General features: G+C 40.6%; 1 protein-coding gene across 6 annotated transcripts; it reads right to left on the bottom strand.

Annotated features, from left to right (window-relative positions):
- Positions 1–11562: 11562 nt before the first annotated feature.
- runx1t1 (RUNX1 partner transcriptional co-repressor 1) lies at positions 11563–65910 on the bottom strand. 6 transcript variants are annotated; one of them, XM_081376624.1, is made up of 12 exons: positions 65457–65888; positions 51944–52026; positions 34490–34627; positions 32155–32396; positions 30410–30499; positions 26940–27121; positions 23983–24233; positions 22865–22962; positions 21456–21657; positions 21153–21221; positions 17477–17667; positions 11563–15559 (listed from the first exon to the last, which is right to left on the bottom strand). In XM_081376624.1, the coding sequence occupies exons 2-12, from the start codon at positions 51948–51950 to the stop codon at positions 15281–15283; spliced, it is 1749 nt and encodes a 582-aa protein (XP_081232750.1). In that variant the 5' UTR covers positions 51951–52026; positions 65457–65888; the 3' UTR covers positions 11563–15280. The 6 variants fall into 6 exon arrangements, with proteins under 6 accessions (XP_081232750.1, XP_081232745.1, XP_081232746.1 ...); XM_081376619.1 differs by lacking the exon at positions 51944–52026 and having other exon boundaries at positions 65457–65910; XM_081376620.1 differs by lacking the exon at positions 51944–52026 and having other exon boundaries at positions 17477–17664; positions 65457–65910.
- Positions 65911–72089: the final 6179 nt, after the last annotated feature.

Raw genomic sequence — 72089 nt, 5'->3', positions numbered from 1 at the left:
CCTGAGGTATGAGTGGTGACGATGCATCCATCTGTGTAATTTCCTCATTGTGATGGTAGTTGAGTGTGATGAGAATGGGGGTTTTAGCTTCATCGGGGTCATCAGGTGGGCACCCTCCTTCTCTGGTGTTTCAATGATAGGCCCACGACACCTCCAGAGGGCTCATCGGCAGCACCTGGCGTCCCAGGTGTGCCCCCCTCTGCTTTCAACCCCTCAATGCCTCAGGTAATATTAGGGGCCCAGTTGGAGTCTCCCCTTTTCACCCAAAGCCATCGACTTGCTTCTTCTACTGCACCTGAGAGGGCTTTGATGGTTCGGCGAAGGGTTTGACCTTGCACTCCCAATTCCTTAAGCAGCTTGATGGTTGCCTTGCCCACGAAGCCTCTGCAGCCGACTTCTACTGAGCAGACCTTGGATTTCCATCCGCGTTGCTCAGCATCAGCAGCCAGCTCTGTATACTTAAGGCTCTTGCGCTCAAATGCCTCCTCCACAGCAGCCTCCCAGGGAACGGTAAGCTCTATTATATACACAATGTGGAGTGAGGAGGACCAGAGCACAAGGTCTGGTCTGAGGTTTGTTGTGGCGATCTCTGAAGGGAAGTGAAGTCTTTGGTTCAGATCTACCACCAACTTCCAGTCTCGAGCCCTTCCAAGCTGGCCAACGTCTGATGTTGTTTGGACTTTGGCTGTCTTTGTACCTTCTCGGATGAACTCTCTTGCATATGAGGGATGAAGTGATGGAGGTGGCAGGGCATTGATCTTTAACCGTCTGCACTCCAAGGTAGCTGCTAGGCATTTCAGGACATGGTTGTGCCTCCAGGTATAGCGGCCTTGTGACAAGCTTGTCTTACATCCAACCAGAATGTGTTTAAGGTTTGCAGGGGATGGACAGAGGGGGCATGTCGGGTCTTCTCCATTGGTTGAGGTTTGAGGGGGAAGGCAGGACGTCATACGTTGCACGTAAGATGAAGCTGATGTGAAATGCTTCCATGCCCATCAACTCCCTCCAGGATAACTTTCTCCTCTCAACTCCCTCCCATCTCGTCCATTCTCCTTGCTTGGCTTGTGAGATAGCCTTTACACACCTTGTTGCCTGCTCGTGCCGATGCACCTCCTCTACAACCAGCCGTCGGCGCTGAGCTGGAGCTGCCCTTTGCCATGATGGTCTACTGTCTCCAAGGCCAAGGCCTCCTCTACCCTGTTGCACATTACCAACGATGTCTCTGTGCCTGAGGTCTGACTTTGCCTGGTGAGTAGCTGCCGCTGGGTTCCCTTTCCTTCCAGTCACCAGTGTAGGAGCTGTTCTGGAAACACATGGGTCACGGGACTCTGTTAGTGTCATTTCCAGCCTTACTTTGGAGCACTTGAACTCTTCTGCAAGGCTGGAAACAGGAATCTCCAATATGCCTCTTCCATACAGTCCTTAACTTAACGTAACTTAAGATAAGTTAAAAGTTAAGATGTTGCAGGGTCAATAAAGTCAAGTTTCAATGTGTGAAAAATGATCCTTATTCTAATCATCTCCATAAAGCTGTCTTTGAAATGCCAACTCGATGTGTGCCATGCAAATGATCAGCTGAAAATGATGCATTCAAGCCAGTCAAGGTGGCAGAAACCTCCTCGGCACATCCGAATAAATCACTCTCACCGAGACAGACAAAAGACCGTCTGTAAATATTTATCTGGAATCTATATAATTAAACGGACAAATGTGTCATGTCAAATGTGTCAGGTTCTTCGCACAGCTGAATAATGCAGTTGAACAGCTTGGTCAAACATTTGTTTTAGATCTGGGTGGCATCAGTCATTGTAGATGGATGGCTGGGACAGAGGGTGAGGAAATCTCACTGCTGAGCCCAGCGACTCACTGCTGGAGGGAAGTGCAGGGTATGAAAAACAAAGATGTATAATGCTGAAGAAATTATAGAGGGTAGTAAATCTGCATGATTAAGGCAAGCATGACATTGAATGTGAGGGTGCAGCTACGATTCGCCCGAGGGGAGAGAACGGAACATGGTTTTGTTGGCACATAGAGTCTCATTTACATGGGCTAGTGTCACACATTTATCTTGTATCCGTAGGGCAAATGCTGAATACAGCTGCAGACCTACATGCCTACAGGTACTATGTAGTAAGTATGCCACAGTATGTTCTGCATCCCTTCTTCATCAATGGGAACGCAGCTTTTGGTCTGTTATAATATCTCAAACATGCGATGAAAAATGATAATTAAATTTTATAATCCCTGACCTTAAAGTTGCGATGAAACATAGCATCTTTTCTTTCGCAATGTGACGTCCAAGAGTAATGGAATATTGAAAAATAAAAAATAAAGATATTACATTTTGATAAAAATTACAGGGGCAAATTATTTGACATTTGACGTTTTAATGAAACATATAGGCTATAACATGCAGAGTGAATTTTCATTTCATGGCGACTTTAAGTATTAAATCATTTTTCTATCCAATCAGATGGTTTCAACCAAAATGAAACTGAGAAATCTAATTAGATAGTTCCCATAATTCTCAACAAAAAAGCCATATCCATAGGCCAGGTGGGGTCTTTATTATTGGATTTTTTACTTTTATTTCAGTTTATACCATGGTCTGGGTGAATACTCGATTCTGATTGGCTGCAGGGTGTCCGTTAAAAAGTGATAATGGACACCTAGGAAAGGCGTCCCGTCAATTTGCCTGATGACAGTTCTAAATGATTGCGCTGGCTCAAACTCACTGACCAACTGCTTGCTTGGCAACGCCTGTATACGGGAGATATTAAATAGTGCGCTCGACTTAATAAATAAAAACCCTCACGATTTTTACTCTAAAACACTTTAAAGTATTATTAATTGATTAAATATTTCTTTCTTTCGTAAGTAACCATGGTATAAGCGGGTTAATGCCCTTCGAGGTGTCCATTAGCCTATCAGGTTTTAATCGCCGTCATCTATTAAAACCTGATAATGGACACCTCGTCGGGCATTAACCCTTTCACATTTAATGCAGCTGATTTTTTTTAAATTGAAAAATGTACAAAAATATTGTAAATCAAAAACTAATACTAAAAGTTTACTTTCATAAGTTTATTTCAGTTAGATTTTTTTGTTAATTAGTAATGAAGTAATGAGTACCAGTTTTCCAATTTCACCTATAGGTTCTACTTTTATTTCAGTTAACAAAAACTTTTTTGTTTTAGTTAATGATAACACTGCCACTAAGCAGCCACTCTAGGATTGTTCCAATGAGTTCTGCACCAGTACCACTCACATTTCCATTAGAAAATGTAAAAATTCAGTAGTTTTTGCCTCTCTGAGGTTTTGGAGGATGAGATCATCCATCAATGTGCGTGAAGGTGAAGATGAAAGAGCTGTGGCATGCGAGACTGGCTCCATCTCATGAGGGGTAAGAGGTGTCATCTCTGCCACTGGATTGATCAAGATGAGTGTGAATAGGGCGACACAGTGCCAATCTTGACATCTCTTGCTCATCTGCTCTCAATAATCTTGCAGCTTGAAATAAATTTATTTCCCCCCCCCCCCCCCCAAAAGCTCAGATGCATATTTCAGTGTGATTTCAAATCATCTGAGGGTCTTGGGTGGGATTCCCATGTGAAGATAAGGTGCCTTTTAAGTCTCAACGCTATAAAAAATTTAATTTACTGAAAAATCAATTCCACATTTTGAGGCATCGGCCATCCATATAGATTCCCATTCCAACAGGGGCCACTTTTATCACATCTCATCAAAGTGTGACTGAGGGAGGCGAATTATTCGCTTCCCGGAGACTCTATAGGAATCTGAGCAATGACGCTTGTCAGCATGAAATATGATTTGGTGGCTTGATAAGCAGACTTTGAGAGCTTGCTAATCTTAAATGCGGCAGATGCATGATTGCTGCATTTCGCATTGAGACCCGAACAGCGTTTACCGGCAATGCTGTTTTGTTTCGTGTGTTTATGATGCTTTCTCTCCATCCATACTCCATAGAGCACCTGCTGGGTCCTTGCGCTCTCTCACCCCTCCCTCTGTGGCCTGTGAGAGATGGATGGCTCGTCTCTCTCCCGGGCCCACGTCCAGGTGTGGAACAGCTGGGGAAGACCGTGGTGGGGGGACGGCAGAGATGAGGATGGGGGGAGAGCGCGGCAGGAGCTATAAATTGCGCAGGAACTCTGGGTACTTAACACCGGCGTGTCTCTCTAGCACTATTAATCATGCGCAGGAGCTCAGGTGTGTCCTGTCACTCCTCTGGCCGTCAGCTGCACTTATTCACCTCCAATCCTTCTCTTGCTTTTTCTCTCTTCTACGTTAGCTCTCTTTTGCTCTATATTTTTCATTTGCCACCCTCCTCCTTTCGCTCCTCTGCCGTTACTCTGTGCGTTCAGTAGGGAGAAGGATGGGGGTGGGGAGGCCAGACGGAGTCTCGCTGATTTATGACCTCTCTCTGGTTGTTTATTTGGTGGAATGAAAGGCACATCACCAGCTTCGCCACACTGAATTTCTCACATCCTCCATTTCCTCAGTGATCAGTGCAGTCGTGTGTGTGAGAGAGGAAACTTGAATGAGCATCCGACGAGGATATAAGACAGACCAATTCACTCTACTTTTGAAGTAGACCCGTGGTTGACTTGCTCTCAAATTCAACCCAACAATCTATCCACCTATTTGCTCAACTATCGAATTTCCCTACAAAGCCACAGCAATGGTTGCACATCTCTGGGCATCATACAGCAGTGGTGCTTAGTTGCTGAATGAATCAGCCTTTTTTTAACAAATTGATTGTATTAATGATTTAATGTGTCACGTTAAAACTGGTTTATTTCCTGAGTGGAATCACTGTTTTTGAAGGAATCGTTTGGGTGAATGATTCAATGACACATTCAGTATGGCTGTGTTCGAAATCATTTTGAGAGAACAGCCATTTGTAGTGGTGTCTCGAGTGCACATCCATCCATTTTCCGTAATATCAAACATGCAAAAAAGCGTTTAATTAAGGTTTGTATTTTCAATGAAAATGTTTTCATTACTACTGAAGCTGCCAGTTTGCAAAGTTTAAAATGATTATTAAACAGCGAGCACAAACTATGCAAAAGCGGCAGCCCTTCCGACAGACTCAGTGTCCGAATTCACTCACTTGTTTTCATTCACTCCTTCAAGTGGGCTATATTAGTGGAGTATTGTAGAGAATAGTGAATGAGGGTATAGTGGGCGATTTTGAACAACAGCCAAATACTCGTTTCATACCTGAATGATTCAGTGTTTTTGAACAAATCATTTGAATGAACAATTCAATGACTCACTCATAAAGACAGTCACTTGTCAACACCCTGTGGAATAAAGGCCTGTTCACAAGTTAACTATAACGATTTCTATAACTATAAAGTTTCAATAATCGTTCTAATTTTATGAATGAGATTTTATGAAACCCGTAATGAGAATAGCAAAATTCACACCAAAGCTGTAGCAGCAATAACACAGGAATCATATCAGATTTTTTTTTTCCAGCTGATGAGTGATACAAACATTGACAGCCAATCAGAATTCACCCAAATTTAAGAGCTCAAGTGTTTAAAGCGGCAGAAGGCATAACCAGAGCACACTTATAATAAAAAGAATGTGGGAGCTAATATAGTTATCATTCTTGGTGTGAAAGATGTAAAGAGTCACTTTAGCAGTGTTGGAATGCCGCAGAACTAACTGTTTGTATAATAAGTACGAGTTTAATAATTGTATAAAAATCATATAAAAATATAATTTAAATTAATTAGCGACATAATAAATGCTTACTTCAAATATTACAATAAAACTTATATTTGGCTCCAAAAGAGGTGGACACATATGTCGGGCAGCACCTGACCCAGCTGCTCCGCTGTTTCGCCTCTTGCTGGCAAACTGAAAGTCACATTTATTTGGAACCATTTATCAACATAATAAGCACTTGGAGAAACACAGTGTAAGGCATCTCTGTTTACTCTGAAACTTGCCCGCTGTGATCTCTTTAGCAGTGTTTCTCAAAACAGTTTACAAAACAGATTACAAAAATGGATCAGCTGGCTGCAATATTTCCGACGATGGCAGCCTGGATCGTGTTGGTGTGATATCTCACATGAGAAATCCTCTGTGGAAGACTATATTAGCAGAATGATGGATAACACACAGTCCCACTGTGAATTCAGACGTTTCTAGTGCCAGAATCCTGCTGGGGAACTATGATGATTCAACGGCCCCAAAGTTGATCGAAACATTACTACCAACATTTCTTCATTTTACATCCATTCTTCATCAAGGTCGTAAGATGAGCCACGTGCCTGTTTTACAGCTGCGTTAGTTTCAAGCCTAGCCAACTGACAGTATGCAGAGCACATCCAGTGAGGTCTGAAAGTTGTGGGTTCCATATGCCTCCTAAAGTTTTATTGTGCAGTAGGCTGGCTCTCGTAAACACAAAGTTTGTATTTAAGTCAGCAAGTGCTGCCCTGTGTGCTTAGAGCAAGCTGTTCCTGTGAAGAGGGGGCTCGAGAGCCATGAAAAGCATCAATCACGCTTTAAACACACAGTGGGTAGCAGTCGGCCTGGGTCCTCACTCTACTCTCATTAGCCATCAGTCATCTCAGCTGGGTAAGACCTACAGCTCTGGGCTTCTGACGGTGTGCACGTCGGCACTTTTCTCACAAACCAGCCTCAGTTTAGTTTCAGGGGGACAGCAGGTGATTCTCCTGTGCTGTCTCATCTCTGCATTTCTAGAGATGCATTTCCACTCGACTGCGGTCTTTTGTGTCTTTGTTAGGGTGTCTGCCTCCCATGCCTAAAACAGCAGTTCGAATCGCGCTCAGAGTGGTGCAATTAGAACCGGAGGGGTTACATTGGTGCCCTGACCCAGATGAGAGTGAGGTTTAGGGGGATGAATAAAGGAGGCCAGCTAGTAAAGAGCTGTGCAAGTAAACCTCACTCCCTTAGCTTTAAGAGGTGCACTGGCGACTGATTCTTGAGGCTGCAGTCTTTGGCATCCTTGTTAGTGTGCCGGCCTCCCATGCCGGTGATGCTGGTTTGAATCCTGCTCGGAGTGGGTGCAAGCAGGACCAGTTACATTGGTGACCCGGGTGGGAGTGAGGTTCAGGGGGTGAGTGTATTGGAGGTCAGCTAGCAAAGAGCTGGCCTGGTTTCAAGAGGCGCACTAGCGACTGACACTGGCGAAGCTGCGGTCTTTAGCGTCTTTGTTAGGATACGGCAGCTCGAATCCCGCTTGGAGCGATGCAAGTAGAGCCGGAGGGGTTACAAATTTCATAGGTAACACTCCCTTAGAAGTATGCTCAGGCATATGGGTTAACCCTAGACTGATTACTGTTTATTTTTTATTTCAATATATTCCATACAATCTCTCAGTATTTACACAAAAGTGCTCATGCACTGAATCTGAATCACCATAAAATAAATAAATGAATTCATTCATTCGAAGCGTGTCCTCACGAGCTGCACATAAACAAACATTTGTGATGTCTTAACTTTTTAAATGACTTAATTGCAGCAAATTGTGTTATAAAAATGTTATAAACAATACAGCACAACCAGTAGTCCGCTTCACAAGTTAAATAACGGGCTCTTAAAGGGATACTCCACTTTTTTTGGAAATAGGCTCATTTTACAACTCCCCCAGAGTTAAACAGTTGAGTTTTACCGTTTTTGAATACATTCAGCCGATCTCCGGTTCTGGCGGTACCACTTTTAGCATAGCTTAGCATACATCATTGAAGTGGACAAGACCATTAGCATTTCTCTCAAAAAAATGACCAAAGAGTTTCGATATTTTTCCTATTTAAAACTTGACTCTTCTGTAGTTACATCGTGCACTAAGACCGATGGAAAATGTAAAGTTGAGATTTTCTAGGCTGATGTGGCAAGGAACTATACTTTCATTCCTGCGTAATAATCAAGAAACTTTGCTGCCGTACCATAAGTGCAGCAGGCGTAATGATATGACGCAGCGCCTGAAAATAGGCTACCTTCCGTCAACATAACCAACGTGACAACCTGCTTGCACAGGGAGCGTTGGAAGTTACCGAGCTGGGGACTATTTTCAGGCGCTGCGTCATATCATTACGCCTGCTGCACTCATGGTACGGCAGCAAAGTTTCTTGATTTTTACACAGGAATGAGAGTATAGTTCCTAGCCATATCAGCCTAGAAAATTGTAAAACTCAACTGTTTAACTCTGGGGGAGTTGTAAATTGAAATTGGAGTATCCCTTTAAAGTCAGCATGAAACAGAAGTTTCGATTGTCTTTTCTTCCCGATTGTGACATGCATCTGAGTAAAACGGCATCTCAGACAAGAAAGAATTTAGGGAGAGACTTAATTTTGTCCACCGGGAATAGATTGGATAATTGTGGTTTGCTATTGGTGTGATCTCATGTGAGTGACAGGTTGTCCCGCCTTCAAGCCAGTGAACGCATCATCAGGGAAGAGATGTTGCTGCAAGACATATAAAAAAAAATAATTTAAATTCCTTTATAAATACAGCAATATTCCATTAAAAAATAAGGATGTTCAATTTTGATTTTATGGTGACTTGTGAATCATAACAAATGTCTCTCATCATGAGTCAGTTTTTTTAACAAATCAATCAGATAGACTCATGAACTGGTCTGACGAATCCTTCACTGAACGAACTGACTGATTGCATCACGTATGTTCTGGATCAACAGCTGACTCACTCACTTAACAAAATATTTTAATAGATTTGCGAGTTTAAATTGGTCAGATGAATCATTCAATAAACAAACTTCAGGTCTGTGAAACTTAAATCAGTATCACTGTTCATGTCAGCAGTTGTATAAAAACACGCTCACACATACTGTATATTAACCTCTGGGACGCCAAAATAAGAAATTGTTTGATTTTGCTTAACTGACTTGTACATATACCTTCCCGTAGACTTATAACCTAGATTTACAATTTATTTACTCAACCTAGATCCTAGATTTACACGTTTGAAACAATGGATTACGCATTTTCTCGGTGTAGCAGATTTTAAGACGGTGTGAGAAATAGCAGTGTTGTTTTATTTTCCACAGGATAAATATAGGCTTGAGCTCTTCGGCCCCTGGAGATAAACGATAGATATCTTTCTGTTCTTTTTTTGCCCTGTTCATCAGCAGGGTGCCGAGGAACCATTAGCTGACATTTAAGCAGTGCTTTTGTCACTGCCAAGCAGCCTCTCTCTCTCTCTCTCTCTCTCTCTCTCTCTCTCTCTCTCTCTCCCACATCTTCTGCTATGATGATGGAGGGTCGGCTACATGCATCATTCAGGCCTGGGTGGAGATGCAGTACTCCACTTCCTTAATAATGTCATTTTGCTTGAATGGTATTAACAGATTATCCAGGCCCGGGGGCAGCGAGGCATGTGCTGGAGAAAGATAACCTTGTGTTCTGTAATTTAATCAAAAATGTTTTCTCCATAGAGTCACTTTGCCCACACCATAACAGGCCTAATATGCTCTCGTACCCCCTAGTTGTATTCCTCTGTGGTTGCAGAGCACAAAAAAAAAAAAAAAAAACCTATTACAAGAGAGTTTCGTGAAGATTCCTCAACGAGGTGTTTCGAATCACTCAGCGCCTCATCCGTGGACATGGGACTATAAACAGGCTTAGATGAAATCAGATTTAAATCCTCAAATTTAGCTCGGCTGCATATCAAAGAGACACTTTCGCCTGACTCTCAAAAGGCAGAGCGTTATTTTCTCCTGCGTCACTGTGGGCCTACAGTAATATTCCTCGCCGCATATCGGGTTCAAAAAAAGCACGGTGAAATTTTGCGACACAGTTTGATTTAGAGGCAAAAAATGTAAACCATTTAAAGGCGAACTCTTTATGGAGTTTAATCCCGCGTTCCATCCCTGGAAGCCGAATTTATATCCTGCATTAGCTCGTCGGAGTATTGCTCTTTTCCTCGCACGAGCGTTTTGGGGGCAGACGGAGGCCCTATCGCTCACGAGCACATGCACACACAGGCATTATGGGCTTATCTCATCTCGCGCAGCCCGCGCTAGGCCGCGGCTCGGTCCTCCGGGCTACTTTACTAATAACCTTTTCCTTATCAGGCACTCTGCACCTCTGCCTGTGATCAAAGACCCAATTAATGGAGCGGGGAAAGGTGAAGCATTCAAATAATAGAGACAGCTGTTTTTCTCTGTTTGAGAGAATCCATTTGTATTGTTATCGGCAGAGAACAGTTCTCCGGACCTCGCTTAATTGAGGGTCTGTCAATTCTCGCCACTTGATAAAAAATGCGAGTTGAAACGTGAAAGGTGGTAAATGGCAGGAATATCACAGTGTTTCAACTTATCCTTAGCTTTATGATCTCTTAAATGGTAATAAAAGCAGATAAGCGGCGTAAGAGGTTCACAAAAGCGCAGACCTCTCGGAAGAGTCGTGTGATTCTCTGAAGGTTTTGTAATGGCTAAGCGATCGCAGGGTTCATTTTGGCGTGGCTTGGGGGGCGGACGCATTTATAAAGCCTTTCGGCCGGGACGAAGGTAATTGCTGGACTAAATGTGTTGCCTTGTCAATGTTGCTGTCACATTTCAGGACAAAGTGGGCTGAATATTTCACATTTTAACATTTCAGCATTAGGTAAAATGTAAAACGGGGGACATGGGAATTAAGTGACACTTTAAATACAGACCTTCCACACTAATAGCTTCCCTTCAGAGAGCATTTACTCTTCAGTTCACAAGGCTACTTATGTTGGGGATAAGAGGGCATTTCAAACGGCCTTTCAAAGGATAATTTTACTTCAAGCTTTTCTCGGTTCAAGTATACGTACATACCAAAACACAATTTACTCAACCTTTAACAGTACGTCTCTTACTTGCAGTAGCCTATAGCTTTAGTTTTGGAGACATTTGTTGTAAAAAAAAAAAAAAAAAGGGCATCTAAATTGAGCTTAGAAATGCTTAGAGGTTTTAAATTCCCACACTTTTTGACCAATAACCATGACTTGTCCATGAGTCATAATTATGATAAAAAGGCAAAATGAAGAGATACTAAGATGTAATTATGAGATAAAATGTCAATGACAAGAAATTATGAGAAAAATTACATAAAAAGTAATAATTATGACAAAAACAATTATAGGAAAAAAGTAAAAAATTATGATATAAAAACAATAATTTGAACTGAATTCAACAAAATGTTGAAATTATGACAAAAACAATCTTAATTTTGACTTTTCATGTCACAATTATGTTTTACAAAGTTAAAAGTTATATCTTTATTTTGACTTTTCATGTTCTAATTATTTACATAACCGTGGGAACCCTGTAAAAAAAAAATGCATGAAAAAAAATCTATGCTTTCATTAGATGTATCTCTATTCTAGTCTCTACTCCTCTGAACAAGCTTGGAACTTCTCATGTTACTGCATCTTTAGGATGAACCACTTTGTGGTATTTCTCATTTTCGAAATTGCTAAATGAATGTAAACGAATGCACATTCTGTTCTGTAACATGCAACAGGTACAAAGCACTTTAAACAAAGACAAAAAATAAACCCACAGCCTCCAATGCAGGTATGAACATATTTATTACACAGTAAAGAGTACAACAATACCAGAATCATACTGCAAAGATTCACAGACTGACAGACCATTTACTACAGCCCCCAAAAATGAGAGAATAAAATAAAGAAAACAGATTAAACAAGAAACCACAGTTCTGACATAGTAGACTCAAAAACCCTAGAGTATACTGAAACGGTGTGACGAGAGACCACACCCTCCCAGCCCACCTGTAACCTGTGGTTCATGTTTCCGTTAAGTATTGCACAACAACTTTCATGAGTTTTTTTCTTTTTTCTTTTTTTTTTTTCACAATAAAGATTTTCGAAGAACCCTATGACTGCCCGTCCTGAACCCACCCCGCCGATTCATTTCACTAAGTTTCCACGGTCCCTTTATTATCCCAAAAGTTTTATTAACTTTACAAACTGGAGGAAAAACAAAACAAAACGTAAGAACACCTGGCAAAAAAGGCATGCGCAAATTCACCAGCCGTTACTTTTCGCTCACGTTTGGTGCGAATCCCCCAATAACACGAACCTAAATGACACTGAGCGGCCAAGCGTGTCTCACAACAGAAGACATAAACGGGGAAAAAGAGGGTGCAGGATAAGAGGAGGGCAATTGGAATATATCACATTTCTCATCTTTGACCATTTATTGAATAGTGTAGGCTATATCAAATGGAGTCGACACATTTTTTAACTTTGAGCTGACTCAAAGTGATTTGTACGTGTGACAAACTTAAAATGAACATAACATTTTTTTTTTCGTTTTTTATTTTACGTATTCTATTTATTACGTTTTTTTTTTTTTTTTTTTTTCTCATGAGGTCTGCATTGTTACCAAGTAGTGATATGGTTTGCAGCTATATGAGCTTTTAACTTTGGGTTTAAGTCCTGTTCTCATGTGCCCATTTGGTTTGACTAGACCAGTGTCCGCTCGGCGACTGGTGCTCCTAACGTGCTGTCAGAGGTAGAGTGAGACTTTTTGCCACCGAGGAAAAAAGGTTGTAGCAAAACAGACGTACTAGAGTGGGAAGGAGTAGTTTCTTGATGCTTTGTCCGTGCTTAGTTTATTCAGGTCACCCTGATTGAAGTTACTACACTAAATGTATGTATTTTTCAAAAATAGTACATTAGTGTTTCAAGACAGCTTAGCTGGCAGGTTCTGTGGAGATGTTTACAGGTGTCTTACACCTTTGTTTTTTGGATTATTTAACCGTAGCATGCCGGAGGAGGCCAGGAGTGCATCCAGGGCCAGCCCCTCCTCCAAAGAGGTCAAATGCACAGCGTTTAGCACCATGGTTTGGGGCGGGGCGTGAAACACCAGAGTGCAGCTAAGTGCTGGTTTAGACCCCTCTTCCTCTTAAGCCATTGGCGAGGTTGTTTCGTTTAGTTTTAGTTTCTCACATGGCTTTTCATCTTGAGCTGAAACACTTAAAGGTTTGGTTATGCGCCGTTCGTGAACGAGAAGAGCTTCGCTTCGGTCGGGCAGGTTGCCTTTTGGGGTGATACGGAAAGAAAAAGGACGACAATGAAACGGTTGTGAAAACCTAGCCCTGGAGGATCCAGATATGGGATCCAACTTTTCAGTTATTGCTCAATCATTCAGACCGCCTCATCCACCTCTTTTCTTAGGACCTGCTACATGGTTTTGAGTGGTTCCTCCTCCCTACGATCTGAACAGGGCTGGTCTTGGCTCTGGACAGGGGAGAGTTAAAGGTTTTCGAATGGAAACATTGCTCAATGTGGCTTCCCCTGATAACAAAAATGCATTTAAGTGAGTCTCTTTTGTCATGTTTAAATCTTGGATAAAATCAGGTTTTGGTCCTTCATGTCTGTCTTTGGCTGTCTTCCATGTTAATTCTTTTGTAATACTGTGTATCCTGGTGCTCTGCAGTGTTAAAGCTGTCTGTTTTTCACCTCTGCATTTGGAAAGTTAGTTTCTTAGTGTCTTTTTTGTAATTTTTTTTCTTTTTTGTAGAAAACAAAAACAACATATACCATAGCGTTCAGTATGCATGTGCATGCACTGTCCTTAACTATTCAAAGCAAAATGTTTAGGAAAAAAATGTTAACAAAAGCAGATTGTGATTCTTCTGTTTTGTCTTTTTTCCATTTTCTTTTTGCTCTTTTTTCATATTTTTTTTCTCCATTTTTTTTAACAAGAAAAGAAAATCACAGATATGTAACGAAGCACTCCAAAGATAACCTATGAAGTGAGGCTCCCTATAAAAAAAAAAAAAAATGCCAAAAGAAGCATGCCGAGAGAAACCGTGACAGTGCAAATACATTTATGTACGTCCCATGTACAAAAACATTTATGTTAGCATTCCATGTAACATGCTAGTTCTCAGAAAAAACATCTGAATGAGACTGAAGTAGCAGCTCTGAGAGATAGCGTTTGTCTTTCGAGGACAATGGGAAAAGGGTTTTTTTTCTTTAGAGAACTACAAGGGGACTAGCACAAACACATACAAATAGAAAAGCAGCTTGCAAGAAAGAGGGAGAGAGCGAGAGAGACAGAGAAAAAAGAGAAAATATGTTCTTCCTTTTTGCACCTAGAAAGACTAAAAAGTTGTGACCGTGGTTTAAACTATTAATGCGTCGTCACAATTGTCCAGCACATGTACAATAAATAACCATTGGAGACGGCACAGGACACAAGTGTTTAACACAATGAGATCTAGAAGGGCAAAAAGAAGCAGAACGAGGACTGATGGCGAGAGATAGGCAGGACAGGAGAGGGCTCTGGACTGGTTCCAATAGCCAGTGATTTATGGGTTATTTCTCAGCCCTTTTTTTCCCAGCGGCTGTCACAGTGAGGTTCTGACAGTCCTGCTCTGGTGGGCCGATGACTTCACTTCCTGTTTTGGGAGCTGATGGAGTGCATTTGGGATCAGGGCTCAGAGTGCATCCTTCATTACGCCGTGTAGTACTCAACATCCAGCACGGGCCCTCCTCGCCCCTACATTCCTCAGTGAAACAGCTTTTTATTTCTCGAACCATTGACCTGGATATTATCTTGCAGAAGAGGGACGAACATCTGCGTTCCTTCACAATCTGCTACACATCTGCAGAGTTCAACGCACGAGCCAGAAAAGCCATCCGCCGTCTACTCCACCACGTCCGACACAGATGCCCTTCACGGCATGTTTTTTCCCCCTCAACATTTCGTTGTCTTCTTTACAAGGAACGCTGTCCTAATAATATTCAGAGTCTCTGCTTACATCAGCTATGAAATATTTCCTTGGTTTTTGTTATTTAAAGTGTCTTTTAATGAGGTCAAATAGTTTCATATCCCAGCTACTGGATAAAGAGCTTTGAGAACAGAACGGAGGAGAAAAAAAGAAAAAAAAAAAAAACGACAAAAAAAAAAAATTGAAGAGGTCAAATACACTCATCAAGAGGTCCCAGCTGTCTACTCCATTTGTCTTCTTATTTACAAGAATGCAAGAGAGCCACAACATCAATAAACGACATTACCAGCAGTAATCGATAATAGCTGTAGTAACAATAAAGAACAATGAGAATTTCAAACAAAGAATATCTTTGCGTTCTCTATCATGGCAAGTCAATATGACCCGAAATGGACCTCCTGTGGGTGATCGCCCTAAGTACAGTCTTCTTTCTTTGTTAGTGCGCTAGCTTTAGCATTTTGGAGCGAGCGAGTGAGGCAGCTGAGTCAGTCCCCAGTCTGCTGAGGCTTCAGGAAGGGTCCGCTCGGACTCTAGCGCGGCGTGTTCTCTATGGTGGAGGGCGTGCCGGGTGTGGCCGAGCGGGGAGTGGCGGCGGACGGCGTGTCCGCTGGGCTCCCGGCTCCGCTGCTGGGGGTGGCTGAGGAGCTGACGGTGGCCGGGGTCTCGCTTTGCTGCTGTGCCTGCAGAGTCTGGCCACATACGTGGTGGTGCTTTTCCCAGTCCTTGTGCTGGCAGAAGGAACCGCAGTAACGCGCCGTGTTGCAGCCGCTGCAGGTCTCGCTCGCCTTGCGCCCACAATTCCAGCAGCTCTGCATGGGAAAAGAGGGAAGGTTGAAGGGAGGTTTAAACTTAGTGCTGGGCGGTTTGACCAAAAATGTATATTTATAAAATGTATAGTACATGACGGCCTTTTTTTTTTTTTTTTTTTTTTTTAAGCATGACTGGGTGTTAACCACAGTTTCTACTAATTGAGAGAGGAAATACTGCATTAGATTGACTTAGAATGCCCTATCATACTGTCATGAGTGAATATTGTAGAAAAAATTCACACTAGTATTTTAGAGGTTTGTAAGGCTCCACAAAATGATGAGGTGCAAAGAGGAGGCGCTTTAGGAGCGGCAGAAATAGCGGTTTCCCCAGCGCAGCACTCATAAACGCTGCTTTATCAGGAAAGATAAAGTAAGATTAAATGAAAATAACATCGAAACTTTTCTGAAGATAGTCAGTTCCCTTCAAAGATACATTTATATAAAGACAACCACGTCGAATTTTGACTTTGAAACGTGCAGTGCTCATGTTTATCCAATGATGTCAAAGCCTTTTGGAAAATCTATTTGTGGCGGGCAGTATTGTGAACCAATGTATGGGAAACACTGTAATATAATTTGACATCTATTAATTATAGTTTAACCTATCCATCTTCACCGTCACACATACAGCTGTGCATTACCACGGTGCAAAAGTGAACACACCCCAAAGGGACCCTCTCGCGTCGCACTGCGTTCCGCACGTTGTTTAAATGGTAAATGGACTGCATTTATATAGCGCTTTCACAGACCTATGGCCACCAAAGCGCTGTACATATAGCCTCACATTCACCCATTCACTCACTCATTCATACACCGACGGCGGTGTTTAAGCGACATACACCGGTATTGCGGTATATGAAAAATTCATATCTCAACAAAAATAAACACCGGTATTCGGTATGAACCGGTATACCGCCCAGCACTATTTAAACTGTAATAAATTCAAAAAATTATATTTCTTTCCATGGGTATTATCCCAATTAGGAAATAATAGATGCACAGACCTTCGAGAAAAGTGAGCGAAAGTCTCGGCTCATTAGCAGCAAACATTTCCCATTTGAATTTAAGTGTAAATAGAGAATTCTGCTTAATTTTTCTTTGGATCTCCCTGCTTTGAAAACATGGAAATAATGAGCTAGATGGGGGAAAAAAAACAGTCATTTTACCCAGTTCCACATGGCGCTATGTGAGGACACATTTGTAACAGGTTAACTACAAAACGCTCAAAGATCACACAGAAACTCAGGTTACCACTGTGGCCTCGTTGTGTTTGTCTCCAGGCCAAATAAGAGCAATTATCAAAAAGTCTCGAATGTGTCCCAGAGACGAGAAGCTTGAGTTATAAACGGCTACCGACGCAATCCTCCGGAGAGACGTGCATAAACATGGCTCGTGCAATTAAACTCAGATGCGTGCCGCCTTTCTCTGCTAACTGATTAAACGAGCCGTACCCCCGCTGTGCACAGACACTCGGCGCTCCCTTCCCAATTTCCCGCATCCAAATCAGTACCACCTTAACTGTCCACATGTTTCATTTAGTGGAGGAAACGCACCGCTCTGCCTGAGGTGATAAATGCAATGTTATATTCCTCGGCTCTGCGTGACACCAGCCTGCATGAGGAATTATCTGGGACACACTTTTCTCTTCCCCCTGTGCTTTTCATATGATATCTATGTTTCCCTACAGATTTCCATACTAAGGAGATCAAATGTAAGTCATGGAAATAAAACAACCCAACCAACTAAATCAGGCATGTACAAATCATATAAAATATAAGAAAATCCCCTAGATAATATCTAATGCAAAATTTAATAAATTATGGAATATATTACCATCCCAATGAATCATTGTGCAGTATGTGAATGCTGCAGCTGTTCGCTAATATAATAATGCGCGGTAGGCGTACAAGCTGTTACCTCACTAGAGTCCTCCTGCTGGTTGATGACTGACAGCGCGTCCTCCGCCGCTTGCCTCTTGGCCTCGGCCACCGTGCGCTCCATCTTGGCTCGCTCTGTGCTGATCATCTCGTGTGCCTTGCGCTCAGCTTCTGACACAGCTTTCTGCAGCTCAGACATAGCCTGCCTCTTCACCTCATTCACAGCCTCTTCTGAAAGAAAGAGCACAGTGCTTTACAATGTCCGTAGCACAGCAACAGAAACCCCAAAAATTGTGTAGAATGAATAACCAATGTATGGATCACATATAATCTGCAGCTCTGCTATCTGATTTGCTATCTTTGCTATAGCTGACTTAATAAACCTGTCTACATTGTGTTACATCAAGTACATTTTAAGGGTAAGACTAAGTAGAAATAGCTCATTAAGTTAACAACTGCACATGTTGGACTGTTAACATGACATCTCACAGCTAAAGATTATGCCTTCTAAAATACTAGGGGTGTAACAATATATCGCAATACAAAAATGCAACAATATGTATCGTGGATAGTGAAAATCTGTGTCTAGTGTCACCATTGTCCCGTGCATTGGGTTAACAGCATCAAGTCCAAGCCTATTCATTTCCACCCCCAATGTAATACCAAATTTAGCATTTTAATCAACAGTACATTTTTTTGTTAACCTTTTACCATACTTCTTAAAGTATCGCAATAATATTCATGAGTTCAGTATGGTGACATGTATTGAATCGTGACATGAGGGTATCGTTACACCCCTATAAAATACACTTACCTAAAAATTCTAATTAATAAATACGAATTCTAATTTAAAAACAATAATATCTGACATTTAGTATTCATTCAAAGTAACTCAAAGTAATTAGTGTCCATTTTGAAACTATTTTTACGTTGTTTAATTGATCCTATTGGTTTGTTTTGTTCAAAAGCAGCTGAGAGATTAATCTGGGGATTAATTAGAAACATTAATTTTTATTTGAATGTGCTCAGATGACTTTCTGTGTTTGCTGAATACAAATAAACAAGAATGGAATGCTTTTGTTTAGCCTCAAACCAAAGCCTCTACTGTAGTGCACAAGACAGATTACAGGTAATCCTTGATATTTTTCCCTATGAAGTATAAATGTATTTCCTTGAACTCGCACTTTATCTCTACTTTTACATTGTTATCCCATTAACCGTAAATACTTCTGGCAGGAAAACTCATCTCAAGAGCAGACTAGGGATTTTTTGTGTTTGTTTGTTTTCATTGTTCAAGGCTGCAGCCTGACTAATTGCATATGCAAATCGGGCAATTTATATTTAAATTATGCATTTCAATTGCGCCCCCAAAGGACCATGCAGATCAGGATATGGCACTGTGTGAGAAAAGGGTTTGAATATTCATCACCTACTGTACACAGTCTTTCTAAAGAAAAAGGCATTCACCTCTTACGTTTGTCAAGACCGCTTTAAGGCAGTTCTGACTCTTAACTCTTAAAGGGTTTGTTCTTGAGGGTGAGTAAATCATAGGGTAATTAAAAAATGTTTGCGAACTATTCCTCTAAGCCAGCGAGTTTCACGGCCCCTAGAATTTTTTGTTGTATGACAAGCGATATTTCAAAAGAAAGAAAGAACAGACCCTCTGCTTTAAAAAAAAAAAAAAAAAAAAAAGAAAATTAACGCTCGAAAAATCCCAAAACACACCCATTACTCATTATGAGAATAGGGACAACCATTTTAGACCATGCGCTGACCATTTTCCCCGTCGTTAAACTAGCAAAAGTGGATTCGGACACACCCTAAGTGAACTTGCGCCGTGCGCTTAAGACCATGCGCTTAGATCGTTAAAATAGGGCCACACGTCTGGATCGGATTCAGAACGATGATCAAAACACCTCCAAAGCTTCACAGTCCTATACCTCATCCTGGGTCGACATTTCATTCGGTAATATTAGGCAGTTTTGATTTATATGCTGTTTAATGTTGATGATTGCTTTATTTATTTTTTACATACGCATCTGCTTACATATGCTATCGCTTGTTTCTGCTTCTTCTTCACATGTCTTTTGATCTGAAGATTCTGTACTCTTTCAGAAGATGTCTAATAGTGCCTCCTACCGCATAACAGTGAAAACACGGAAAGCCGTACATTTTCGTCAATGGCGGGGAAGCGGTGTCTCATAAATGGCGGGAAAAGTGTTAAAAACTGTTAGCTTGTGTTAGGTTGTGTAACCATCACTAGAGGCGTACAATAGCTTAGAAAAATACTATTCTTAAGGAGTTTTAATAGACTAAACTGTCATGCCAGTCTCTTGTTTTGCAGAAATGGATGGCTGTGGTTAAGCAGACCCCAGTCTTAAAAATGAAGGATTATAGAGCCAGGGACATTTTCATCAAGACTGGACTGAATTGTAAAACCATGGTGGTTTGGTGCACAGAGTCGTCCTCTTGATGGGCTGAGGTCACGGAAAATGCACCACGTTCCCTGATATGTTTTACTGCATCTATACTTCACTATTCAGATGGAATTTCAATCTGCGGTGATTTGTTTAGGGTGTTACTACCGCCGTTGTGTTTCAAAGGCAGTGTGTTAGCTGAAATGAGCGGTCTTAGAGCGTCTTTTGTAATGTCATTTTCATGGCAAAGTTTGTTTGCTTTTATAAAGCCTTTGGTAAGACCACACAGTGAAGACAAACTGCTTTAGCAGATGCGTCTGTCGTGTATTAGAGAGCCGAAGCCAAGGTAAACAATCTGCTATTACAGAACCCATCACTTGTCATATTTCACACAGATCAACTGCTCTTTAAACAAAGCCTTTTAATATCTTTATCCTTCTTTTAACCAGCTCCTCTGCTGTGATAAAACAGAGTGCCGTGGAAAGCTGAGAGCCTGTTGCACAGCTAATGGCAAGAGTGCTGAAGTGCTGTAAAGGCTGGGAGCACTTATGTGTCCTGTTCAGCCAGAGCAATAAAAGAGCTTTATGATCTGACATCACTGTTGGAATGTGTAGAGGTGCTTCCAGTGAAAGCCAATCACTGAACTGCCCAACACACGACTCAGGGACATCACAGGAGTCAAACAAAATGCCACAAAAACAGACAGACATTTCAAAATGCACTCTAGAGCTCCAAGACCTTCTTCTGAACATTTTTGTTAATGTTGGTTTTAAATGTAAATGCATGATGACAAAACCTTTTAAATGCTATTTTTTAATAGAATATATATATTTTTTCTATATTTATTGACACCACAAGTGTGCATGAAAGGAAAACAATTATATGTTTATTTTCAAAAGCATTAAAAGAATTTAATCTGTCAAAAACATATTAATTAATTTATTATCTTTATAATTTATTCACTTATTTATAAATGTAGGTTAATTTATTGTCCTTTTTTTATTTGTGCATTACTATTTTTATGATTTTGTCTAGAGCTTAAACTGCAATTATATTTGTTGTGCATTAAATCCCCCCCCCCCTGATTCCCCCCGCCCCCCAGGGAAATCGACCGGGTTCCTACCTGACTGCAGTTCTGCATACAGATAACTAACTGACTGACTGATTGAATTTCAGAGAGCTTTTAAATCACAGACAGGCTTTGAAAGAGCTCTGTGTGAATAATTTAACTGTGATTTTTCACCTGTGCTTATGAGTATGTGTACATGTTTAAAAAAGTGACAAAGACAGCATGCTAACCGGCTTTTTTCCAGATTTCTTCAGGTACATATCCAGACACTGGCCTGTGAAGGAGCTCCCTATGGATATCTGTAAAAGAGAATACAAAGGACACTTAATTTACAATGAACTCAATAGACAGCAATTTTCCCAGTCAAAATAACAGATAAATTACCATATTGTCATCAAGACAATTGGTAAATCAACTGTAAATCTGTTCTTTTTTAAGGTAAGACATATCAAATAGATGTAGGAAATAGGACGTGATGCTTTCTGGGGGATACAGACGTCTCAGACACACATCTTGTGCTGAATATGTGTTACCTAAAGCATTGCTTTCTTGGCTGGCGGGGCTCTGCTGTCGGGACTGACTGCTGCTGGTGCTGCTGGTCTTCTTAAGGTCTTCAGCATCACTGTAACGACGGATCCAGTAGTTGAGCTCCTCCCGGTCGGCCTCCTGACACCTCCGCAACACCGTCAGCGAGCGACGTGTCTTCTCCACCATATCCATGATGCAGTTCAGGAGCTGTCGGGGAGATACAGGCAGAGTGTTACCAACACAACATCTTCTCTAAATAGAATTGACCAAATTTAGATATAAAAATATAATGTTAAAATGCTTATATTGAATACTGACTCATACATCTTTATGTTTGAAGTAATTAAAACACTGATACCAACCACTGAGAAAAAGTTAATGCTCAGTGTTTTTTGTTTTGTTTTTTTAGCTCAGGAGACATTACAACTTAAAGGGTTAGTTTACCAATTTATTTTTAATTTTGTCATTAATTACTCATCATGTTGATTCAAACCCATAAGATAATTTTTGATGAAATCTGAGATTTTTCTGTCCCTCCATTGACAGCTACGCAACTACCACTTTGACGCTTTAAAAAGTTCATAAAGAGTGTATTATTGTAAAACGAATCCATGTGAATTGAGCGGTTTAGTCCAAATTTTCTGAAGAGAATCTTCATCGCTTTATATAATGAAGATATATGTGAGAAATGGAAGCTCAAGCATGTTCGCTTGACGTGTAGGAACCAATGAGGTTCATTTTCGTGTTATGCAGCACGTTTGAGCTTCTGCAAGAACCAATAAGGTTTGTTCGCACACGTCAAGCCAGTTCGGTTGAGCTTCTGTTAATGTTCACTGATCAATAAAAGCCTTAGAATAAAAGCCTAAATTAAATCTGTTCATCATATAAAGCGATCGAGTCTCTTCAGAAAATTTGGTCTAAACCGCTCGGTTGATATGGATTAGTTTTACAATCTCTTTATGAACTTTTTGAAGCGTCAACGTGGTAGTTGCGTAGCTGTTCAGGAAGGGTAAGTAATTGATGATAGAATTTTAATTTTTGGGTGAACTATCCCTTTAAATAACAACTGTCTCATATGTTTCTCCTGAAACTCTTTAGACACAAATAAGCAATTGTTCACAAAATTTTTATCTTGGAATAACTTATTAAAGTTTGCATTCATGTTAAACCAGACTTCAGGATCTTGCTCATTTTGTGAAAGATATGAGAAACAGAAGAATCACCATTTGAGCTCAATATAATCTCATTGCTGTCTAGAAGCAAGAGAGATAAGCTTTTGTGTTGAAGCAAAAACAAAACAAAACAAACAAACATGCAACCACACAGAAATGACTAGCAAACACACTTCTCATGTTCTCTCATTCTCATTCTCTCACACACATACACTTTGGATAGTAATAAAAAATGTTATTACTTTTCTTACATGGTCAAGGTGCTTCCACTCTTCTGCCCATTCTCTGTCTGTGAGCCTGTGATCTATGACTTCCTCCTGGCGTGTGCTGCCGTGCATCCCTGACACAGAACGAGAGAAAGAGAGAGAGCGAGTGTTAAACGTGTTACTATTTGGGCCTTGGTTTTCCATTTCTCTTGCTTGCCCTCAGCGGCATGTCGTGCCCGTCTGTTTCACAGCCATAGCTCACCCGCTTCCTGACATCCTCCATCGCTCACACACTCTTCATTCCTCACATGCTCTCATCCCTCACTCCGCTCTCCCGTGCTGCCTGCAGGCACGCTCTCTCCCTCTCTCCACACCGCACCAGAGCTGCCAGGCTCATGCATATCTTGTGCATATATCACCGGCTAACATGCTTGAGTATTTTTAGCACATTTAAACTTGATATGGCGAGTTGGCTTTATGTGAACCTCAAATCATTTTTAAAAGAGTTTATGTTCCTGATCCAACTGAGCCTCGCCTGGTTTAACTTCTAAGAGTCTGAGCGGCATGCAGTGGACTTTTGAGGATTTGAGGCATTGGCAAACTCAGCCTAGGAGAATAGGGCTCATATTGTTTATATTGCCAATTCATTTGAGAAATTTATTTTAAATAATAAATGCACATTTTCTTATTTTCTCAAATGGAAATATATATATATATATATATATATATATATATATATATATATATATATATATATTATGACTTGACTTGATATATATATATGGTTTGCAAATTAGCATTATATTATTATTGTTACTTTGTATTTAATTTATAGTTTAATAAGCACATTTTCCTAAAAAAAAAAAGTCCTTTTATCCGTGACTTTCTATATTTTTGGGGTCTATTAAAGACCATAAACTGAATTTGAGCCTCATTTTATTTGAAACTTGTTTTTTACCCTCAAAATTTATAGGGCTCTCACATGAAAATGGAATATTTTATTCATAAAGTTTGAGGATTGGAGGCAATGGTGACAGCAGCCGTGGAGAAGGTGGCTTAAATTGCATGTCTCAAGCTCTAACAATCTTTCACAGCACAGTAACGCTCTTATTAATGACTGTCCCCAGATGCTGCTGTAATCTGCCCTCTCTTACCCAGAGGCCGAGGGCGGTCGCGGAGCTCGCGGTGGTTGGGGTGGCGGTAGGAATCTCTGTAGTGGTGTGCGATGGCCATGTCGTCCAGGCGGTAGTGCTGTGGAGGGGGCGGGGTGGGGTGTGGCAGGCCGTTGGGCGGGTAGGACAGCCCGTTGGAGGGGCTGAAACGCTGGCCGGGACTGATAGTGCAGGGCCTCTTGTTGGGGTGCTCGGGATGGAGCGGCTCCCGCTCAAAGCCGTTCTCTTTGGTTCTGGAATAAGAAGGAAGATTCCAGAGTGAGGAACAGGAAAGAAGTAGAAGTGTTGCACTGATGTTGGATGGATGGATGGACAGATGGACAGATAGATAGATAGATAGATAGATAGATAGATAGATAGATAGATAGATAGATAGATAGATAGATAGATAGATAGACAGATAGATAGACAGACAGACAGACAGACAGACAGACAGACAGACAGACAGACAGACAGACAGACAGACAGACAGACAGACAGATAGATAGATAGATAGATAGATAGATAGATAGATAGATAGATAGATAGATAGATAGATAGATAGATAGATAGATAGATAGACAGATAGATAGACAGACAGACAGACAGACAGACAGACAGACAGACAGACAGACAGACAGACAGACAGATAGATAGATAGATAGATAGATAGATAGAGATCTTTTCTTTCCTCTTCTACACAACTGGTTGTCTTTCCATGTCAGGGACAATGTTGACTCACTAGTTTGTTTTTGTTTTTACCACTCCAACGAGACAGACACTGTCTGACATTGAGACGTCTTCTGAGGACAGTGTGTTCCTTCATGTAATGTACTTTCCTATGATGTTAGTCGAGGGAGAATGTGAAACTGCTCCTGAGGCATTAAGAGTCTGTCATCTAATAATGTGCTAAGTAGAAAAGCAGCCACTACGCCTCCGTTGAGCACTTTGTTGTCCGTAAAAGGAGGTCTTGACAGAGCACATGAGGACCATAAGAGATGTGCACTTACAGGACTCACTCAGCGCAACTAAACCCTGGTGCTTTCACATTGCTCTGCCCTTCACTTTCATGTGTCACGGGTCCAGGTGTTCACAGATGCTGGTACTTCTGTGAGTCACAGTGTGTGTGTGTCGTGAGGCGGTCGTCCCTCGGTTACCTCTGAAAGAGACTGAATTTCCTAATGAGCTGCTTTTATGAGCTGCTAATGCGCATCCATCACCGTCCATATGCTCCTCAAAGCAACCTCTCTCCTCCACCCACAACTCCAAAACACAGCTGCATTTATTTTACCCCAGTCTCATACATTTTATTACCAATTCTAATTCTATCCATTCTTCATGAACTTGTGTCTCTGATTCAGGTACTGAATGTGATTTTCATGTGATTCTCCATCTTGTTTTTTTATTACCATCAACAAAAGATGTATTTTTGGATCTCTTTTTTCATTTTTTTTTTTTTTTATCAAACAAATGAAGCATTGGTGAGCAAAAGGGACTTCTTAAAAAAAATCTTACCGACCCACAACTTTCTTTCTTTTTTTACGGTAGTGTATTCTAGTAAGATAGCCCTTGGGTGTAAGCATTTTAAAATCCAAGTTTATGACACTCTTTTGTGGATCACTGAAAGCTGTGAACTGAATTTGAACCTCATTTTGAAAACACAATTTTTTTTCTTTTCAAATATATAGGGGTCGTGCAGCACAATGGAATATTTTATTCAAATAAGTCTGCGTGCTAAGACTGCAATTGTGGGATGCGCTCCTCTCCGTAGCTGTAGTTTTCTGATTCCTTTGATATTAATCAGACTGAAGTGACCGTATATTGTACTCCGTGATTAAGGACAGCATAGCTCCCTTTCAAATTCCAATATTGCTTTTCTCTCTCTTGCACCTCCTCATTCTGAGCGTGGAGAGTCGAGTCGAGCCGAGCCGAGCTAAGCAGAAACAGAAGCGCTTAGCCAGCCGTATCTGAGCTGAGTCTCATCTGTATGTGTTATCAGCCATGTCCCTAGGCTCACCTAGCCATACATTAGAGCTCACGCAAAAATGCAGGTATTACATTAAAAAAAAGATAGAGGGAAAGAGAAAAAGAGAGCTGTATATTCTTTTCTAATATCCACAGGGACCTGAGCTGATATGTATTCGTATAAGATAGCATATTAAAAAAGTATCTTCACTTAAAAGTGGAAATAATTCTGAGCTCCTGGGAGTGAAGTGAACTGACACATACATTTTTTTTTCTTTTCTCTCAGTCCACAGACTGTAGATTTGCTTTACAGTGCTAATTCTCACTCATGTCCATCTCAACAGGAAGTCTCCAAAGAATCTACCTGCATTCTCCAGATGTGTCTGGTTTCTCAAGGTTCTGCTCCATTTAAGGACGAGGATACAAATGACGCATGACAATATAGACACTCATAACCTCCTGCAACATTTCTACATCTCTCCAGCTGTTTTACAAGCATGTATTCCTAGTCTATATGTGTAGGTGCCTAAAGTCCACTCACTACCAAACAAATGCGCTATTAAACATTTATCAATAACTTTAAAAAAGATTTTAAATACTATGAGCTCTAAGAAAAGGCCCACTGACCTGAGGTCAACGTGAGAAAGTTTGCTTTGTCATTACTACTTACTTTCATTGATCGTGTGTTTTTATTCCTGTGTTTTGTGTGATAAATTGAACATTATGTTTGTGAATTCTGATTTCAATTCTGACAGAAAACTGTCAGAATGACTTCTGTTAGCCCTGGAAATATCAATTAGTTTGTTGTAAATGTTCTGTCTTTTGATAAAGAATAATGGAAATTTATTTTTTCTATAACTGTGTAAATCATAGAAAATTATAAATTGTATTTTTGTCTCAATGCAAATAAAATTGTATATTTCTTAAAACATAGTGTGACTGGCTAAATACCAACAAAACTACAAGACTGATTGATGATTTACAGTTCAGCTCACCTGTCAGGCGTTCTTCTCTTGCCATTCTCATTGACATCCATCAAGAGTTCAGAAGAGTCGACGGGTGACGTGGTGCTTGTGTCCAGCAGGAGCTGCTCATGTTGGGCGAGATACTGAGCCGGGTTCTGCTTGGCCAGCCGTGCACAGTGCACCAACTCCCTCTGCAGTAGCGGCAGGTTGGCCTGTAGGGGGAGATAGTGGTCAGTTTGTGCTGAGCAGATGTGACACTATGAAGCTGGCCACAGCCAGAGGCTCTAAACACCGTTTTTTGTTTACTCATTATTATCATTACAGGTACATTCTTCCAAAATAAAGACACTCTCGCGCCGTTTCGAGCAGCACTCTATTGTGACCTGAAACATGCATTAGTGCCCTGGGCCTTCGATATGAGCAATAATGGTCAACATAGAAAGTGACATCTTCAAAGCAGATGGTTTGGAGGTGGGGGGGGGGGGGGGGGGCAATGTTCGCTTTCTTTCTGTCTCATTTCCTCTGCATCTCCGTCATGATTACTAGCTGGCTCGGCTTTCTCCGAAAGCACTCGGAGGCCTCGCCACTTCAAAGACACACGGAGGAGCATTTTCACGGCAGATGAAAGGTTTTTGTGAATCCCCATCCAGCAACAGTTGGACTATTGCAGCATCTAAACAGCACAAGGTGTTAGTTGGAGGATGATGTCTATTTTCTTTCTTTCTTTCTCTCTGGCCTGTGACTCTGATCTAAGACTATCAAACATATTTTCAGCTCTGGAATATTTTTCAGTGTTCTCTCACAGTGTGCCTTTTCAGTGATGTAATGGCTAAAATTAGGAGTAGTGCGTTGATTGAATATTGAACGAAGCACAATGAGAGCATAGACTTTAAAGGAAGCATGGCAAAAAAAATAGCCGTTGGTAATGATACACATAAAATCATGATACAGGTAAATAAATAAAAGTTATTTTGATTCATTTTAATTATGATAATGATTGGGATTGTTTATAAAGGACCTCTTGGTTGCTAGCTGTATGAGGTAATGGTCTGTTAGTAGTTTATGGTGATAATTACCAGAGGCAGTGAAATTGCTTTGACCTTAAATGACCTTAGACTTTTATTAAATGGAGGTCCTCATAGTTAGTGGCAGTTCACATATAGCAGGTGCTCACGGAGTGCTTAATGTACACTGTTAAAAAAAAATTCTTACTCAATATTTTCCCCTTGCTTTCCAGTATGAATATATACACATTCTTATATCAAGATACATTTGCTTGAGGAGCAAAATGACAAAAGATATAAAGTTTTCTGATTTTTCAAAAATCAAAATGAAGTGATTTTATGCTTAAAAATAGTAATGCAAAATCTGAAAAAAAAAGGTCTTCCTTTAGAATTCCCATTTGCAGATTTTTTTAAGTATAAACTAAAGTATAAATTCTAAAACAAGACCTAATATCATTTATATTTTAAAGAAAGTTAAGATATTTAACAAGACAATTTTGCAGTGTATTTCCAGCCAACGAATGAGAAAAGCTTATTCATCAGAAAACGTTAATGCAACAGTCCAATTTTCGTTGAGTGCAACTCTATATAAAAAGCATTTTGGATAATGACGGTAAAAACTATTTTATCATCATGTATTTTTTATAAAACAATCCTGTAGCTTGATTTGACGTTTGCTCCGATTATGTCTGAGTGTGTTCTCCAGCTTCTGTGTGGTCCATTAGCACACAGCTATTTGGAAACCAGCATATCAAACACAAGCCACAAAGCAGTTTGCTGTGTATATGTAATCCTCACTTCCTCTGCACTGATAGCATGTGGTGAAGCGCCGACTATGTCACGCTGAGTACGTCTCTGAGCAATGAGGCACAGAGCCGCAGAGGAACACGTGTGCTTATAGGCTTTATGGAGACTGCTGAACGAAACAACGGCTAAATATTACAAATTTATCTGATGAGGAATCCATTTGGAGAAATCATAAACAAAAGCCATCAGCGCAAAGGCCGTCAGCTGGCGTCAAATTCGGATTATATCATTAGCGTGATGCACGCTGCCCTTCCTGTAAACACTTCCCCGCAAAACCCAACTCTGACGGGAGAGTCGCTAGACAACATTAGCCTAATGAAAAAATGCTGCTAATGCACATTGTTGCAGCTGCGCTTCTGCACGCTTATAAAAGCCCCTGTTCCCACAGCCATATGGTATTTGTCATTAAAGGCTCCTTTGAGGAAAACCACTAAAATTAGACGAGAGGGAGAGAGGGAGCGAGGAAAAAAAAACACAAGTTGCATCTTTGATACCACCCCTCCTGACTGGATGATACAGTAACCATATGGTGTGGAGTTGTGTGAGAGCGAACGAGTCAGGGAAGTGTCACTGTATGCTTCTCTGCATCCGTCAGCGACCGGCGCAACCCCTAATGGGACCAATTTCTGCATGACAGAGCCGGCCAGGACAAGCAGTGGACAAGATGAAATGCCTTCGAACCGCACGCCGCGAGAACAGAGGCCGCATCAAACCGACGGACCCCTTTCCATCATCATCTAATGGAGTAAACAACACAGATTTGATGCATCTCCACTGGTCGCTTATTTTATTATTATGGAAAGGAAGAGGGAGGAAAGCAGAGCGCGAGAGAAAGATGGGAGGAACAGGGGGAGGGGGTGAAGGTTAGACAAAGAGGGAGGGGAACGGGTAGGTTGGTGCGTAATAGCTGTCACTTACTAGCAGATGAAAACGAATGGCGAACGATTGAGGGTGGATGGATACAGCAGTCACCATATGGATCAAAGCTCATGAGAATTTAATCTCTATCAAGCGCTGATGTCTATTTGCTACATATGTCATAAATTAACAAATTATACATTCGCTCCGCAGGCTACAATCACTTTAATCTCGAACATGATAATGCGATACAAAAATGTGTCATGTGTAATTCAAATACTTCCCTTAGTCGAAAGAATAATATGCAGAGTGTTTATTTGAACGGTTCGTGTTAAGTGCTCCAACATAAACAGGCCCAGAGACACATTTAACTGTAATGAAATAAGGGCCGTAGTGACAAATGGGCGGCAGAGAGGGCAAAGGTTGATATTCTCCCAGACAACAGATCGTCTTACTGTGGTAATGGTTTCAGATGTGCCCTGCCCTACCAAACTCAGCGTGTGAGAAAAGCGACAGTCGAACAAGGGCGTCAATCGACACGTATGAATAAATAGAGACATTGTGCTGTGGGACGGTCCCGTATGGTGCTGTTACACTGAGTAATGCGAGTTCACATCATGTATTTCCAAAGAGAAATTAAAAAATAGGTCCCAGTGACCAAGAAACCTGATGCCTCTTTGCTCATGAGGAAACCATGTATCCATTCAGGCCATTTAAAAGGGATGAAGTGAGGAATAAAAAAAAAAAAAAAAAAAACACGAGCAGGGAGAATTATGTACATCTGTGCCTCAGTTGTTTAAATGTTTTCCAGATTGCTTGCTTGTGCAATACCTTCAGAAATGGGATGACAAAAGGTCGGAGTGGGAAGTTGGTCGCTTCTTGCAGTTTGGAGTGGAATTCCTCAATGGTTAGAGTGGAGTTCTGCAGGGAGAGAGGAAAAAAGACGGTGCACGCATGAATACATGTGGAAAACATTATGTGATAATATTACTTATTGGAGGCAAAACTATATCCTGCTGAAGATTGAATGATTTGAAGACTGTAATGGGAGGCATATGGATGGCTGTGGTGAAAGGCCTCATATGGGGAAGTTTGATCTGGTGGCTTTTACATGTGCACGCGCTGACCGCATCATCATTGCATCAACAAACACAAATACGTAGGCAAACACAACTACAGATGCAGTATTACACCATGCAGCTTGCTCTGCGAGATAAAACACGGCATAAACATCATAACACACACAGAAGATATGCAGCTTTAAAAAACGTGTCTTGTTCCCTATCGAACTGACATATATCTTATCACTGTTAACCATTGGCAGTGTAAAAAAAAAGAGAAATGACTAATTTCTATCCCTCCTGCTCTCTGCTCTATCATCTTTTAACAGACTGATAGGACTGATAGGACACCATTTTCAATTTTCTAGACGTTATTTCCAAGAGAGGTAGCGGAAGGAAAGATGGGTAGCAGAGAGGGGAGTCATACATTTGAGAAAAATACACAGGCTTTTTTTTTTTTTTTTCCTCTCTTTTCCCAGACCTGAATTTTGTTACATTAAGCTTACATCTGTTCGGCCAGATTGCAGCGGCCTGTTTTGACAGCCAGAAAGCCTCCTGAGCTTTTCTCCAGCATCGGCGGCGCTAATTAAGTGTGTCACTCTTTTCAATAAGGCAGAGTGGGGAGTGAATTAAAAAGAGCCATGGAAGCCAAGGGGACACAAGGAAGCCTCTGCGTGTAGACACAGCGAAAAATAAACAAATGCCCGCCGAAAAAAAGAGCTTTCCTTTGGAATGGCTAATTAAAGCAGCCCTCCTCTAGTACAGGCAGCTATTTCACCATTGTTTAGTCCATAACTACATATTAATGTGGCACAGCTTATGGTGCACATCTAGTCAAGTGGATATTTTTTTCCTCACAGTTATGTTGCTGTCCTTAGCAACAGTTTCATTTGATTTATCTCTGTTGGACAAGCCTTTATTTCCTAAGATGAAAGGCAAATAAGACTTGGTGGCATAACCTTTTTGGTGACAAAAAAGCTAAACAAATAATTTTCGACTGTCCGTAAACTTTTCAGGAGACACAATGATCACTAGTAACCGTTTTATTTCTTGAAGACTTTTTGTCGCAATATACACAATACGCTGTTGAAAATCCTCATTAATTAAGGTCATGATGAAATGAAAGTAGTGGCAGATTTTTTCTGTATTGTGACGTACATCCAAGTGTAATGGCTTATTGGAAAAAATAAAATTAGGGCACAGTTCAATTCATAAGTAGTTGATTGGGTTTTGAGATGTGGGCATTGCACTCATAAACAGAGGCAGATGAACATGAGCTTGCAGGGGCAGAGTTTAAGCAAAATACATCCCAAATACATGATTGGCATACATCACCACAGAAATGTTGTTTCACTGTAAGATCGAGTTTTAACTTTTTGATTAAAAATAAAAAATTCAACAAATTCATGGATGAATCATTCCCAATAAGATCAATAACATGCATTTATGCAATAGATTGGGTGAATTTTAATTTCATGCCGACTTTAGCCAACGATTATGTGATTTCAGACTTACCACAAGTCCTAACACCAGCGTACGCACTCGTTCTCCAATCTCAGGTGAGATGTCATTGCCAAACTGCTGCAGTGTCGTGAGAAAGCGTTTGAGCTTGCTGAGCTGCCTTGCGCCACAGGCCGGCGGCAGCTGTTGATTGGCCAGTGAGGATGAAGATGACGATGAAGGCCCATTGCTGAAGCCATTGGGTGGAGATGGAGCTCCGTTCAGTGCAGTGGGCGAGTGACTGGTGCCATTCGTTACTGAAAAACAGAAACATATTATTTCCACATGCCACAAAGAGATCGTTGGCATTTATTTTTAACCAAAGCGTATTGAATGATCTAGACCCAAAAGATTCATATTAAACACTGCCAGGAACATTCCTCAAAAAGAAGCTGCAAGAGGATCCTTTGTCAAAAATGACATTGGCGTATGAACGCCTGTGACTGACGGTGCTTGAATGAGGCTCTTGTGACAGTGGAACATTTGTTTTGAATCAGCCACGGCAGCTTTGAGAAGGAAGCAGTGCGTTCTTGCTTCCATACATCAGACATATTAAGTCCAGAGGAGGAGAAGACATGTGGTCGAGTGCCCCCCGTGCCACGATGAGAAACATACGCGGCGGAGGGATGCAGCTTGGAATCAACGTCTCTCTAATGAGATTAGGCTGCGTGATAGCCTCGTTTGCCTGGCCTCCTTCCAACAGAACAGAAACGAGATACTTGAGCTGCATCTGGTAACAATTACATGGAGGGGAAATCAAAGCGCTTGCTTTGTTAAACCTTCAGAATGTATAATTAGAGTCTGCCTTTAAAAAGGCTCCGGATTGCTTCAGACCCGGCTTGCTTTTTGTCTCTTTTTTTCATAAGCGCTAATTGCAGAGTCCAACTGATCTGTTTTTAGGGATGTAACATCAGAGAGAGGAATGTGTTACTGCTGTTGACGGCACACCACTGCTCAATTACACTGACATGGTGCTGGGAGGCTGCGGCGCGGACGGCTTTGATAGTGAGCCACTCCAGCGCTCCCCTGAGCTGCCATGTGTGATGCTCTTTGTGGCATCAGCCAGCGGGCAGATGCAAAAATCTGCAGGTCAGAAGACGAGGGGAACTCATGTCAGCTGTAATAAGGAGAGTGCAAAACTACATATTCTTTAAAAGATTATATGAATGGCTAGTCAACAAGTTGGCCTTAAAGCCTTGTATAATTTTACCACTTTACTTTTGAAATCTTTGTTCTGTTTCTGCATTTGTTTCGTATTGTCATTTTTTTTCTACTTTTTTCTAACATTGAGCATTAGAAAGGAGTTATATAAATAAAACATTAGCAATAGTAGCTGTATTAATTAAGATGATTTAAGCAGTCTTTCGACTATCTCTGACATTAGTGTATGATTATCGCATTTAAAGAATAATATTTCAGAGCAAAAATATTGGAAATTATCACCTCACACTCAAAGTTTTGATTATAATACATTACGTCCAATCAAGTAGTTGCATATGGTCTAACCGTAAAAGTAGTGCTGTCAGCCAATGTATGCACCCAAAGCACAAATCAAGATTCTACATATATGCATATGACAGAATTCCAAAGCTTCCGTACTTCTCTCCATTGGAAACAAACCCAACTTATTTATTGACTGAGTTGCTGTAAGAGCATCTCCTTTAAACCAACTAGTCAACAATTCTGACATATCGCAAACTGTAAAATGCTGGAAGATGAAAATGGAAGTCCAAATATCATTATTTTAAAATGAAATAATGCATCTCTTTAAACGCCCTCTCCGTAAACCAAATGCAAAAAAACTGTACTGCAATGGTCTGCCTAGGCTGACTTGGTTAAAAGAGTTTGCTATGAAAATATTTGTGACCATGAGGTCACGGGAGAGCATTTGAAGAGTTCAGATGCAAAAGCCTCTAAGTGCCATCTAAAATTTTCTTATAGAATGATCATTTTTATCAAGCTTGTATATTTTAGTTCAGTAATTTCACTTAAATGACAATTAATAGGTAATCTTCATTGCCATTTAAGTGAAATTATTGAATTTAAATATACGAGCTTGATAAAAATTATCATTCTAAAAGAAAATTTCAGATGGCATTTAGAGGCTTTTGCATCTGAACTCTTCATTTATGAATGGCAGTTAAGCGACGTAATTGGCGCTGGTAGGTCACATGATAATGACAACATGGCGAATGTACGTAGTACTTCCAAATAACATTCATACTGCACACATTAATCCTATATAGAACATACTTTTTTTTAGTGGTCGTGAAGTAATTGTTTAAAATAAGTACCTACAGTACTCAAGAGTATGCGATTCTGGACGCAGCCCTTTTGTACAAGTACTCACATGCAGTTGGGGTGAAGGAGCTGGTCCTGGGAGCTCCCTGTGTGGTGGGGGGAGGAGGCATGGTGGGCGGAGTTAACCTGGACTGTGTTTTCACATCAGCAGGTGAGTCGGGCATGGTGGACCGCTTCTCAGTACGATCTGAAAAAGAAAAAGTGGAACAGTTCTTGTGAGACCTCAATGATATCCCAACAGCTGCCTCTCCACAGCACCTGAGCTCCTGTAAGATATACACACATAGCTACATACACGATACACGCCTTTAGAGAGTTCATAGATAGTAACACCAGTCAAATTCCAGCTGTCATCCCCATTTCCCTAATGAACAAAGACAGCGGCAATACTCTCATTAAAACGTTTCAGAAATCTGGAGGAACCCCACAGAGATCTCCATCATCAAGCGACATGTAATGTCTAAAGTACCCTGTTCTTCCAGATTAAAAAGTCAGGCAACCAATTCTTCACTCGACTATGGTTAAGAATAATAGAAATAAGTATATTTTGCACTGTATATTTGCTTGCATGTGCAAAACTCAATCACAATGCTCAGGTGTTATCATGTGTTGCTACTGTATGTGGTTACTAGGGTTTGTGAGTGGTTTCTAGATCATTGCTAGGTGGTTCAACTTCAATTTATTTTGTGTCAGTTAGTTGCCAAGGCATCCAAAAAAAAAAAATTCTGACTGCTTAGAAAAACAATAGCATGCCTCAATAAACCGCATAATTTGCATAATCATTCATGCCTTTAAGAATCTGAACAAACCCATAGCTCTGAGTACGCTCATAGCTCCTTAAAATGTGAATTTTATAGGAGCTTTTGCACCGGAGGAATCTTTTCATAGTTACTATAACTCACTTTTTATTGGAAGTACTCACTTTTTGGTGTGTTTGCACTGGAAATGGGAACAACTTTAGCTATAGGAACTCCTTTTTGGGGGACTAAATTAGCTCCTACTTAAGAGTAGGGTCTAACAGCACAATAGGAACTACCAGTGAACGCACACGAAACACCAGCACCCGCCATTTAAAAAAAAAAAAAACACAGTTTATAGTCTTATTTACTTCACGAATATGGAACACAGTGATAGATGGACCAACGGCGAAGTCCAGTGACTTCTAAACCTTTAAGCTGAGGATATCCAACGCAACTTTGAAGGGACCAAGCCAAACATGACCGCCCTGGTGGCTAGTTCATATAACTTAGTTCCTATAACCACCTGGTGCGAAAGCCCCTTATATTTACAACAGGTTTTTAAAAAGCAAAATTAATAAATAGAATGCTGATTGTGGTTAATATCTAACAAGACTTAACTGCATCTCTCTGTTTTGACAAAGAGGTCATTGGTATAGATGAAGAGGTCTGTAAGATGTTACTCATCTGTAACACTGTCTTCAAATTTGGTCTAACGCAGTGTCCTGCCAACTTCTCTATAATTTCTTAAAGCGTCAGTGTTGCTATTGTTAACTAAAACTAAAATGATTAAAAATAGTATTCCTTCATTGAAATAATGCTGAAATATTTTTTTATATTAAATGTAGGTGTAGGTGTAATATTAAATGTATTATAGGTGCTGAAATGACTACAACCAAAACTAAAATAAAAATGACAAAAGCAACATTACTAAAACAAACTAAATTAAAATGAAAACTGAAAATATATAAATAAAAGCTATGAGTAGCAACACTGATTTTAGGGCATGTGAGCATGCTTTTTTTGTTCTTCAAAACCTTAGATATGACCTCACACAACATGATATCTGAATAGTGTTTACTTTAGAGGGTCATGACTAAAGCTGCGGTCACAGTGTCCTTTAGTTGCTATAGAAGTGAACCTTAAAAGTCTGCTTATCTATCAGACTAATGATAGCAAATTCATTCTCATTTTAGTTGTTTTACAATATCAGCATCTGTACTGACTTATCAGAACTCTCATACTCTCTCTTTCTTACATATAGACAGACATGTACGTGTGCGTTTACCAGCTGTGGGAACATTGTGTGTCAGGGCGAGCAGACGCCCTACGTCTGGGACATGTAGCCTGACTTTCCTGATTACAACTGTCCTGTGTGTCCCCTAGACTCTGATAACAGCAGGGGCTCCTGTCTTTCCAATTCTCTTTCTCTAACCGCTTCCTTTTCAGCACGTCTTACTCCACAGAAGAATATTAAATACAGCCTGTTAAAGGGGTGGTATAATGCCCTTTTCACAAGATGTAAAATAAGCCTTTGATGTCCCCATAGTGTGTATGTGAAGCTTTAGCTCAAAATTTTTATAGCATGTTAAAATTGTCACTTTTTGAGGGTGAGCAAAAACACACTGTTTTTGTCTGTCCCTTTAAATGCAAATGAGCTGGTGCTCCTCGCACAGGGGGCGGAGCTTCAACAGCTTGTGTCCTTTTACTTCACACCGACATGCACTGAAAATTTCAAAAACTTTTAGACTTTTATGTACAAACCAGAGTAAGACAAAGATGGAGAGACTCAAGAAGAAGTGACAACATGTAGAATGGAACAGGACATTTCTGAATGGTTAGTTGATGAATTTATGTAGCTTATGTGTAGTTATCTTCTAGTCATTGATTAGCATATTCTGTCATGATAATCTATAAATCACTTTCCAAGGGGCGGGGTTTATGCAAATTTTAAGGGTTTGTGATGTCACTAACCCGGGAGGAATGCTGTGTAGTCCCTACCAGCCGTTTGTTGTAGTCCTTAAAATACAATTTCTTTGAAAGAAAAAAATCTCCCTTTGCTTTGAACTTTGAGCATTGTAACTTTGCAGATGTTGTTTATGCTCACAAACAGCAACATTACACACTAACTAAAGTTAGAAAAGTGAAATCATAATCAACCACCCCTTTAATAACGCCTATACATCCCTTTAAAAATGTTTCACAGCTAGAGATATCGGCTATTGTCTTACTGGCTATGTACACATTGCAGAATAATCTAAAAAGAAAGGTGGGTGCACTTAGACAACCATAGTCTGACCAGGAAAACAGAAGAGATAAAAAGGGTGGGAATTTCAGCTACGAATGGCTCCCATTCCATAGGCACCTCTATGGCTGTATGTGTGCGCCAGAACCTAAACATGTGTGTCAGGCTTAATCTGCCCCATACTTGCTCCCCATACACTCTCAATCCTTTCCCAAATTCATAAAAAGTCACTTGTGCTAAAAACAAAGCTCAAGCATTATACATTACACAGGGACAGATCCATTTTTCCCAGCCTGAGCTAACCTTTTATGACAAAATAATAAGCAGGGGTCTTTATTCCATGCCTACACCTGTGCTGATAAACAGTTCTGTATCTGTATTGTCAAAAAATAAATAAAGAAAATGAAAAAGAAAATAATATAAAGAATGAAGAGATGATGGACAGACTACTTAGAAAAACCAATGCTGGTAATAAAACCTAAATAAAACCTATTTCTAATAAGGCAACTCTGCATTCAGCCTATGATATTCATTAAAAACACAATGATAGAAATGAAAGATTCATGAGTCAGTGAAAGGGACAAGGCAAAGCAAAGTGGCTTGATTCAACATTAAAATCTCAGTATGGGGTTAGTTATTACCTTTAAATGTTAACAACGTGGCAAGTCCAGACACTATAATTTATAAGAGCCACCGTACAAGTCTGAAATGAATAAAATAGCCCAAGCTCTAGTGCGAAAGCTATTCTAAACCAATATGCCTGTCAGATTATTATAATTGGAAAATATCATATGAAATTGTGAAAAAATATATATTAATTGTCCAAGACAGATAAGGTCTACGGGAAAGGCTTTTATTTGGCTTTGGTCTCAGAAGCAGCCCAGGGCAACCTAAAAAGCAGCTTGTGGATCTACATGTGTAGTTGAGGATTAACATCTGGGTCAAAGTTGGGATTGGATTGGGAATCGGGAAAAGAGAAACAACCCTGAGACGTCTAAACCTCATCCTCTCTCCTTACCTGTCGAACAGAAATGGATGATAGGAGGTATAGAATAGGCAGTAATCTGTGTGCACACTTTTATGTCCATGTTCACAAGCATGCCAACATGCACACTAAGATTCTGACCCCTTGGAGGACACAGGAAGGAAGAAGAAATATGAAAAAGGGGTGTAAATGTGGAACGTCGTCCATTTGACTAATGGACACAACATATCCATTAGCCTAAGTTTCATATTTCCTTCACTATTTTCTGCTGAAATATTACACATCAGACAACTTAAAAGCATTGCACTTCCTATAGTATGTGTCACGCCGTGTTTGAGTGAAATAATAATCACCATAATACGTCTCACTTTTATACTGGCAGGATGGATGAATTCCACATCAAGTACAATCAATGATTGTAAAAAGCATCTGAAGAAAAGGAAAAAAGCATATTCAGATGAAAGTGTTCTCTACTATTTATATTATAATCGTGTTGGAATAAAATCTAGGTGTCACATACATAATATGGAATGCAGGGTATATGCACAATCTTTATATATTTGATCTCCTATTAGCCAAAGCGAAAAGGATTGCCAATAAAAATGCATTGTACAAGAGCAGCATTAAACCCATCTAAAAGTGGTTGACTGCGCAAATATGCTGTGGGAAAAAAGAGATGCATAACTCAATTCAAATGAGTTCCCTCTTGGAGTGGAAAAGAAGCAATTTTGCATTTTAAACAGGCTCAAAAACATACCAGAGTGCACATCCATCCTGCCTTGATTTCATAAAGTTAATCTGTGCAGAGTTAACGCACAGAGTGCATTTGTTTGGCAGTTACCTGGCTTTTCAAAACGGGAAATTGGCAGACGAGCGGCACAGATGAATATTAGGCGGGCCACCACGGATATTGATGCAGCAAGAGATTTAATGTGGCTCCCAGGAAGGACGATGAAGTGCTTTCCATTTTCCTGTTCGCCAAGGTCTTTTATTGCTTTTCAAAAGAGCTCTCGAGTAATATGGATCGCCATTAAACGGCACACCAAACTGAGCATTAGAAAGCACAGACTCGCTCATCTTCACTCCACGCCTGGTCATTTTTCATGACCCGACAGTGGCAGTGAATATCTTGGACGTGTCTGGCTCTCCTAGCCGTTCTCCTTATATCTTTGTGCTTATATCACTAATTTGCAAGCACAAACAACTACAAGTCAAAGAGGAATTGCAAATGTTCACACTATTTTTAAGAGACCACTATTAAAGACCAGCATGATTTGGTGCAGAGCTGAGTCACATCCTTCAGGGTCCGTTAGCCAGTTCGCCATGATGTAAACAGTCAGCTGTGCATGCTGTCTATTTCTACAGTCTTCTATGAAGGTGAATAAAAGCTAGAATAAAAACTTTTGGAAATTTAAAGTATTTATATTGAATAATATTAATAATAATAAACATGCCTGAACAAGTGACACTACATAGGTGTTCTTTAAACACAGACTTATGGTTTACACATTTTTTTTTACCTTTTTGAGTAAAAAAACAAATCTGTTTCATGGATATTATACAATCTGCACATAAAATTACACCTAAATACAAAACAAAGTACATTTCTGGTTTAAAATATTATGAACTTCAAGCTAATTTAAAGCCTGTACTTTTGTATTCTATCAATCAATATCAGTCTTCTTTTATCCATCAGTCTGTTCTGCTCCTTTCATACGTGCACCCTGTATAAGACCCTTTCTTCTGATAACATGACCAGAAAAATCATATGTTTGACACACACACAGCTCGACTTGCATGTCTCTTACATCATCACTCACTGCACAAGTGGTAATGTTCGTGTCATTCCAGGGTGGGTAAAACAGCTATCTGTGTACACATCCACTACGTGAGGAAAAAGGAGGTCACGAATCATCTCATTCATTTTCTTGTTGCATATTAGAAACCCTAGGATGTTTTTTGAAGCAGACCTCCCCATGTGCAAACACGTGATGAATTTAAAATCATAATCACATAGCCGCATCTCCACTTTTGTGCCATTGTGAAAACGGTAAAGCTGAAACTACATTCATCCTCCCACATGCCTGCTAAACTTGCTTATTCACTTAGCGACTTAGTTTAGAAGCTTTGTGAAACCTAATCTGCTGTGATGATTCAGCCTTATATTTCTGTAGTGCCTGCAGCAATGCATAAATCCCCACAGTTGTGTTTGCAGGAAGTTCAGGGAGGATTTCTCTCAATTGGAAAATTGTTTTTTTTCTCTGAGAAAAGCTGTGACCAGTAATGTGTGGCATGACGTGCAAAAGCCACAGGAAGCCAATCAGCCGCATACTAATGCTGACAAGACGGCTGCTTTTAGTGGACTCGCGCTCATCAGATCAGGTTCACGAGGTGAGGGAGGCAAAGATAGAGAGCACCTTTCACAGGAGACATCTCGTGGGACAGATAGCGCCTTGAAAGGAGATGACGAAGGTGGCATTACAACCAGCTGCTGCGCTTTAGATCCACCGTGCATTAAAGATGATGAAGTCAGTACTGTGGTAAGAACGAGAGAGAGAGAGAGAGCGAGAACATCGACTCTTTGGATAATTGTAATTCAGACGACGTCTCAGGTATCCGAGGCCGAGGGTGAACTGGGAGAGCGCGTTGTGCGTCGGTATGAATACATTATGAACTTGTGCACGCCGATGCACCATGCAATCATCTCCGCCAGATGGAACGGCGCACAGAGCGTGGCCCATCAAACCCTGCCAGCTTGACAGGGAAGATGTATGGATGCCCCCACCCTCCTGGAACTCATTCCCATCACTTATTCCGCTCATTCTCCCTGCAACAAAGCCTGTCCCTTTGGATCTCCTTCTTCCTCTCTGTCTCATTCCCTCTCTCCCCGAGCCCTCACTTTTCAAGGCTTCTCCCCAGGCGCAGTTGTTTTCATGAGCCCCACTTGGCCGGCGCCAGGTGGTGTGCCAACGTTCCATTCCATCCCATCAAATGACGCGCGCTGAAGGGACCTGCATCAGTCTGTGCTCACTCAAGAGTTACCAACCCACCCAATCACCAACCGTAGCACACGGCAACCTGTGCACTCCGATATTTAAAGAGATTGTACTCTTCCGTCGGGCTCATTCCTCAGCACACCCAACCGAGATGTTATTTCTGGATTACAACAGACATATGACTCATTCCTCCTCTTAAACGCACCATAAATGCCATCATCAGTTACCGATGGCAGTAACCTTTAAAAGAAAGTGATTTCACACTATAGCTACCCACTTTGATGCCAGTCGTGCTGGCTTAAGTGGACACTGACGAGTGGGCACTGTTAGTTTTACAGTGTGGCTATAATGTGAGATAATGTGTTCCTGGAGCATTTCTGCAGTAAATAGGAAGGGCCTGGAGCCATCTGCTGATCCATTTCAAAATATGGTCTTGCGTCAAAGGAAAAAAAGGACTGACCAATAAAACAGATGCAGCGTTTATATTGGAAGTCACTCTTTTTTCCTTTCGTCCTCTTCTTCAAAATGGATTTATCTTAACGTCTGTTTTAACCATCTGTTGAAATAAGGCCCCGTTGGCATGAAGCGCAGAGGAAGAAAACAAGTGTAGAGGAACAATAAAAGTGATTCACGGTTGCTGTTACGCATCCGTTGAAATCGCACAGATTTGTGTGGTATCTTGTTGCCAGATTTAAAAAAATGAGGAAAAGGATAAATCCTTAAAGGCTGTGAGAGTGTAAGACCTCACAGGGGAACTCGCATAAAAAACACTTGTAATCTCCTCTCGTGCCTCATCTACAAACAATCATAATTGAAATAGGAATAATGGAGGTTTTGCATTTACACGACGAGCCCGACTGCAATTTTCAGCATCTTTTGAACAAACAGTAAATAATTATTTACTGACTTCTTATCTAGAGAGGCAGAATTAGAGCATTTTTCAATAAAAGGCCTTTCATACTGAGATTAGTGCTCTCAAACGCTAGTATGAAGCCCGTCCAACTCTCAAGTCAATGACTCACTCAGCTTCCTGGCATGATCAGATGCCAGCTGAAAAGTGGGGAGAAAGAGAGAGAAACAGAGAAAGATGGCACATGCAATATGGCTCAGCACCTAGACACATGGCTTTAACTGGCTATCCACCAACACTGCTGTGTTTTTCACTGTGTCCCTCATTAGCAGCGTGTAGGTTAAAGTCACACACATCCTCAAGGGATTTACGCTTGGTCCACAAGCAACACTTGAGACGTTGAAGCCAGAAAAAGTAGACGTTCAAAACTTGTGATAGACTGATATATACAGTATATATATATATATATATATATATATATATATATATATATATAGACTCGTATTTGGCTATTTTGAGATTATAACTGTCCCTGCTTGATTATCAGAAGTGGTACTTTCTGCTTGCGTCTGTTCCAGAATCTACAGTAAGCCTTATCGTCATTTCATTTTTGAGTGTTTTTGTGTAACCTGAAGAATGTTTAGACTTGACCTCTTCCTTACACTTTTTATCAAAAGACAAAACCTTAATAATCCTCTAGAGATTCAGAAGAGATCTCAAGAATGTCTCAAACTTTAAGATTTGTCAAGGTACCAAAGCTGTGATGAAAAAGCTTTCAATTTGAAGCCAAAAATTTCTCATCAGATTCTACAGTGATTAGATCATTAGATCAGATTTTTCACCACAGTCTTTGGTATACTGGCAAATCTGAGCACAGTTTGAGACATTGTTGAGATTTTTAAATCTCTAGAAGACAATTAAGGTTTTATTAATTTTGAGAAGAGAAAAACAAAGAAAGATTTCATTTGCTTTTCATTTAATATTATCTAGCAGACCTAATTGCAATGTTCAAGAGACCTTACAGTATATTCCTTTGGGAAATACACTGCCGATTAAAAGTTTAGACACATTTTAGAATTAGTCATCAAAACTATGAAATGACACTTTTTATAAAACTATGAAATAAAATGTTAGTTTTGTAAAGAAAATTATATGTAAATGCATAAATGTAAATGTATTTATTTACAAAACTAACTTCAAACATTGAAGCATAAGCTTTTAGATTAAAATGTTTTTTAAGATCTCGAGAAACATAAACTTTGTGTCCAAAGCTTTGACTGGTCATATAAGTGGCCATATCATTTCTTGCAATTTAAATAGTACGCTGCCATTAAATAACACTATGAATATCTCAGCAACAGATTGGCCACCGAATAACCTGTATCGATCAACAACATGCAACTACAAACAACCTAACGGAAGTCTAGATTGAAAGAGCCCAGAGAACTTCATGAGGTTCCCTGGAAGTTTTCAAAAAGCTAAGAAACACACGTCAGATGTTTCATCCATATCCGTATACAGCTCCCGTCCCCCTCAGTTCAAAAAGACTGCAATTACCTCTGCACTCTGCTCATTGCCCTCAGTACCACTCAAACCTGCAAATTGTAGGCCTCTATCCACTTATTCACTTTATTCATTTCAGCCACTTATTCTCACTGGCTGAGGCAGCTAAGAACGGACGTCTCTCCACGCTTGGCAACAAAAAGCGTGGCAAAGTCTCTGATGCTAGGACGAGTCGAGCCCACGGCGGTGGATGCCAAATCAATTTTCGACAGATAATAAAGAGGCTCATGTTTTACATTAACAAAACGCTATTTTACTACACTCAAAAATGTGAGCTAATAATATATTGCTCTCGCTAACTGAAAACACAGCTACGTGATAAAAGAATAACTGACAGGCACAGAGGAGGAGGAGGAGGGGGGGCTGGGAGAGAGATTGTAAGAAAAAAGAAAGACCCTGGCGGCAGAATGACGGTTTATTTCTGCTGGGACCTCTGTCTGCAAGTGTTTTGAAAATATCACATGACAGAAGCCATGTGTTCAAAATTAGAGTGAGTTAAGTCCGCTGTGCAGAAAAATATGTCGACAATTTATGAAACGCAGTCCTGGATGGAGATTTACTAAGTAGAAACAGATTCAGAAAACAACTACCCCCCCACCCCCGCCCAATTACTGCACGCGCACACACATACATGCACAAACTGTCTCCTTCTCGATCTCTCCCTCCCTCCTTCTCCTCCTCTTTCCCTCCATGAGACCTTAAAAATGGTTCGAGTCACATCTGGCAGGCAGGAGACGCAGGAGATGGTGGAGTATGACCTAACGTCAGGGCACTTCCACCCTGAGCGCTTTTCTGTGTGTGTGTGCGCATGATTGTGGCACTGGCCACAGTTTGCTAATGGCTTTCAGTACAAGGAACTGAGGCGTAGCTCCAGGCAATGACTGCCCCTGAACCGATTGGCTGCCATCACTGAGTGGCTTCTTAATGACTAAATACACTCTAGAGAGGCTGTCTTTAATGCTCAAACTTCGGTCAAAAGCCTTGTTGCCATACAAAAAAAAAAAGAATCGGGAAATTGCATGGGAAACATGTTGTACCAAAAATAGTGTCTCTAACAAAACAGTAACAAAGCTAGAAGAAGAGAAGAGATATGTTACTTGTTTTCATATTACCTAAGAGAACAACCTTCTCTACATTTACTTCAACATAATGCAAGTAAAATGAAGTACTGACAAAAAAAACAAAAAAAACCTGACAAAGTACATCAAAGAATTTACAAAACACTGTCTCTATCAAAAAATCTACAAGACTACAGGACGAGAGACTTGTTTCCATACTGCTTTTTTTTTTTTTAAGTACCACAATACACCATCAATATATGTCAAACTGAGAAAGTGTTACATATATATATAGTTAAAAACACCCTGACTAACAAAAGAATAGATAGAAAAAAAAAGAATATTTATTAGCGTTTTTTCACGCGGCTGGTGTATTTTTCCAATTGTTTTCAATGGGAGCGCCACGTTTTTTTAAACACCATGAGCATAACGAGGCACTGAGCGTTTTTTTTTTTTCACGCTGAAGCACTGAGCGCCCAGCGGTTTTTACGGGTCGCTGAGAGTTGAAGAATGTTAAACTTTGGGTAATACAGGGAGCGCTCATCACTGTCACTTTTTACCCAAACGTCCAATCACAGTGGCGGAGGGGCGGGACTAATACCACACCGACCAACCGCCACATTCTGCTTGTACAACATCAACAGATGACAACAACAAGCATAATAACGGAACAAAATAATTTAAAACAAGAGCCAGAGGAAATATGGTACATTGTATTGACAATTTAACATAGAATCAACACAGAAACAAAATATGTGTGAAATGAGATACAAGTAACACTTTCGCGGATATTCCACATCATAAACAAGCAAAGCGTCTCAACTGAAAAAACGGCCTTACTGTTGTTTTCATACTTTTCAATACAATAGATTAACCCACAAGCAAAATATTAAACTATGAAAGTATTTTTTTTAATATTGCATGACACTTTTGTGCAGAAAAAAGCCAAAAAACTACAGATGCTTAGCCTTGTTTCTATACTTCCCAAGGAAACATTTTCTTTTGTTACAGAAGCATATCTAAGAAAATGCATTGAAAACATAATATGAAAACTGCTCCTTGTTGGAGTAGCATAACTTGCAGCTGAAATAAGTGAAAACTAAGAAATGTTGTTAAACGTATACTGTACATAAAACCTGTAGGTAAGAAAAGAGCTACAAAAATACAGGGACTTAGTCATGTTTCTGTATTACCCAATAGAATGACCTTTATCTAATTAAAGTAGCATATTCTTGCGAACTGAGAACATGCGTTATAAACAAACTGTACGAAAACACTCTCGCTAACAAAAAAAGCTATAAAACTACAAGCAGAGAGGAAGGAGCCAAGCTCTGCTCAGCACTGAGAGCTTCAGTCCCTGCCACAGATGGACGGCACTGTGTTTGGCACTCTGCCAGCGAGTGAACAGATTGTCTGTGGCGGCGGCCTGGAGGAACGGTAGCTCCAGTGCAGATGGGTGTCCGAAATAACCCAGTGTCAGTTCTGCTCAAGTGTCCCTGACCTGGCACACGCGCCTGCTTACAGCTGCTTCCTCCAGAGCTTCCCAGAACAATTCTACACATGCACACACTATTCACAAACACACTGTACACAAAGGCCAATGTTAACAAACACGTTTTAAGTGCTGCAACGTTCGGTAAGGAAACAACACGAAAGAGACACTTTTAAAGAAATACTCTTGCTCCATATTGTTCCACAGTTGAACTGAGCCAAATACACAGCCAACAATGTTACACTTGGAAGTTTAAACACAAACAGAAAGAGAATGGAGGCTGGGTAGATGGAGAGGGGGAGTCAGAGAGGTGGGCACCAGACGGGTTGGCTGGCAGAGAGGTAGTGGCCATGGCACACAGGAGAGCAGCAGTGCCAACAGAGCTTGTCTCACAACACCATCTGTGAAGAGCAGCACTGAGATCTCCCTGCAGCCTGCATACACACAGCACGCCAGCTGCCCTCTGCAACTCTCCTCTCTCATTTTCTTTCGTTCAGTCTGCTTTCTTCACTTTCATGCTCCTGCACTGTGATTTTACTGTTTCTATAGCAGATCTATGTTCTTCCTGAACAGGGCTCAAAAATAAGGATGTGAGAGACATTAAGGCCAGTTGATGTACTGTCAGGCCATTGCTGTATTGGTTCTACATCTTACATTTCTTGGGCTTGTATTTGAGATTTCATGTGTTGAGAACTTAAACGTTTGAATTTCAGTGATAAATGAAATTTTGCAAATTGTGTTGATTTAAATCAGTGACCAAGGTAAAGTTATAAGGCTAGCATAGAGAATGACTTTTAGATAGTCTTGGAAGCCTTCTAAAAAGCACAAAATGTGTTTTTTTTTTAAATAAATATGATCATTTTATAGGATTGGCAAATTTGGCAAAAAACATTATGCACCGAAAACGTTAGATTTAATGTACAGTAAATAAAAAGTGAACTACTGACCTGAACAGGCCAGTAGAAAAAAAAAACGTATTATTGAGCCCTGTATTATTCCCCCTATTATATCTTCTTATGTTTATTCTTTACCAACATTCCCTTGCACAAGCAGACATAAAACTCATCTAAGCTAATCAAAAAAGCATCATGCATGTAAAAAAATAAATAACTCTTTCTCAAAAAAATAAATCAATAAATGCATTAGTTTTAACAAAAAAATATAAAGAACAGCATCAATTTAATAAGGTTGGCATAAAGGCAATAACAGCAGTAGAAGTTGCCTTAAATAGGCTAATTCTATATTTTACTAAATATTTACATTCAAAAATGCACATGCACAATTTCCCACCGACAGTCAAAACAATCAAAGCTTCCCAATCTCACCTGGCATCATAGATGATGGAGACAATCTTATCAAATAATCCAGGGTATTTTTTGTATTTCTACCAGGTTCCCTGTAACCAAAGTCTCTTTTTGTCTTTCTGTGCTCTGCGAGGGGCACGGGGGTTGGCACAGGACCCCAAGGCCGGTACACCAGGTCCAAACGGGAGAGTGGAGCAGCCTGTCCTCCTGCTTTCAGAGCCTTAGAGGGACAGATGGAGACCTGCCTCTCGTTCTGCTCTGCTTCCAGGGATGCCCTGCACTAACAAGGGCACGTGTGGCCGCTGGGGCCTCGCGCTATCCTGCACACGCTTGCTCCCTGAGCCCGCAGACTGAGACAATGACAGCTAGAGCGCACGCAAATGCGAGCACACACGCTCCCCGCCTCCTCCGCTGACCCCTCCCAACTGATGTGCGGCAGCCACACAAAACACAGCACGCGTATGAGGGGGGGGGGGGGGGGGTTAGATAGATAGATAGATAGATAGATAGATAGATAGATAGATAGATAGATATACAAAAGTAAGACAGAAAGATAGATTTGTGCTGTGAATCTGCCCTCTCATATGCTCTGAATTAAGTGCAGTCTTGCAAAAACAACCCTCTTCTGGTCAACTGGCCAATCTGAGTTCATTCACATCTGCTTCTGCTTAACCAGATTCACTTCATACTTTACTACTACATTCATAATCAGATGAAAAATATAGATCTGAGGTGAACAGCGTGTTTGCTCATGTTTGTGAAGTCCAGATAATCAGATTCACTAATCAACCTTCTGATTCATCCATGTAAAAATGTACTGTGTTGATGCTTAAATGCTTTAGATCCATCCAAAATACCAGCAAACTACCTGCATCAATCAGCCCCATCCACCATTTTTTCTTTTTGCAAGCAGTGGCAGGAACAACCTCATTAGAACCAAGAAAAATCAATTTGGAGAGTCCAAACAAAGGCATGCATCTGCCTCTACTGCTGTGTTTTAAGTCTCTAGAGTGGCGCTCTTCCCCCTCTCCCCCCACCCCTCGCACACGTTCTTTTTCTGCTCTCTTTCTCAGATTTGCCGTTTCTCTCTCTCCCCTCCCAGACTGCCATCACTGCATGTGATTAACATATGTCTGGGCTTTCAGCCCCTGTCAGCTTGAAGGCATTTCTCCCAGCCGCCTTAAACAGCAGATGAGCTCCATGTGGAGGAAACACTCAGGAGAGAGAGAGAGAGAGAGAGAGAGAGAGAGAGAGAGAGAGAGAGAGAGAGAGAGAGAGAGAGAGAGAGAGAGAGAGAGAGAGAGAGAGAGAGAGAGAGAAAGAGTTTTCTTGCACGTTTAGTGGCGGATCTACTCTTTTTGCACCTCCAACCTGTCTCTCCACTGTGGGGGTTGGACAGAATGTGACTTTGAGATAAAAAGCACAGATTTGCCACCCCAACTGTCTCAGAGTTGGGTAATAATACAGTATTACCTTAAATGTTCAATCACCAGCAAAAACAGAGAATGACTTTTCCGAAAATTCTTACTGGCATTGTCAAACAATGTTTTTTTTGTTTTAATTGCCAGCGGTTGCATTCACTTGTAAATTACGAACATTACCAAATCTCCAACAATGCCAGAATTCCTCATTTACTTTATCCTGCAGCTATAAAGTAAAATGCAGTGCAGTTATCATAAAAGTCATAAAAAGCCAATTGTGCAACAAGGTAAGAAGGAATTACACTGCTATACAGAAACGCATTCAAACTTTGTGATTGATGCCTACAGCAGCTCTTTCAGAAAATGCAAACATAATCGAACAATTCTAGGATGATCACTTACCATGAGGTAAAAAACAATACTTTGCTGCATTTATATCCTGCAATGAGGTGTGTGAGAAAATGTCCTTTCGACTTCCTTTTTGTCAGCACTTACACACCTTCATGTCCACTCAGCACAAAGCCAGATTCATCAATTCCCCTAGCCTCTGAACGAGTACATTTCTCAAAATTCGCTACATCTATGATTTTATTGAAAGGCAACATAGCAAACTAAATATTCAGGCTTTTCTGTGGGTCCCTTCCGTCCCCTTAAACCAATTTGACAGCCCTTTCAGAGCCGGTAGGAAGAGAATATATTTCCAGCACAGCTTTAAGAGTTGGCTGCATTAACAGACTGAAAGAGCAGGAACGAGACGATGCGAAATGAGGAAACTGTGAGCTGAAGGGATTCCACTTCTTTCGCGTTCCAAGGACCAATAGCGCCAGTTTTTTGTGACTGGCTTAAGAGCTTCTTAAAAAGCAGGGTCTTTTCCTGCGAAGGTCCCAACTGGGAAAGCGGGAAGGAGTTGCACACATGCAGTGTTCCCACACGCTCAGACCCTTGACCTGTGCTGCAGGCCAGGTTACATAGGGGGAACATGTTTTTAGTGGTCTGCTGATGCTGAAAAAAGATGCCCAAATAAGCTTTTTTTTTTTATAGTCTACTTCTCGACTTAACCCAAAGGACTTTATCTTCCACACAGCTGGAAGTCATTAGAGCTCTCTTATGATCTGCTCATTCGCAGGGTGGCTGAGCTGGAGAGGTTGCAATGAGACAGAAAAAGAGAAAGCAGAGGAAGGGAGGAACTATGGAAAGAAAGACGATCATTAGATCAGCCAGTATGATGTTGTCTCTCAGAGGAAACCCCCAAAGGGCACGACCGAGGGTACGAATCACAGTGTAAATGTTTCTCAGCCACAACAGACAGCAGAAACCACATGAAGCTCTCCTTGCAGAAGCAAAACACTTGATACAAGAAGCAAACACAGCAAAAAAAAAGTACTCAGCTAACATCATATATAAGCTGTGTGATAGGAATGCTTGTGTTTCATCTCATGCGGATCTGCTGCAAATATGAAGACTCAAACAGATTGGAAATGCCTCTGTTGGTCTAGTGCTGTCAATTCACACTTATATTAATATAAAGCCACAGATAAATTGTCAATATAAGGCGGGGAATATTATTATGAATGGATGACCCATGTTATGCAGCAATCCCATAAATTACCCTCTCCTTTCCTGTCAACCTAAACAGCACTATATGATAAAGGCAAAAAGCAATAAACAAAACATTAACAGTGATACTTTGTTTTCTAGTGATATACTGAGATTTCGGCAAACAAAATATTTGGTTGAATTACATTTGGTGAACCAGTGACGTTTCATAAGGATTTCTCTGATGATGCGCTTTGCACACAATGTGGATAAGCTACAACAGGTACACACTTTCCTGTAAACAAAAATTATGATAGAGTAGCAATGTTGAATAACTGCAGACATTTGCCAAAGAACTTTACTATAACTTTCAATTTAGCACCTGAAAAAACAACACCCAGAACAGCATACAGAGTTCAATTACCCAGTTACCCTAAATCAATTACCAAAACTTTATTTATTTCTTTTTCCAGCTAAATGGAAACTTTATTTTCAGTTTCGTAAATAAATTATTTCTGTGCATCACTATTGGTTTCTGTATGTATCTTGTGTGAATGAAGGCACCATATAGCTTTCTTAGCCACCTTAGTGTTGAGGGTCTGCATGAAAAAATAACAGAAAAAGCCAAAGCAAGCATGTGTGTGTGTTTGTGTGTGTGCGTGTCCAGTCCTGAGCCATCTGTCCGTTCTGCTGTCCCTAAGTCCCAGAGCAAGCTGTGGCAGAGGGCCGGGGCCAGATCTGTGTTCCACAGCTATTCATGATTTTCCCACTCCACCTTTTCAGCATGACTGTGGCACACAGTGCACGCCAATCAAGTTGAACAACTGTCACCAGGTCCAAAGAGACCCTCCCTCCTCGCCCCCAGTGACGGCAGAATAATCCCGCTCTCCAGTCTTTAAAAGTATCATCTGAATGTGGGGCTTACACTAGAAAGCGAAACAGGCAGTTGTGCTGATTCATGAAAAGCATGTCGTCAGTAACAAATCAGCCCCCTCATTCAGACCCGAGCCAGACTCTGCTCTCAGCCCGGTCATAGACACTTGCACCGTTTGACAGCTGAGTCGCTCTTTCTCATTGCGGAAAACAGACCATGTTTCATTAGGCGATGAATTACAATTCTTTTGTCTGTATAATAACAGAGAAAGGGACGTGAAGGTGCCTATGTGGCTCATCCTTTAGTGTTTACACACTAGGTGGTGCTATTAATACATACTTCAAAAATTACATTTTCACACATACACGCACACACAACACATACAGTGTGACAGATTCATTGTGTCTGGTTCTGCATTTAGGTAACAAACAAAAACACCTACGTCTCATTTCTAAATCCTGATCACGAGCCGTTCGCTTTTCAGAGGCGAGTCCAGATGCGCACTGACAGATTCACCAGCAAATGCTGAAGAGAAAAAAAAAAGAGGTTTCTGCTTTAGAACGTTTTTGTCAACTTTTTCGAAAGTGAGGATACCAGCTGTCCCAGCTTATGTTTAGATTATGTAATGCAAACATATTGTGGAAAGAGGATAGAAGCAGCACAATGCAGCCTCTTCTCAGTTCTGATTTTACTTTCAGTATCCTCATGAGTGACTAACACAAAAAGAGAGAGAGCAAAACAAAACAAGAGGAATCTGTCAGTGGGACCGGAGCTGCCTGAGCGAGAGATCGAGCCCAACAGGAACCAGTCATTCCTGGCCCAGCCCTTTTCCACACAATGGCCTTTAGAATGGAAGGAACCATGGGCCCGGCAGAGATAGCCCACTGTCAGGAACCAGGACGGACAGGGCCCGCCCGGCCTTCCCGGGCAGGATGTCGCTGCTGCGGGACTGCGCGGCCCCGATATCCTACGTTCACACATTCTTCCCCCACCGGCAGGCCGGGATGTTTTGCTCCTCAGGTAATTAGAGTCGGAAGCCCTGAGGGCAGGCGAGCTCATGGCCTGACCTCCACTGTCCTGGTCGAGAGGTTGGTCCCGCTATCAGGCTTCCGCAAGCCACGGCTGGGGCATCAACAAGCTGCCGCTATCCGCCGCACTCTTGCCCTTCTTGAGGAACACCCAGCAGGCAAATGATTGGCAGAAACTAGACAGATTTCCACAAAAATCGAATGCTCGTCATTCAGTAAGTCCTTTGTTCTTAGAGATTGTTCACCCAAAAGTGAAACTTGTTACAATTTCTTCACCCTCAAAAAGGGGCTGAAGTATGGATTTCATATATGCCCACTCTCTATACTCACAGATTATGATAAAAACACTCTCCAGCATCCTCATGAAATATTCACTAGCCCCAGCGAAGGTGAGAACAGATAGAGCTGTGTTTCTGTGGCACACTGACCCCGGGTGTCCCGGGCAGACCCCGAGCATCCCTCTGGTCAGCACTGCTCTACTTCAGCACACCTCCGACCACATAGTACTGCCAGCAGCCCGCTGCAGTTGCCATGACAACGGGCACTGCAGATATGTTGTGAGGTGAGCAGCCTGTCAACCTGCAGAGGGGCTTTTGTGTGTGTGTAGTACATGCTAAATAAAGTCACCGCCACTACAACAAAGAGGAAAAAAAAGAGAAAAAAACAGATACAGAGGACATAAAAGAGAAACTCATTGCTATTATTAAAATATATGGTGATCAGCGCAGCAGTGGATGAGTTATGCTCAACCTCGCTTGAATCAAAACAGTATCATGTCACAGCCGTAAAACTAAATCAGTCCTCTGGCATATGTGTGCTATTAACATCACTTGTCCATTGCTCAGAAAGCCTCTTAGCTACTAAATCAAACCCACAGATGGCATGAAGTCTGAAGCGGGAGAGGAAAAGCATTGAAGGAAAGAGGGGGCTAAACAACTGCTACACTCGGTTCAGGGTTTACATTCCTCTATCAGCCAAGAAAAGCCAGGGACATAACGGCCACACCACCTGAAAAAAGAAATGCAAATAATTTGTTTTGTTAAAAAAGGGGAAAAAATTGTTTTTCTCGTTCCCAAAGAACATCAGCAATTTACGGTCGTTTTATTCTTATTGTAATATTTCCTACCAAATCTACCAACAGCCATATGGATAAAGAATATTTTTTCCTTTTAAATATTATTACCGATGTAAACAAATTTTTTATAAATTACATTTAACTTTATCATGATGAAAAAGATATCAATATCTCTCTGGACACAATTTTTGTTTTAATTTTATTCATACTCATTTTAATTTTAAAATGTAATCAACATCAGCTACAGACAAAGTCTGAAATGAGCGGCATGCACAGAGGCAGACGTCTTTGAAAAAGCAAGATCTGCGAGAATGAGGACAGGAGTTAATCGAACTCCATAGCCTCCAGCTACATGCTTCTACTACAAATGCAACATTTCTACCACAAATGTTCAGTCCTACTGAAATATTGTGCATTGGTTTGCACCATCACGCTAATAAAAACTACATGAATCTGTAAAGTTATGTTGCTCTGTATAATAAGTTACCCATTACATTACAGCCTGCATTATCCATGAACGAGGCGATCTGATTATAACATTATTCCACAGCCCATCATAAATAAAGCTAGTGATTATTGGCGAACAAGCACAGCTTGCAAGAGTGAATAAAATCTGCACATTAAAACATGATACTATGTGATGCGTCTTGATGTGCCGCTGTACAGACCATCTCCTCCCGTTTCATTCCTCCCTCACTTCTTCCTGCTTCTATAGTTTGTGGCATCTGGCACAGTGACTCTACGTCTGTTCAATCGCTCTGAGCTCCACTCTCAATCTTCCCTCTCTCTCTCTCTCTCTCTCTCTCTCTCTCTCTCTCTCTCTCTCTCTCTCTCTCTCTCTCTCTCTGGTCTCTCACAGGGTTGCCTGATCTCCTCCTCCCTCTGGTTTCCTCTGCCACGTCCAGACTGGTCCTGCTCGGTGCTGATATAGTCCTGGCCCGCAGCCCTTCCCATCAATCTCCAGCCTGTGGCATCTTTGAACACAGGAAGGCCCCACCCTGACAAATGCCTGTGAAAACTTTATTCCATCCAGTCCTTCTCTCTTTATCTTTGCCGTTCCTTGTGTCCTACGTTCAGTAGTGGTCCAGGCCCCCTGTCTTTCCCATCCGTTTTGCTCTGTGCCGTCCGATTCCGTCAGTTCAATGCCTCGCTGTATCCAATAATCATCACTCTGAATCCGTTTTACTGTCCACTCTTCATCGACTCTCTGCGTTACCCATAATCCACTCTTTGGCTCAACTCCATTTTCATCTCATCATGTCTGATAGCATATTCCCAGAGGCCCTCTGGTTGTGTTAGAGGAGAAAAAAAAAATCACTTTTCTTTTCATGCTTCCAAATAACCCGCCACCCTCCCTTCACGATCGACACCCACCTCCGTCACCCCCTTCCCCCCTCCCAGAATGTGGATAAATAATTGAAAACAAGTGCAGGGATTTGCCAGACTGTAAGCTTCCTTTCATATGTTAATTACTCACAAACAGTTGTTTTGAATAAAGGCATTCTCCTCTCTCTCCTCCTCTTCGGGCTCCAAATCCTGCGTAAAGAAAAACGTGGTGCCAATCGCAGATAAATCCAACTTTCTGTTTATAGCATTAATCCATCTTATGCACACACACATACGCACACACACACATCCAGGCGCCTCCAGCGCTCAGCTGATGCAAGGGGCCTTTTAAGAGAATCGTGTTTGGCGCGGAGCGACAGGGAGCACCAGACGGGAGCCAAAAGTGAGATCTGAATAAGCATGCTGTGAGTGTGCACGCTCTCTAATCAGCCGCCGACTTTTCCGTTTACACTGTCATTAAAAGCAATAGCCTGAGGCCGTGCATGACAAATCATCTCTTTGGCAATAAGTGCTCGGGGAGGCTGCGTCCAGAAGGACCCCCTTGTCAGTGACGAGCGCTGTCTTCCACGCTTCCATGCTGTGCACAATGATGGTGGCGAATCACCCCAGGATATATCTGTGTACCGGATTAAAAATAGGAACGGATCACAATGGTCGGTTAGTTGTCTAAGAACTGACTAGATGATTTGGGAGGTAATCTTTTTCTATTAGTTATTTTAGCAGTCGTACTGTACTTTCATTTGCATGCTGCGCTTTAATTGTTTGATAAACAGTGCTTTAACCTGTTTGCACTATGTTCAATCGGGTCAAGTGAACCTAAAACCAGCCTAATTGTAAAGTCCTTTTTAAAGGGATAGATCAAAAGTCAAATAAGTTTAAGTTGAAATACTAAAACTGAAATAAAAAACTAAATTAAAGCAATATAGAAATATAAAAAATATCTATAAAAAATGACAAAAGCACATAAAACGAACACATATAAAATGAATAAAACCAAAATGAAAATTGAAAATCTTAATAAATACTGTAACAATATCACATAAATAACATGTTACATATCTTTAGCATATTTTATTCCAAAATAAGAAAGTCGTAGAGGTTTGAAATTACATGAGGGTAAATGATGACAGTATCTAAAAATTTTGGGTGAACCATCTCTTTAATACCAATTACTCAACTAGTCATTCAGACAATCCTCCAAAAAGTCAACTTAAAAATATTTCGTTTTGCACATCGCTAACAAAAATACTGCAAGGGTAGCTGTAGCTATACAAGGGTGAGCATTCAGATCGTAACCTGGCCAACGCAAATTCTAGATGCGATAAGGTCTCTGGAGGACGAAAATGTGCGGAATTAAGTGTCTCAGGGTGAATGAAACCATGACAAGCTCCTAATCCCTCCATTTAGATGGCACGCTACACTGCGCACAACTCCAACACAATCTAACCATCAATGTGGCTTCAACCACACATAATGCTGTGCCATATCGTACGCACAATCCCCCTTCATATGAGTGTAGCAGCATCTCCCATATGGTGCCGGGAGGAGGAGGGGCTGGAGGGAGACGTTGAGAGAGACAGAAAGAAAGAACAGTTAAAATTTGCAAACATAAAATTACAGCTGCACCATTAGATTTGATCCCAGTGCAGCTGTGAAATATTATGTGGAGAATTTAATACTGCCAAATAGGAAATAGCAGATTAAGATCATATCTTTGCATCGCTGCCAAAGTGTGCGCTTGTTTCTGAGCCCATGCTTCGGAGGAGGGGATAGGTTCGTTACAGACGCATCTCCTTTCACGTCTCTCTCGCTTTCTCTGTTGGTAAGGTATGCAGGGAGGTGCAAACAGGGCTGTGCTTAGAGGGATGAGCCATTCACGTTTCACTCAGGCAGCCCTAAATGCCCTGCGAGCCAGTAATTTGTCCAGTCACCGGGGGAACATTAAAACCAGACCAAAATAATTCTTTACAGTTATGGAAAAAGTGAAGAGAAGAAGAAAAACAGTCACATGCACACATCTTTCCCCTGAAAAGTTATTACATTTTGTCAATGGTATGGAGTAATGGCAATCATATGTGGAGCTGAACTCAGAGCGGTAGTCAAGGCTAGGCTAATCGCGCTAGCAGGACTGGGAACCCTTGACACATAACGGATACTTGTTACTGAAGTATAGCTTACAAAACCAGATGTTGATAAAGACACATTAAGACAGATGGGAGAACAATTACTGGCACACACAACTGTCCTGAAACAACTTAAAACATTTCTGACCTTATAAGGCAAGATGGATTTATAAGCTCTGCCATTTTATTGCTCCATGAGACCCCTTCCAATTCGGAAAGGGGTCTCGATTTTGCCATAGCTGCGCCATTCGCCGCACTTTGAGGCTATTTAAAACACTGGCGCTGAAGTGTATTTTGAAAGGAATAAATCACAGAGAGACCACAGCGCAATGAAATACCACATAGTGCCATTCCAATCCATACGTACCCCTTTATATTCTTGGATACGTTGTTCAGAAACTTTTCATCCAAACTGAAAAAATATCAAAATATCACCACTTCATCGGGACTCGTGCAATTACAAGTCTTAAAGTCAACATAAAATGGCATATGCAACATATGTGGAGTGCAGAATATCAAACAAGAAACCTCAAAAACATTTGAGTGGGACTCAAACAATGCCTAAATTGCTATTTACCTACTGGTTAACATAATTCAATAACCCGCATGGCCTTGGTGATGTCAGCAGGAAAGCAACATTGTCCCAGAGGCAGTCCAAGTTTTTACTTTTTGATGAAAGATTGTTCCTTTGAAATAACATGCACTGATGAGTAACAATAAAACCAGGAATATTCATAAAAAATAATTAACATTTTCATACTGTAAAACCAAATGCATCAACATCATTGTCCACCCAAATACAAATCATCAGCTATTAGATGAAATTAGAGATGTTTAATTTCTCAGTCGATATTGGATATTTGATTGTGCATGTTCATAAAAAATTTTCATCTAACATCTATCTTCATCTAACATTCACTTAAAGTTAATCTTTAAAAATAATAATAATTTCATAAGACTGTTTAAAGTATTCATTAACAAATCGCAAAATTAATATCAATTTGTTATACTGTACATTATAATGTTGTGATTGATTTTACTTTTTAGTGCATTACTTTTCATTTATTTAGACATAATAATACAGAATTGTAATATAAGCCATAACATGAAAATAATTGTCAGGATTTGGTGCATCCTGAATACAAACTTGCAGGCAGAATCTCGTGTCCTTACACACAAACTGAAGTGGCACGGCCATGGATCACTGCTCTCCTCTCCCGGCCCCCTCAACTCAGACCCTATTGATCCATAATGAACCGCATGAACACTAAATCATTTACCTGGACTCAATCTGCTTTGATAATCTTCTTCAATGTCTTATTTTGGAGGAGTTTGAAATGTGACCGACATGTTTAAGGTCTGCGGCAGCCGAGACCAGTGCCCATCTGTGGGTTCATTCTGTGGTCATGTGCGTGCAATGGAGCCGTGTTGCTAATGGCGGAAGTTCTGAGTGACCAGGAATGGCTCCTGGCAGGGTGAATTCCTTCCCAGCTGTTTAAAAAAAACACACTCACATCCATACGGCCATAAACAGGATCTGAGACAAGGTTCATTCTCATTTCACAGCTTCTAAGAAGTCTGTATACAAGATTCCTATCAGAGGAACCTCGTTTGTCAGGAAACTTGGTACGGTCTGAGCTGCCATAGTTCAGCATTGAAAAATGCATTATATTTAAAAAAGCGATTGAGTAATAAAATGCATTATTGTCTTGTTCTTCAGTGTTTCATATAGTGCTATATTTTGTCTTTTGTGTTAAACGGCTCCTTTAGACTCTTTCCAGTGACGATGATGGTAACATGGGGAGATAATGTCAAGTAATTCAGTCTAATTCTCTATTTGTTCTGCAGCTCCAAACACTTTTAATGTGCAAGGGGTGCCCCCTCCATTCATGGATAACAAAAGCTTAGATGCAACGACGTTTAACAAAATGACTCTTTTATGTGAAGCCGCATTGAAAACGAAGAGGTTCATCCACCCGGGCCCATGCTCCTCTTTACCTGCTCCCCCATGCTCTGTCTCCCTCTACTTCTATACTTCAGCCCCGTCTTATGAATCACCTCTTCTAGAAATAATTGACACAGAGCGTTTATCTCGAAGGCACCTGCTGATCGTTCAACTACAACACAATCTTCTAGTGTGCTACACCACAGAGCTTTTGTCCCACCACAGTGTCTGTGACACTAACTGCCAACAACAGGAAGCCCAAACTATAGCATCAATGCAATTCGGACTAATTCAGAGACCACAACACACACACACACACACACACACACACACACACACACACACACACACACACACACACACACACACACACACACACATAAACAAATGCTTTTTAAAAGTCTGTGCACTCCGTTTATGAAGAAGCTATTGAATACCAGGTGTTATTTTCTCTAGCCGTGTAAGAATCTATAGACGTTATAATGAATGCACACCATATGGCATTGTGTGCTTTGGAAAATCACTGCATTACACAATTGCATACTACATTATTTTTCATTTATTCAGACCATACGAGCGTCGAGTACAATTCTACCGATCCATCTTGTTCTCGTCGTCTTTCTGCTCGCTTGCTCTCTCCTTTTCTCGGGAGCTCTAATTGACTGAGCGTGTCAATATGTGTAGTGAACACACAGGGGTCTACTGTCTCTGCCTATTGATCCATAGCTCTTGAAGGAGTTGAGCCTCTAGGCTCAAAACAAATCTTAATTACACTCCTCTTTACTGGGCCACAGAGGCTGCACTGGAGTGGGTGCCCTTTTCATAAATACATATCAGAATCCATAAATCAAAATTAATGGGCGTGAGCGGCCCATGAATCATACATTAGTGACTGAACAGATACAGCTGACAGATTCCCACTCTGATCCCATAAATTTCAGGAAAAAGGTAGTCCTTAATGCATCTGTGCTTCATGTAAACTGAGAATGCAGTAATAGCTTTAAGTAGGGATGGGTATAGATACAGATTTCCCAAATTCGATTAGCTTTGGTTTGATTCAAATTTCGATTTGATTCCGATTCATTTGGCTGTATTTCAGACATAATGTATTTCTTTACAACAGCCCAGATGGTGGCTCATCTGATTTAGTCAGAATGATCTGTTTTATAATGTTAGTATTTCTGTTTTGTGTCATGTGGATAGCAAAATCTTGAATCTTATCTTTTGATTTGCATCAAGAAAACTAATCATATAAGGTGAAGTGCCACTCATTTCTTAAGTAATTAAAGGTACACTGGAATCGATCAAATGAAAACATTTTTGCTTTTGGGTGGTGTCAATCTAAGATAAATCCTGTATCGGCCATTGTAAAAAAAACAATTATTATTATTAAAAAAAAAAAATGCATTATCACATGGTTAATTAATATATAAATTTGTTGTTTTTTAAATTCAAGCAAAATTACTATATTATGTTGTGACATGAAATGACAGTATGCAGGATTTTGGTCATACCGCCCAACCCTAGCAACTGTAAACGAAGCACAAGGATAACTGAAAAGGATGTTTCTGATGTCTATTTGGCAGTTTGTCACTGACAAACACCTTTTTTATAGAAGAGCTTTATAGACTTTCTGCAAGAGCTGAGTCCAACCCTCAGCAATTGTTACCTCATAAAAAGAAGTAAACCCTAATGAAGCCATTACACAGTCCATATTCTCCATCAATCATGCATTTACACTGATATGCCAAAGCATAATGTTGGTCATGTGCCATTCTCACCTTCTCCTTGGCAAAAAGCAGCCCTTGAATCCACAGACAAAACCCAATTACAGATAACAATGTGCTAATCTCTGTTCCCAGGGAGCAGAGAGTCGGTCTGGAGAGAGATAGCGATGCCGCAAGGCTGAAACGCAGGCCAGATACAGCCTCTGTATGACAGGCCCTGTTTTTTTTGTCTCCTTCACTCCTTCCTGCTAAAGTCATGCTCCTTTCGATCACCCCCCTCCCCCTCCCAACCCCCTTCGACACTCACACATACACACACATCCTGACACCTTCACCACCCTGAATCTTTTACCCTTTTACAGCTAATCTTTAAATGTAAATTCTATGACGGGAAAATAGAGGAGGCACGAGCTAACAGGTTACATCTTCACTCCTGCACTGCTATCGTCTTCTGCATCGCTGAAAAGCACCTATTCAATAAGATTACCTTCTGGCAGAGTGCACGGCGACACACCGCGGCTTTGTATTCATTAAACACACATCCCCGGCTTATCTGAAATATAAAGGGGCTTGTCAGGATGGCACATTGTGTGTGTGTCTAAGGGGAAGGCAATGTGCATTAGGGCGATTACAATATCAGCCTGGTCCAGATGGAGGCAGGAAAATAAACAGAGGGGGAGAGAGAGCGCGAGAGAGAGACAGAGACAGAAGACAGAGAGGTAGTTTAGTGTGCGCGTGACTGCGTCTGTGTGTGTGTGAGTGAGTGCGGCTGATAGATGTGAGTGAAAGAGTATGTGTTGGAATAAGAGAGGAAGGAGATATAATAAAAGAGAAGTTAATTGGCAAGTGAATCTTGGATTAACAGAAAGAGAGAAAGAGGGAGTAAATGAGAGAGGAAGACAGATAGTGAGCAAGGCTGGGCAGCCCGGACACCTGTCAGCTGGAGCTGGGGTTTGTTTAGTTAACCCTGGTGTGGAACTCAAAGACGGCTCATGTTCAGATCGACCCCACTGCAAGTTCAGATCCAACTTTATAGGAATCCTTCAGTTGTTTAAAGACACCACAAAAGTATTTAGTTCTGCTATATATTCATCAGTTTCAAGGATTTGAATAATTCCCAGATCAGAAACATATGTTAATTATATATATATAAATTTAATATCTATTACATTTGTACAAATTAATATCTAATATCTAGGACGAAATTGTTTTGTAAAAAAGCCCCCCTTGACTTTATATTGCCTCGCTATATTGTACACTCCAGCCCTACGATACAATAAAAACCAATCATCCTCTTCTCTCACATTATACTTTCATGTTTTATGAAATCCAATAACCACACGCTAAATTCCTCTCATTGAAAAATTTGTAGCCATTATGCCCCCTATCGATCCGAAGCATGGATTCTGGGAGATGGCAGCCGCCTCAATCATTCATGGCCTGCTCTCCACAGACACTCACATCGAGTCAAATCTAGAGCCCTCGCAAATAAGGGGTCTTTCTCCCCCTGACAAATCCCAACATCTCGCGTCGCTTATTTACTGCGCAAGATTGAGTGTGTCAGCAAGTCCAACAGTAGCCCTCAATGAATATAAAGAGCCTCATACATGATATAGCTCAATGGAAAGAGATGTGAGTGAAATACCGCTAATGCATTTTGGGAATGTTTCCCTTAAGAGCTGAAACATTAAGAGCGCATATAATGCACTCGGCTGATGTCGTGTAACTGAACTTGCTCGTTTTTCTTCTCTTTTGTTATTACAATTTTTATTCATCCAGAGAAATTATATGGGCTGTCAGATTAGACTTTTTTGGACACATACGGTTGCTCGCTGCAAAATTTACAGTGTGTTTCTGTATCCTTATGCACAAAGAGCATGTTTTTGATTTAAATGTGCATGAAAGAGAAATTGTGAAGCAACGAGACATGCTGTGTATTTGTGCAAGTGTCTGGTGAGAATGTCTGCCAGTTTATGTATGGGGTTAATGACATCACTAATGAAATGAGCCACTGCAATGATAACACGCTCGGCTTTCAGCCAGCACGTCTGCTGTTCGTCATTTAAAATACATAGTAAACACTTAACTACAAATGTTTTTACGCTGCTGTGTTTAAGGTAAATGAGAAGCACATTTATCAGTGGAGGAACATTGTCTTAAAAAAAAAGACTAATATTTTGCATTTGGTTAATTAATTTCTAGTGATGCATGATGCATATCTATAGATAATTAATTCCGAATATATATATTAAATAAAATATAAGCTTGAACCAATACGAGTAAACATCTCCCAGACATATTCGAAAATAATGGATGAGTATTTCCATTTCTCTCTCTCTCACACACAGCTGTGCGTGTTGGTGTGGGCAGCCGAGTCATCTCTTCATTATGCTGTGGCAGTGTCTGGTTTCATGCGTTTGACCCGTGTGAGGCCAGTGGGAGTGGAGGAGAGGGAACAGGTGTGAGGCAGGCAGGCTGGTGGCTGTGCAGATGGCCTCAGCCAGAGGATGTTGCTGCCTGCAAATGCTGGCTTCAAACACACACACACACACACTGCTTATCGCTAACCGAACCCTAACCTCCAGCCACCATAGACCATGTTTGCCTTTAATCAAGGTACGTTCACTACCTGCACTGTCCCTTGGGCTATAGTTCGAATCTCATGTTGACAGGAGCAGAGGGCAATGACATTAATGAGTGGATGACCAAATAGTGGCATAGTTGCATAGCCTCCATTTGACCAGCATAGCCTCCATTTTCTGAATCATACATAAAATCAATAAAGAATAACATATCTTCAAGAAACCAGTAGAGATACCTTTAAGAAAATAAAATGTAAATCTACGTGAGATGAAAAATCTATGATGAGAATGTGTACAACTGATTGTTTAAAAAATTGCATAAATCTGTGACATGAGCAACACGAGCTATGAGAACGAGCATTTCGTCAGAGAACAGGGTCTCCAAAGTATATATATATACATATTTCTTTTTTTTGTGTGTGTGTGTGTGTGTGTGTGTGTGTGTGTGTGTGTGTGTGTGTGTGCCTTAAATACACAAAGACTGCCCCTGAGAGCAATGGAAATAAAAATCTACCATTGAATTTTCATTTTAACCACTCAGCCTTAAACTTCAGAAACTCAACTTTTCAGTCAAGAGAGGGCTTAAGCGCTGAGAGTGGACTATTCACATCATGATGGATTTGAGAAGATGAGCTTGACAATTGTGACGGGAGAAGCTTTTAAAAAGCTGGCTCAGTCACAATTGATAAGCGCATCTTCTCAATCCATTGTGATGTCACAGTTGTCAATACAGCTTTTCAATCAAACTGTGACATCACAATTGTCAGACTCATCTTGTCAAGTCACAATCGTCAATGGATCTGTTCAATAAATTTGATATCACAATTGTTAAAGACATTTACTTAGCTTAATCTTAATCTGATGTGATATCACTCTTGTCAGATGCATTTTAATCCATGGTGACATCACAATTGTAAATGGATCTTCTCAAATTTTATCAATATTGTTAAAGACATCTACTCAATTGTGATTTCACAATTAAACACAGCTTCCTAATCCAAAGTGATATCCTTATTGTCAAACGCGTCTTCTCTCACTTGGTTTATCAACATTTTTAAATCCATTGTGGTGTCACAATTTTCTGCCTGTCTCACACCAGATGTTTAGTCTTCATGTGTTTGTAATCAACCATTTGATTTGATCAAATTTGCAGCGCGTGAGAATCTCGCGGACTGGCCAGCAACAATCCTCAAGCTTATTAGAGACCGTGTTTATAGACGGAGGTGATATTGCATTCGGCCAACAGATGACATGCTGATCGACAGTTAATGTTTAACTGGTTGACTTCATATATTATTATGGATGGTATTAAATGTGTGTAATAAAAACATTCTTATGAAAAAGAAAATGACCAATAATAAATCTAAAAGCTGCATTAAAAGATGCATAAAGACCTACAGTGTTGTGTTGGGTTTGTAAGGCCATAAACTCTAAGATAATGAATTTACTGAGCACGTGAGATTGTAGACAGAGCCCATAGATTATTAATATAGTAGCCTATTACAATCTATAGCGACATATAGCCTAGTATTTATCCCTCTTACACAATATGTCCCTTTAGTTCAATTAGTAAAACGCTTTTCAAAACAGGCAACATATCGTTTTAAAGCAGCTTTACATAAAATGCATGTGTCTACATTACAAATAGTTACGGGAAAAGCATACACAATAATACCTCAAAACGATAAAGATTTTTATTATGATATAAAATCCAAATGAAATTAATACGCGTAACATGAGAGAAACACGTTGTATGAGCTTTGTTTATTTGTTGTTTACGAATACAGAGTTAAACGCGATCAAACCCTGTTAAACGTCAATTTTATTAAGATTTAGCCTACAGCGGTGAAGTCACCATTTAACTTTTTATGGGGAAATATGACAAACTGCATATCAGTATTGTTGGTGATATACCCTTTACGTTGTGAATAATATTAAATTAAGCAATGTGGGCAAAACGAAACGAGTTATAACAATATTCTGCGAAAGCAAAATAAAGTGTTTGTCATTTACCCAAAACGCACAATAAAACATTCTAAAAAATTAATAAACGTGGCTAAAGTGCATGCAGACTAGTATTCATCTGAGATCCCGAGAGAAACAAGATGAAGATAACTGCACGACTTACACTGAAAAGACGTAGAAATTCCCACCATGCGTAACGGCGTTGTGAGAGAAAAAAATTATTTCCTGTCCTCGACTCCGGTCGATATATTAGTGATGTTTCTCAGTCATAAACGTGTACTTCCCAAGACGAAGAAGAAAATGTGTCTGTCAAACTCCAGTGCACAGCTCTAGAACCGCTCCAGTGTGCTGAAGGGCAGTTGAGCTCGAGGCTCGGATGAAGCTCAACCTGACAAGCGGATGATGCTGTGTGTGTCTCGAGCTCAACTCATTTAGTGCGGTCTTTTGCATCAACTGTCCGAGTACATGAACACGAAACACGCGAAAACGTTTGATCCTGGTGTGCGACAAGAGTCAGAAATACTTCGAGAACAGCGAAGTAGTGATGAAAACGGCTTGTTCCGAAGAGCCTCTAACGCCCACCCGGCTGCTAGGAGAAGCTGTGGTACTTTGCCTCTAGTCGGCGAGCTTCGGCGGGAAACCCAGGTGCAGAGTGGGCGGGGCTTTCTCTAGCGGTGGGCGTGGTCTAACACAACAGGCATGGATATTAATGTTTACAGGTTTATGGGATAAACAGCATATAGAGTGGGCCATTTGAGATTATGAGAAAATGATGGGATAATAATGGATAAGGCTTGTTGTGATCTCTGTCACACAGCTTGCTGTAACTTTAAGCAAACACTTGCCTAGGGCCTGTTTACACCTGATATGAACATCTTATTGGACAGCACTAAATACTAGTACAGAAGCCATTTCCACTTTTGAGTACTATTATTACTATTTTTTTAATTATGACAAAATTTAAACGAAGAAATAAAATCTCACTGTGAGATATTAAGTTGCAATTGTGGAATATAAAAATAAATTACTTTTTTACTCTAGTGGAAACTAGCTTCCAAAACATAGAAATTTAAAGGGAGTCATACGTGGACGTGAAATCAGACATACTATAAAGCCCATAGTATACTTTATATGCATACATTGCATGTTATGTAGATTTTGTCATCAGCACAGTACACACATGAATCTTCTAACCAAGCGTAAGACATTTATAATTCATAACTTTTGGAGAGAAATGGCGCATAGACTGACAAAAGCACGCTAACAATAGGCTACTTGTAAAAAAAGAAGTATACTTTGGGCTTAAATAATAAATGTTCTTCAGGACAGGTACTCTCGCATGACAAATCAAAACGAAAGGACACATGAAAACACATTGCAACACAATGTTTCTCAGCTGTCCAATTGTGATCGGATCAACCGAGAAGACCGTGATCTTACCAGGTGTGAACAGGGACATGGATATCCCCAACATCCCCTCCAAGCCAAAAAAAAAAAAAAGATAGACTTGTAGTCAATCCATATGAGTTTTTCAATGACCCCTTCTTCAACTTTTACATTTGGTCCCCCCTCAATCTGGAATATTTGGTTACATCCTTGGGCAAACACTTCCCCGACCATCTGGACTTCATCTCGGCCCGCCGAGCCAGGAAAAGCAGAAGCGCCGTTTACAGCCCGATGATAACAGCCTCTTTCACACAGACGCCGTTCATGAAGTTAATGCATCGCAGGCTCTCTCTCTCTCTCAAACCTTGCTTTTAACCCCAACCCGACCCATACGCTGTATGCTTCAAGTGAGATATGTATATTCTAGAGGGGTTTATTTTGCAATAAGGTTCTGCAACAAGATTATGAAATCATTCTGGCAGCTTTACCATTAATTGGCCACAGCCCAAAATGTGATGTCTTGTACTCATGTTAACAATGTTTTCCTTTTGATTCTGTTGCTCAATTGAGGATTTATTCATCTAATTGCAAGAATGAGCTTAATTCTGGCAATTTATTTCCTCATTTGAGTAGTTACGGTTTCTCAGAGATGATGAAAAGTCTGGAATTCTGACAAGGCTTCTCTCACCGGAGTTTGTGATGTGCAGGTTTGAGCCTTTGTTCCTCTCAGACAAAGACAACTCAGTGAGATGCCTCTCAATTTGGGAGCCCGCGAGCCGTCGGCTGAATGAAACACACTTGTGTCAGATCAGCACAAACAGACCCGACCCTCTGTTATCACAAGGACTCAATCCGATCTTTTTTGTGCACAGCGTGCGTTAGAGAAAAGCTTCTTGTGGCAATCACAGGGCAACATCTTGACACCGGAGGCAAAGGGGATGGTGGTTTAGGAAACCTGCAGGGGCACGAGCGGGTGTCGTGTCCACTGATAACAGAACAAGAGACCAGGAAACACACAGTACTGTTTTTGCCACTGGGGTTCCTGAAAGTTAGCCGCCCTAGGCGACGGGCCGCACACACACAGGATACCTCGCCTCTGCTGAGGGAAAAACATGCTGGGTCTGACACACACAAACGGCCACACAGACTTCCTGCATTTCCCCACCTACCGGTCAGCCACCTGTGGCATGCATGCAAGCACGCTGAATCAAGCCACTGTCTGGGAACTCTAAAACAACAGTGTAAAAAAAAAAAAAAAAAAAAAAAAGATGCTAATGGTGTGTGTTGACATTGTGCAACTCATTTATATTTACTGATTAATTTAGCAGACACTTTTATACAAATGAGGAATACAACAAAGCAATTCATCTTAAGGAAGTAACTTGTATAATGCTACCCTCCCTTTGACCCATTATGGTTGCAACACACATTTAGAAATCACATCCTTAACAGCAAGAGAATTAACACTCTTTTAACAGAATAAATCTTTTATTTTAACAGAATAAATAGTTAAAAAATCATATATTGTGATTTCTGGATTTTTTTTTAGATTATGTCTCTCACAGTGGACATGCACCTACGATGACAATTTCAGACCCCTCCATGATTTCCAAGTGGGAGAACTTGCAAAATAGCAGGGTGTTCAAATACTTATTTTCTTCACTGTAAATATCAGTTGTTACTCTGTATCTCCCAATAACCATTCTTAGAGTGCATTTACACGACAATCATGTTTTTCACATACAGGTGACAACTTTGTCAAAACGATCCCGGTTCACACGATCTGCGAAAACTACTAAAAACGTTGTATTATGCTGTGCCAGGCCAGTAGTTGGCGATGTCACTTTGTAAAGAAAAACTATGCGCCTATAGATTGAACATGTAATACGCATGGGCATGACGTCACCGTTTCAGAAATTTGCATTTTTTGTAGTTTATACAGAGATGATAAGGGTATCATTCTCAAAAACATGAATGAATGTTTGAACCATAGACTGTAAAAAAAGATGGACGACACCCCTTCGCTCTCTTCCATTGGTGAGAACTGAAGCCGCCAGAGTCCCAATATGGCGCTGATATATTGGAACTTGAGTCTGCGGCCAGAAAGAGCAAGCATAAACACACTCTGGCATACAGTACATATGAGGACACCCCATCCACACACACAAACATTAGACACACATGATTTAAGGAAGCTAAGGCTGCTTTTGCAATAGTGTTTGTTTGCATCGGGAGAAGACATCAACATGCAAGAATCACCTCAGTGAAATGGGATTTAAACAAATATGTTTTTAACAAGGGAGTATCAGGGTTTGTGCGGCACGCTTGGTTTGAACACTTTGAATCCCGTTTTCAAAAGTTTTTCAGTTTTTATTCAGGCCCCCAATATGCCGTTGTCGTGTAAATGAACAGCCAAAACGCATACAAAGTTTTCCGGTTTTAGTTGAAGGCGGTGATATTTAAATGCTTAGTTTTTTGATCAAAGCTCTGTAGTTTTTATTGTGGGGGGAAACATATAATGCAATGCAATACAATGATGATTGAGAGATGTACAAATAAAGAAATATATTTTCTCCATGTAGCATTTCTGCTGTGAAATAAATATATATATTATGTAGGCATATATAAAATGTAGGCATCTTCTTAGTCAATAAAGAGCACAAAAACAAAATAACAGAATAAAACTGGAGTGATGAAATATTGGATTTTTAAAACGTTTAAAACTCCAGAGTGCCTCATGCAGTTTAATCCTCCATTGGAGTTGCTATTATCCTTAATGGAAAATAACATCAATATCAACTGAAAGTGCACACATACGTGTTGTGTCCTATTTTCGCTCATTTAAAGTTTGCACATGTAACGGAGGCCAGCTAGTAGACGCTGTGCGAGTAAACCTCACTCCTCTGATCTCAATAAGTGCTCTAGCGTCATGACTTCAAAAGAGATTTTTTTCTTGCAAACAGAGAGTGCAGGATCTTTACGGCAGGCTGACGGTTCACTTGGCATATTATTGAATTCAAATTCCGTCTGGCAGCTCCTTTTTCCTGAGAGTGAAGGGGAAAATCTAAGTGGGAAGAAATTGACAAGCGCTTCTACCTCTGCGATAATGTAATTAGCGGGCCGTTCTCCAGAGCTTCACCTAATTCTCCAACCAAGTTCTTGTCAGAAGGCTGTATATTACTAGATGATGTTTCACACCTTCCCTTTTCTCAACAAATCACTCTTCCCTTTACATTTACTTACTGTTTTTTTTTTTTAAATCCCTCATACAAATCCTCAGATAAATCAACCTACAGACCTCTCTTTGTGTAAATGCAAATATGGAGGGAAGCAGTACAGTACAGTTCTGCTCTTGGGTATCTCGTAAGGTGGCAGATATATAAGTCTCTCAATGCTGAAGTTTGGGGATCTGGGGGTGTCCTCTGGGTTCTGGGATCCGTACAGTTCTTTTTGAAGTGCACACATGTGAAAAACACATCTTAGTGCCTTCAACCAGCCCAGCTCCCAGCTCGGCAACAAAAGTTGACAGACAAGATATATGAAGTGTAATGTTGCCCTGACTGTCAGTCACAGATGTAAAAACACACATACACACTCGCACACAGTCTTTCTGAACCCTGCTCCTTGAAATATGTCCTCGTCGTTGTGCCATGAGAATGAGAGACAGTGTATTGATTTGCCCAGACCTGCCTTGTTTCAACAACTGGAAGTGCTCTCAGTCAAATGGGTTTCCCACACATCACGAGAAGCCTGTCTGCGAAGCAGACAAATGAAGAAGCCAGAAAGAGGAAGCATAAACACACTCTGGCATACAGTACATATGAGGACACCCCATCCACACACACAAACATTAGACACACATGATTTAAGGAAGCTAAGGCTGCTTTTGGAATAGTGTTTGTTTGCATCGGGAGAAGACATCAACATGCAAGAATCACCTCAGTGAAATGGGATTTAAACAAATATGTTTTTAACAAGGGAGTATTTTGAGCTTGTGTTTACAGGCTTGGCCTACCTTAATTCACATAAACTAAATGAAGCAAATTGTTATGAGGTTCTCAACAGACACAAAACTTGGGAGAATGGAACAAGATATTTCAAGAGAAAAAAAATTCAGGGCAGGACTTCCATCAGTTCATTGGAACATGAAAAGTCGGTGTTACAGATTTGAAGAGAGGGGTTTAAAAAGGAGGGATTGGTGACGGCAGCTAAAAGAAAGTTAATACATTTTGAGCTATAGTTCTAGTCAAATTTTGGCACAGTCCAACGGTTAGCATTGTCCTCAGATTATGAAATTACACCATTATGGGTGCAAAAAGCATCTTCCTCTTTTGACGTGTATTTTGCTGTAATAGTTTTGTCATAAATCTTATATATGTTGCAAATATTCTATATAAAATTGTACCAATTTGTTCTACTTTCTAAAGGCTCTTAAAAGCGTAAAATGGATTTACATTAATTCCTGTTTTCTGTCATTGATGCCCCAGTCCTTCAAGCCTAGTCACATGGTATTCATGGCTCAGGTTTGATTGGTTTGCATTCAGTGTGCCCATAATACAAATGAGAAATTTAGCTTTCTCCGTGTATTATAGACCTCTAAAGGCTCCATGAGTCTGATTCTTATTCTAGTATTCCAAGTCACTTTGCTAAGAAAGCGTCTGCTAAGAACATAAATGGTAACTTAATACAAGCCTTTAGGGCGGAACTTGCTTTGGCTGACTCTAACATGGTGGTGGCTATGCACAGTAGCCATTGGAACAAATGAGCTCTGCAGACAATTTATATGTAGAGCACATCTGACTCTCAAACTGACTGTTGGAGTCTAGAGACTTCCCACACTCTACAATTAATGGAATAGTTCACCCAAAACTGAAAATACTCTCATTATTCATTCATTCTTATGTGGTTCCTTACACGTTGGACTTTCTTTTCTTCCATGGAAAACTAAAGGTGAATTTTTTGAAGAATAGCCACTCTTATATAATGAAAGTAAACGAGGACTGGGACTAGCAAACTTCAAAAAGCACCATAAAAATATCATTAAAGTGTCATAAAAAGTAGCCCAAATGAATTGCGCACTTTATCCCAAGTGTTCTGAAGTCATACAATAGTTCTGTGTGAGGAAATAACTAAAAGCCATTATTCTCTGATAATTTTTCAGTAGGCTGTTAACTGTTGAATCTGAACCATTTAGTCAGAGAACAAATCATTCAGAGAGATTTTGTGAACTGAAATACACCAACAATAAAAACTAATTATTTCCATTATATTATAAAGAGTATCCAGGATATTTATCAAAAAGTGAACCATGAATCAAAGTCATTTAGGTTTGGGTCAACATGAGGGTGAGAAAACGATGCCTGAATTTTCATTTTTGGATGAACTCTCCCTTTAAACTTGCTATTATACA

Source organism: Scardinius erythrophthalmus (genome assembly GCF_964197995.2).
Source record: "Scardinius erythrophthalmus genome assembly, chromosome: 10".
NCBI lineage: Eukaryota > Metazoa > Chordata > Actinopteri > Cypriniformes > Leuciscidae > Scardinius > Scardinius erythrophthalmus.
This window is presented reverse-complemented; position numbering and strand designations above follow the sequence as displayed.

What these genes read in the sequence shown, in the direction of transcription:
- runx1t1 (XM_081376619.1), bottom strand. Translation starts at nt 65,484, where the DNA reads ATGGTGGGAATTTCTACGTCTTTTCAGT. An exon ending in TTGTCATCCCATTTCTGAAG is followed by an intron (nt 27,122 to 30,409) that starts GTATTGCACAAG and finishes CTCCCCCTACAG; the next exon opens with GCCAACCTGCCGCTACTGCA. An exon ending in CCAAGAAAGCAATGCTTTAG is followed by an intron (nt 21,222 to 21,455) that starts GTAACACATATT and finishes TCTCTTTTACAG; the next exon opens with ATATCCATAGGGAGCTCCTT.